The sequence below is a fragment of the Amphiura filiformis genome, chromosome 2 (genome assembly GCF_039555335.1).
Source record: "Amphiura filiformis chromosome 2, Afil_fr2py, whole genome shotgun sequence".
Lineage (NCBI taxonomy): Eukaryota > Metazoa > Echinodermata > Ophiuroidea > Amphilepidida > Amphiuridae > Amphiura > Amphiura filiformis.
The window spans coordinates 6,609,283-6,681,371 of NC_092629.1; the positions used below are offsets into that span (position 1 = coordinate 6,609,283).

Here is a 72,089-nt window from a genome sequence, read left to right on the forward strand (position 1 = left end):
GGTTTAATATTATTAATATAATATACATAACTTTACTCATCCAATATAACTTGGAATTTAGAGAAACTTTGCAGTAAAATCAGATTTTGATGCAGATATACTGTAGATTTCACTTCAGCTAGCGGTCATTAACAATCACATAGTTCATATGTCTAACACGCCATGAGAAACTGAGCGCATGGATGAGTCTCATGTGTAAAAAATGTATCACCAAATTTTGATAACTTGTTAAAAAAAAAAAAAAACATGTAATTAAGTTGATCTGTAGTGGCAAATGTTTATGCAAGGTTTCCGAATTTTGCACTTTTTTGCAAAATTCGGATACCTCACACAAAAAATCGTCACTACAAATCAACTTTATTACATGTTTTGTGACTTAAATAACAAGTTGTCAAAATTTGGTGATACATTTTTTTGGTCAAATTTGTTCATAATTTTTCTTCCATGACTGCCATCTTGGATTTGTACAAAGAAATATAGAACAAAAAGGCAATTTCACAAGACCAGATCTCTGAATGCATTTATGAAAAGCCGTATTTATAAACGATTTCTTCTTGTGAGTATTTGTATAAATCATGTAATCCATTTTCAAGGGTTACTGAAAAGGTGTTTTTTGAAAATACCTTATTTGAAACTGGAAATTATTAAATTTTGTGCCATTTTCCCTTGGTGTCCATAATCTGTCCAAACTGCCTATTCAAAACACGCATATAAAATTGGCCATAACTTCAGAACCATTTATCCTATTGAGGTCATTTAAAGACTGAAATGCTCCATTTAATGAGCTCTTTAATATAATGTATGATTCTACAATACAGGAGAAACTTCAAATGTTCATGGTCATCCCTACTAATATCTATTAAAAGGCCTAATGGTGCAGGAGCCTGAATCTTGATCTAATCCTTTAAATCTTTATCATGTAATGCATACGGAATAAATCCCAAATATGCAGGGGAATAGATCGGGATAAAGGTAATTCGCTGTCGTAGTGCATGTTAGTAACCACTGGTTACTGGTTCAAGCCTGGGCTCATACACCTGTCCCGAATTATGATATGCCATAGGCTTTGTGTTGTGATCATTTCGATCCGTGGTTTGTAACAAAGAAAGCGTGAGCCAGTTGACCTAGCAACAGTCATATTCTAACGTACACTATGCCAGCGAATTAGCAGTGATCACCACGAAAGTGTAAAATATTCAAAATGATGAGTAGGAATATTTTTAAAGTAAAGATCTGAGCCTAATTCTCATAAAAGTGCATCTTGTCTCAAGTTGAGAGTAACGTCATGCATGTATTTCAGTGGCAGTTTTGAACGTGCACACTAACCTAATCCTGTGGGGTGTATACACATGCGTAGAAGTGACGTTGGTCGGTACGCTGGTGATGCAACCATGTGAACACAATGGCGACACTCTTAACTTGAGACAAGACACATTATGTTGTAAAATTGACCAAAACAGACAAGTTTAAATTCTATGCATCTACCTCCAGTCACTAGCTTTGAAGTTCAGTGTGTGCTGCGTTGGCTTAGCGTGGTTCTTTGCGTGTACATATGCGGCACGTTGATCATGCGCGTAAAAGTATGTACACACACCAAGTAATGCTAAGCCAACGCAGCCACACGCTGTACTTCAAAACTAGTGCCAGTGACTGGAGGTAGATATATGGACTATATTGTCCCTACTGACGAAAAAAGGCTTCCAACATTGGGCTATTCAGTTGAAATCCATACACCCCTGTGGAAGACATGACCTTTATCTCCCTCACGAAGGGGTGTGTAGATTTCAAATGGGGTTACCTGAATGCATGACACTATTGACACCATTTGAAATCTACACCCCTGTGTGAGAGACTAAGTTCATGACTTCCACAGGGGTTGTATGGATTTCAACTGGAATAGCCAATACTGCATTTGTACTCCGGAGAGCAGTAAAGGTAGTGTAAACCATTGACCCTGATGGGAATCTTAAAGGTAAATAAATAAAATAAAATAAAATAATAAATAAATTTTGGATTTATATAGCGCATTTTTCAGAGGATTCAAAGCGCTGTAATTTCGCTGCCAATAGCGAATCATCAGAATCCAATCAGAACGCATCAACAAGACCCGTTGTAGCCGAACCTAGCACAAACCTATCTGCACCAATTACTGTGCAGCTCTCTAAATTCCATTGGGTGAAGGAAGTTTTTGATAACCAAACAACTAATCACTGATTTTGAAAGCAGGAGGAAACTGGAGATCCTGGAGAAAACCTACGAGAGCGAGCATGTGTCAGGATTAACCAAATGTACATACAGTCCTTGGGCATGGTCGGGGCTTGAACCCGCCACTCAGTGGTGCAAGGGAACAACCACTGTGCCAACTCGCTCTCCCTAAGTACCCATCACTGCCATGGTGCAAGGGCAGTTTCCCCCATGGAACATTAGGGTTAATAAAGCAGGGTGGTCTTTGCAGTTAATGTGGCTTCCAATAAGCTTCCACCCCCACCCCTTGCCCTTGCTTTTATTTATTTTCAAAATTGACCCCTAATTGATAACAACCTCTCCCCCACCCCAAATGAAATTCTTGAAAGACCTCACTGGGTTAGAGTTAAGGTTTGATTCGGTACAGTGAAACTCATTTCATGTTAGACATGGAGAATCTTATTTGCGACAAAGTAAACATTCAATACCCTTTCTGTAAGGTGCTAAATAATTGATTCACAGAGCGTAGGTAGTGTATATAACGAAAATGGGTGGCTTTTTGCAATTTACAATATATGACACAATCTGGTCCATGGAGGCCATCGGCAGCAAATTTGAAATTGAGATCAAGGCAAAAATATGGAGTAAAAATAAATAAAATACATAAGAAAATAAACATCACAAAACTATGTATGCTAGACCTTTGGTGTTTTTAGTATGATAGCTTAACCCTAACCCGCCCGAATACTACAAAATACTACTTGATATATGCGCTATTCGTGCATGCATCCCACGTGGTGTGATGACGCAATCGCCCTAAGTGATATATAGGCACGGTTTCGCTGGCCAGCGAAGCCCAAGACCTGTGGCAAAGTGTCGCCGACCGAGTGCTTGGCATGCAAGGGTCTCGGGTTCAATCCCACCCAGAGCAAACAACTTCTTTCCTTCTTTTCTCTCTTTATTCTTTCCTTCTTTCCCTTCCCGTGCAGCCGAAAGAAAAGCCCTTAGGGGTTAGGGTTAGGTTACCACTATCGAAACTCAGTATAGGCTTCCTTAACCCTAACCCACCTGAATACTACAAAATACTACTTGATATATGCGCTGTTAGTGCATGCATCCCACGTGGTGTGATGACGCAATCGCCCTAAGTGATATATAGGCACGGTTTTAGCTGGCCAGTGAAGCCCAAGACCCGTGGCAAAGTGTCGCCGACCGAGTGCTTGGCATGCTTGTTTGTTTGTTTGTTTATTTCTTCTTTATACTGGGTCCATATTCAGGGGAAAATTTAAGTATTCCCCTGTTCTTCCATATGGCCCAGGAGGGGTCTCGGGTTTGAATCCCACCCAGAGCAAACAACTTCTTTCCTTCATTTCTCTCTTTATTCTTTCCTTCTTTCCCTTCCCGTCGGGGGAAAGCCCTTAGGGGTTAGGGTTAATGTTTGTATAGGCAATAATTATAGTAACTTCATACACTCCTATATTTCAAAGCAGCCAATCGTAAAAGCAGTTAGAAAAGTATGTGGAATGGATTGATTGTGTATAATGGCACTCCGTGTCAGGGTCTTAGCTAGAAATTAAGGTTTGCCCTTCATTTGAATCAAAATGCCTGTCCTAATTTGACCTTTAAAACATTTACCAGACGTCTATAGCACACTGGGGGTTCAAAGAGTTCAAATGTCATGCTATAACCTTGATTTCCAAAGCTGGTCTGCTAAAAAGGTCAACAGCCTTTGTCAATACCTACAATTATAATGCAGCATCTGTCAAAGGCATTAATTTTGCCCGTCCCAGGAGCAGGCTCCCGTCTACAATGATGGCCATACAGGTGGCTAGCTAAGACACTGCTCCGTGTGCTACCATGCATTTATATTTGGTTTTATTTCCCAACATTTTTAGTGCTAATTTTGTTATAAAAACAGCATAAATCACATTTTTTTCCTTGCATATAAATAGGTTGATAAATGCATATCACTTGATGCTGAAGATATTGTACAAAATAACCCCCCTTCGAGGATCATGCATTAGACGCATCAACATCTCAGTATGTGTGCATTATTTTGTACAATTTCACTCCCAACAAGTGATATGCGTTTTTATATTAACCTATAATCAATTGTCAAAATGTCTCCTTTAGCCCCATGGACCAGATCATGTTCCATATCACCCTCCCATAATATAATACAAATGGACACGTATTTGCGGTTCAGACTGTCTATATCCAGATATCATGATGGTATCCAGGAGTTAGTGCAATTAGGACCTATCAGCAATTACTACCATATAAACATTAGACAATTTCAGCATTCAATATTGTACAATCTTAAAAATAATGACACCTGTCAGCTATTGCAGATAGGGCTTTCTTGCACAAATCCCTTCATATGATGAGTCCTTGGCTCCACAACATATTCTTCTGTCAATACAAAGTACTACAGCTCTCATTAATCTTGCACTGTGATTGTTCAATGGTGGATAATGAACATTCAAAATGAATTCATTTTCCTCATAGTGACAGCTGCAGTCATCCCTTTTTTCGTATGTCTGTGACTCATAATCCAGGCATAATGTAGGCAATGTTTTCTAGTGTTGACACCTGTGATATGATAGAGAGAAAATGAGACCAAAGAGATTAGATTGGGAGTACAAACTTTGCAATGTCTGTGTATCCCTCATGGAGGAAGAAATACGAGGTTGTAAGACTATAGCCATAATGTATGATTTCCATCACATTTTAATTTTGTTATTCTATACTCAGAATGCTGAAATATTACATAGCAATAACTGTCAAAAAAGGTCCATTCTGTCCATTTTAAGCAGAGACAACAAGCCTATAAAGTAAAGTGAAAGAAACCCAACTGGTTACTTTGGCCATTTAACATGGAGCTGTACGGGGGACTTAATGTTTGAATTACAACATTATGTCAAAATTGGTCTGTTAATCTATCAAACACAACAAATTTGAATGATTTCATTTAGGTGTAAATTGGGACATGCCACAAACAGCTTTGAAAAAAACAATTAACCAATTTCAAAATCTATGATCATATATTATGGCTTAAGGCAGCTGTGTACTCTCAGACATGCATGTAGTAAAAGTGCCATAACTTTGTAATTATTCACGCATAAGACATATAAAAGTATACATTTTATAAAGGCAAGACATCAATGAATCTTAATATAAATACAGATTTGGTGTAAAAACAACAATTATGAAGAAAATCACAAAAAGTGAATTGTTGGCAATTTTTGTTCGGTACATCGTAACAAAAAAACACTCCTTCCAAAAATGTTTGTTTTGGTTTTTTCTTAATCTTGAGGCACCATTCCAAAAACGTTTTTTTAGTTTTTGATATTGGCCTTATTTTTTGAGATATTGACCATATAAGGCATCAAAATGAACTTTTTAAAATTCATAAACGCTTATTTGCACAAATTGATGCCTAAAATCGGAAATAGACCAAAATATAAATAAATGAGAAAACCGTTTCTTAAGTCGATCATGCTTTTATGATGAGGACAATTGCCTACCTATAGATGCTGTATTTATTGAGTTATCGTGTACCTAAATTGTCATTTTACCGAGAAAATGAACATTGAAATAAAGGCAGTTGAAGTTTAAAGTGGTCACATTTTGCACTTTGATCGAAGCTCACAGGAGAATGCGGCAGTTCTCGTTTTTCTACCTTACATTACGTGAACATCGGGTAAATCCACAGCCCCTTGAGAAGTTTGGGCGAAATCTATTCATATCTTGATGTTTAAATCGGGGGAAAGATCTTGAAAAAATTCACATTTTATCAGCTAAAACGGAGCCATTTGACCGCTAGGTTTTTATGAAATCAGTTCTTCCGTGGTGCTTCCATAAGATGCACCGCGCATGCAGATAAGCGTTAGCGTGTATGCGTAGCGTATCTGTGCGTTAACAAATTAGCTGGCGTCTACAAAGCGCGATGCGTTGTTGTCTTGCGTATACCCGATGGCACAACAAAGATTTTCTTTCCTTTTAAATTGCGGAAGCGAGTGAAATAGTGAAATAAAATCCATAAAATAGAGCAGTTGGAGTTAACAAATCTGGATTTTCTTTCCTTGTATTTATAAAAAACATAAAGTAAATACATTTCAAAAAAGCTCAATTTCGCCAAAGTCTAGAGTACACAGCCACGTTAAGTAGCCAAAAAGTCATAGTTGTGACTATTAGGGGTAGTCGCAACTTTTCGACTATGGCCTAATGGTAGTCTACTACATGTATCTATTGCTTCCCCCCAAAAAAAAAAAATGGGAACAATTTACATTACATGTAGTTTAATGTACATTAAAAAATTATGTCAAATGTTGTTAAAATTTGTCTATGCCTATATAATCAGACATGCCAACTTTGAAGTCCAGTTTTCCGTACTCAGAAGACAAAAAAAAAAAAAAAAAAGAAAAACACATATTTTGCATGTGCTGTGAACTATTCTCTACTGAAAACTCCATAGAACCATTAAAGCACTAACAGCAATGCTGCCAAATGTTTCTTTAAAAATAATAATGACTTACATGACAATGATATGGGGCAAACATTACAATGACATGTGACTTACATGCGTCTCTCTGGTGCAGCCATTGAGTTCAGGTACTTGTGATGTCAATGCCATGAGTGGTCCTAATGCACACAGTGTAGAATCTAATAATACTGAGACACTGCCATGAATTTCAATTTCACCCTGTGAAGAAAAATAAAAATAAAATTAGGTTAATAGTTCCATGAATAAATTAATCAGGTTTGTAAATCTGTTCTCCATGTCGTCAATTGGGAGGACTCCAAGATACTTGGCAAAGAGCATGTCAGAAGCGATGGAGATTAGAAAGAGGGGGACAAAGACCATGAATAGAGAAGAAGGCACTTATTTCCTAAGTCACGTATATGACCCACTTTTGAAGACTGGAGATAAGACCACACACGACCGGAAGTCAGTTTCCCAGGAAAGTGGATCAGATGTTCACATACCGTAAACGTTAAGCCTAATGGCGCTTTTGGATTCTTAGAAATGTGAGAGCGCCATCCTTGTAAAATCTCAACAGCATTAAGGATACGTGTATGTTAAATTGAGCAACCTGGACATAATGCCTCAGAAAAATATCATGACATGACCCAATACTTTAGGTCACTAGGTTAGTTGCTAGAGCAGCAAATATTTTGGGGTTTCTTCAGGTATTCTTTCTCAAAGTGTCATTGGACTTAATTTGTAAATCGATTCATACGTTATACCTAGCTCATTTTGGTAAATCTTTTTATAACATTGTAATTTCTTCATATTTTTTTAATATTCTTCAGTTCAAAATTACACCCTTCTATTGTCTGACCCGTTAGCTCAGTCGGTAGAGGGTGCGCCTTGAATGGTGAATGGTACTTGTTCGAATCTTGATTTCTGCCCCCACTTTTATGTGAAGAAGGGTCAAGAAATGTTTTTGGATTTTGTCCCCATTTTACGAAAGAATATTGTGAATTTTTTTTAATTTAATTTTAATTTTCTTATTTTTTTAATATTCTTCAGTTCTGCCTTCTGATTTCTGCCCCCACTTTTATGTGAAGAAAGGGTCAAGAAATGTTTTTGGATTTTGTCCCCTTTTTTTTTATTTATATTGTGAATTTTTTTAATTTAATTTTAATTTTCTTATTTTTTTTAGATAAATAGGCACTGCGAACAAACGGCAACAAAAACCGCTGACAAAATTTGCTCCACCTGCTACCTATCAATGCGTGATATATTCCACTACATTTAACAGTTAAATGACCTTTGAAAAATAGAACGGCCTCAATGTTTCAAATTGTGTAACTACATTACTTTATTCATTTATGCATTATAAATGATTAGCTATTTTTTCTTTTCTTAAAAAGGATCGAACTAGCTCGAGATACTCTAGCTAAAATACAGGTTTACATTTACTATCTTACATTGATCATATAACTATCAGACCACGAAGTAGTTACGTAACTCGCGTTGGTATCGGAACCAAGCACTGTTTATATGGCGATCATTACGATCACGCTATTTTGGTATGCCTTTTTGTGTACTGATTGTTTCGATCGTGGTTCATTACTTAAGCGCGTGATCCCGTTGACATAGTAACATTACGTAACCCGATACCGGGCTTCGATACTGAATAGTTGTTGAGTGCACATAATATGGAAAGCCATTGGGGTATTGTGTGCATTCCAAAGCGCCTTATAACATGTTCTCATTGTGTTGTGGAATCCTAGCCAGTATTCAATGATAGCTATAGAGGCCTTGTTTTTATCGATTGGCTCCAAACAAAAGATTTGAACCGGTTTCTTCCCCGTAGTCCATTCAATCAAATGTTGTCATCAACCTATTTGATCGTAGTGCATTTTGTTATGTGTGTGAGACGAACTGTCGCGGTAGATGTAATTATGCTTTTATTGAATGCATTTGAGTAGTCCGCCACTAGATTTACGGGATGATACGTCATATGCACAGCCTCTATTCAGTTGGTCGTTGTATGATTTTGTTCGTTCACTCATTCAAATTTTATTTATATCATTTGAAGACTGAGCCTATTATGATACATCCTCCGTGGAACAGTTTCAAACAAATTTAGCTAGGGATTATTGGGGCAGAGGTTATCTTTTGAATCCTCTTAGAGGGCTATAATTTTTTTCCCAAATTTACAAAAAGTCTCGTCAATAAACTTGCGCACCCCTTATTTTGGCAACAAAAATTTTATGATCCCAAACCCCAAAATTGTATTGAAATCAGTCTTTTTGAATAAAATAATACACTTTCTGTGGTCATCGTGTGACTCCCTACATTTTGGTCATAAAACATGATGACCCCCTGCTATTATTCTTTCCAAGACTTTATGACCCCGTATATTTGGGACCCCCCCTTCAATAAAATTATATACCTCTTATGACCACTGATGCATAGGCAAGGACACTCGCTGAATTGAAAGACTTGGCGACGCGACAGTTCGTCTCACACACATAACAAATGCCTATACAATCAAATAGGTTCATTACAACATTTGATTGAATGGACTGAGTTACTCTACAATGAAACGAAAAAACAAAGAATCATGAAAAAAGACATATACAAGATAAAATAATAAAATCATATAAACAATGTTAAAGATAAAATCAAGAAAATAGAGAATAAAATTTCCTCAAATCAGAAAAAAAAACATTGACAGACATCATAATCTGTCAGAAATTACTGCATGAGATTCGAACCATCAATCTTCTCCACAAGTTCTCTTTATCCTCGCACTATAGTCTAATGCTCTGCTCACTGGGCCACAACGTATCAGGTGAATGATTATACCGCATTATCATGAACAAGTTTGTTCGATCTTGCTCATAATTGTATGTGTCGATAGGTTTCATCCTTTAACTACACGCACCCTTAATGATCAGTGATAATAGTCGGCTTTTACAGGGATGGCGCTCTCTCATTTCCATGAATTCCATACCGCCATTAGGCGAACGTTTACGGTATACAGGCCTTCATTTTTAAGGAGCGCGATCGCGCAGGCGCTCCTACCGCGCCCCTCAAAGCATAGTCAGGAGCGTTAATAACAGCGCTCCTTATTCATGTTTAAGAATTCTGAACTTAACATGTTTAATATTGTTTGAAGAGATAATTAATTTTACTGACGCTCATTTCAGACGAAATGTCAAAAATAAATACTCCAAGAACTGTATCACATCAGTCACTCTGAATACAGATCTGTTGAAAGAGCGTACTAGTAAAGGTTCTGCGAACGAAATAGCGCGACAATCAACTTGAGACCCAAATCATATCGGGTCATCAGGTCATCTCATTATCGTTCCGAAAATACAAGTGCGAAGTTCGTTTCTCCATTAGAACGATACACAGTGCTCGGAAGCATGGTTCGGGGATCGCACATACGGCCATTTTCTTTTCAATCTGCGGCGTGTTTTGAAGATCGGTCAATGTAATAATAATGGCTGGGCACAGATATTGCTGTGGAAATTCTGAATTGCACAGTAAACATTGTTAAAACAAGTGAGATTTAAACTTAAAAAGGACTGATTTTTGGTGATGTTAAAAACCTACGGTACGTAATATTATCGCCGGTCTGTTGGATTCCATTGACTATTTGTATTTTTTAGCACCTTTCATCATGTTCATCAAATTGAGCTCCTCGAAAATGGCAGGAGAGTGATTTTGAGGAGCTCGATCGAGCTCCTCAACAAAACCAGGAGTGTGATTGATCGAGCTCCACCAAATTTTAAACGTGAAGGCCTGCATATGACGAAGTCCTTCAACGAGTAGGACGAAATATTAGAGTAAGTAAAAACTTACTGGTTTTGTCAAGCAAATGAACCAATTGAGGTTAATAGTTGTGAGCAATGTTGTATATCGTGAAAATAGTGCAAAGCAACCGTATCTGAAATAGCTGCCCTATAGACATTTGACAATTTCTGCATTCTATATTGTACACAAAACTGAAAATATAACATCTGGCAGCTATTCACATAACCTACCTCTCACTCTAACATAACCCATAACCTGTGTTCTTGTAAGGCCAAAAAAAAAAAGTTTGTCTCAAAGCTCTCACAAGCATTTGTAAAATCGTGAGATTTGGAAAAAAACAAATGCGGACATTTTTTTTACTTAAAAAAAATTTTTAAAAATTTTATAGTTTTTCTAGAAAATATCGGCGAAAATTAGATTTTTTTCTCCAAATACCATGAAAAAAGGCGGGAATAAAAAAATTTTAAAAAATTTAAAAAATCGCATTTCGCATTTGTTTTCAAACCACTCGTGAGCTTTGAGACAAACCATTATTTTTTTGGCCTAATCTGCTTCCTACAGTTGATAATGAGTCTCAAAGCAACCACAGATGTGCAGTAATGTAAGAAATATCATTTGACCTTAGGACATTTCACTTCGTAACCTATGACCTCTCACCTGAACATAACCTATGACCTCTTACTTTCTGTTATTGTAGTCTGCTTCCTACAGTTGATGAGTCTCCCATCAATCTCAGATGTGTAGCGCTGTCAATCCAGTAACCTTTGACATTTCACTTCATGATAACCTATGACCTCTCACCTTAACAAAACCTATGACCTCTTACCTTGTGTTCTTGTAGTCTGCTTCCTACAGTTGTTAATCAATATCCCGGCAATCTCAGATGCGCAGCGGTGTCAATATCTTTCAAGTGACCTTTGACATTTCACGTAATGATTACCTATGACCCCTCACCTTAACATAACCTATGACCTCTTACTTTCTGTTATTGTAGTCTGCTTCCTACAGTTGATAAGTCTCCAATCAATCTCAGATGTGTAGCGGTGTCAATGTCTAGTGACCTTTGACATTTCACTTCATGATAACCTATGACCTCTCACCTTAACAAAACCTATGACCTCTTACCTTGTGTTCTTGTAGTCTGCTTCCTACAGTTGTTAATCAATATCCCGCAATCTCAGATGCATGGCGGTGTCAATATCTTTCAAGTGACCTTTGACATTTCACGTAATGATTACCTATGACCCCTCACCTTAACATAACCTATGACCTCTTACTTTCTGTTATTGTAGTCTGCTTCCTACAGTTGATAAGTCTCCAATCAATCTCAGATGTGTAGCGGTGTCAATGTCTAGTGACCTTTGACATTTCACTTCATGATAACCTATGACCTCTCACCTTAACATGACCTATGACCTCTTACCTTGTGTTCTTGAAGTCTGCTTCCTACTGTTAATGAGTCTCCCAGCAATCTCATATGTGTAGCGATATCAATATCTGTCAAGTGACCTTTGACATTTCACTTCATAATAACCTCCCACCTTAACATAACCTATGACCTCTTACCTTGTGTTCTTGTAGTCTGTTTCCTACTGTTGATAATGAGTCTCCCAGCAATCTCAGATGTGCAGCAATGTCAATAGCTTCCATATTTGGTGGTTGAAGTCTTGAAGGACTCTTTGGTTTAGGTCTCCCTAAGAAATTGATGTGGAATAAAAAATACAGTGATTAGAGCTTGTTTGGAACAAAAGGGCTATTCCATTTGAAATCCAACCCCCCAATGGAAGACACTACCTTAATAAAGTCATATTGTAACATTTCCATAAAAAATCGATTAGTATTTCTTTTCCATAAAATGTTAGCTATTACTGTAAGGTATGTCCCCTTTTAATTTTGAGCCGAACACTTGAGGTAAAACAAAGAAAATTGGAATTTACCACCAGGGCCGATGTAGCCAATGCATGTCTCTCCATCGGTCGTGCAACGGTACATCAGTCTTTGATGTGTGTATTACTGTCCCGCACGCCATGTATGTACTGTGTTATGAACATCACGTACGGTGTTCGACTAATATTTCCAACGTAATAATTAAACAACATTTCCTACGTTTTATTCAAAATCTTGGATTTTGACAAAACTACAGCTCCTAATGTCTTGATTTTTGCAAGGTATGTTAGCTTAATAAAGCACATTAAAATCATTCTAATCAACGCCCCCCTCCAATTTTTCAATTAAAAATTGACAAAAATACAAACATTTCCATGTCATATCGTGTGAGTAGGCTTAAAACTTGCCTTGTATGCAATCGTGAAAAATATTGGGGGCGTCACACTCAGCAAATGTTACAATATGGCTTTAATCTCCCACACAGGGGGTGTAGATTTCAAATGGAGTCATCCATATATGTGACCATCTAGCACAACTGAGCCCTGAAGTCACCAATCATCATTTTTGAGATATTCAACCAAATTATTCTGCTTGAAATTAGCTTTAAAATGATGTATATCATGTCTATAGTACTTGACATTTAAGGTTAAACAAAGTGTTGAAGGGCTTTACCTCCAGAAAAAATATATTATTCTTATACGTAAGAAAATATGTCTACTTATCATGTGAAATAAAAAAATCCGGAAAAAAATGTGTGAAAATGTGTTTTTAGCCTATTTTTTTAGCTGTTATCAAGCACTATTATTCGATTTGTTTACAAGCGCCAAGCAACTGTCGTCTAGGAGTGATTGACATCTTTATTATTAGAGAAGAATGGAATCTGTATAGTTCATGAATATTCATGTAGTATTTATACAACCTGTATCCCAGCCATTTTTGCTTAGCTATCGTAATCGTTCATATAAGACGCCCATATGATCCATGGCGTTAAACTGATATTCAGCAACTTTATATCTCTCGATCTTTGCGATCCGAAATATTGAATTTCAACTTTAGGCACATCTCTAGCAAGATAATTAAATACCTGTCACAAATAGAGGTCTTGAAATGTTACTTGCAACGTTAAAAATGTGAATAGAGAACAAATCGGGTTCAAACATGCTTCAAAAATATGAAGGTAATTGTCAACGCCTACTACCAGAATAGCCAGAAGAGGGCAGACTTCATAAGGGAGTGTTCATAATATATTTTAGTGGGGACAAAGAATTTGGAAATTATTTCGGAAATTTCCTGGGTTTTTGTTTTGTTTTTTATTTTATCTTCCTGTTCGGGTGTTTCGGTTGGCACATTTTCGGGCATTTTCAATTTTTCATGCACTTCACAGGAGTTTTTTCGTGGCTTCTCTGTAGCTGTCGTGTGTACTTTTCCCCACGCACAGGGTATAAATCCCGGGTATAAATAAATAAATGAATAATAATATATAAAAAAAGAATCTGGAACTTCAACGTCAAAAAACAAAACAAAAACAAGACAAATTGTACCCTGCTAAAAATATCAACCCCTATCCTCTCTGAGAATAAAAATAATAAGACTCCAACCTCACCTGCAAAAAAATATTTTTTCGGGGGATAATTTGGGATAAGTTCGGGCCTATTTTATTGCGACAATTTTCAAAATCTATAAGGTGAAATGTGTCGTGGGGATGTGCGGCAGATTTGGGGTGCATTTTCAGCCATTTAGTATAGACTCTGTTGTATTTTTAGCCATGATTTTATTGACCCTCAGTGTCATGAAAATTAGGTTCAAGAAGGGTATTTTTCAATAATTTTCTCGAAAAAGTAAAAATTTGCGAAAACTTTCAGTCCAAAAGTTGATACAATTTTGGGTCTGTTTTCTTCAAAGTTGGTTTAAAATCGTACCGTAGTTTTTCGGAGTCACAGCCTCACATCCTTACCCAAACCAACTTGAGAAGGTTCCCCCGGGGTGTGCAAATTTGCAATTTATAGGCCTACACTCGTTATTTAAGCCTAAAATCAAAGTGTTAATACCATTAACACTACCATGGCCCGTCTTGTCGTGATGACTGGCTTCCAAAATGTAGGCCTATTTTAAATTATAAATCTGGTCCCGCTTAGAGGTGTGTTTTTACCCATGGAGGTCTCTCCCTCGGGTTCGTGGATGTGCCACAGTTTTGGGGTAGGCCTACCTTTTCAACGACTATGATGGGTGGGTTTACAGCGAAGACCAACTTTTTTGAAGCATTTTGGCAAAAGTGCCCTTAAAAAGCGTCAAATTAGGCCAAATTTGGGTGACTTTGATCCCCGCGGTACAAATGTTTTGAAGAGACCCGCCCGAGGTGTTTTTATAAAAAAAAAAAAAGGTCGGGCCTGCTAAATAACCTCCCGGAATCAAGCATGGGTAGGCCTACCAAAATGCCTTGAGACCGTGAGAAAGTGACCCAATGCGTGAGACTCACGGCCAATGCGTGAGAGTTGACAGCCCTGCTTGTAGGCCTACAGCATGTCTACCGTGATGACAGTAGCGTAGCTGCCGGGGGGCAATTGCAAAAATTGCCTATTTGGGCCCCCCGCCCCCTAGTGCAAGGAAAAAAAGAGGGAAAGGGGGGGAGAAAGAGGAAAAGAGAGAGAGGGTGAGAGGAGGGGCAGAGAGATGGGGAATCCAAACGATATGCAATACAGCTCAATAGGCCTACCATATCAGTTTATGATAAGCCTGGCATAAATTGTCTATTTGGGCCCCGCCCCCAGTGGGAAATTTGGTGGATTTGGGCCCCGCCCCATAGGGCCTACAGTCTTGCCCCTCCTGGAAAAAATCCCAGCTACATGTGCGTTTCTCTTTCAACAGAAAATAATGTGACCATGTGACTGACACGATGTACGCTTCAAATAATTATGCTCTCGGCGTCAAAAGTATGATAATGGAAAATATTTATAATGAACACTCCCTTATTTAGCCACACCTCAGTTCCTTTCTCGGGTTGCCTGGTATATCAGCAAAATCCTGCACCTATCGCCTTCCCTTGGTAAAATCCCTGATAAAAACTCGTGATATTGAAATTGAATTTCAGCGCCAGAACTTCCGTCATTCTAGCATCATGGATGGATATGCAGTTTTAGAAATTTTAAAGGTATATACAGTGTAGGCATGTATAGGGCCTATAGCCTATAGAAAAACGGATCACAGTCAAATAAAATATCTTAGGCCTAATAATTTTACCAATGGCATTTATTGAGCTGCTCACTTCTTGAAAATCCTATGGTTTAATATTGATATTATATAATTGAGCTCTTCAAGCTCCTCAGTAGGCCTAGACATAGGAGAGTGACTAACTGAGCTCCCGCTATTTTCAGAAATGAAGGCCTGGCCTATTAAATGAATAATTAGGATTGAGGCAGCCTTTTGTTTCATTTTACAGAACTTTTTTAATCCCCCCAAAATTAGTGGGTTTTTTAATGGGGAGTAGGCTTTTAAAACGAAATTCAAATTTGGCAATATTTTCCATTGCTTAACGAATTGATCTGCGTGAAAATGCCTAAACATGTGGCCAGAGCGGGATGACTTGTATAAAAATCTTGTGAGAAAGGACGTATAGGCCTATGGGGTTGTATGAGGCTGTGGATCACGAAATGCCCCTTTAATGTGTGCTAGGTAAAGTCATTCTTCCTCCCTTTCGACCTGCCAAAATTTATTCCCTACCCGCCCGCTTGCCAAAAATTGCTTTCTCGAAAGGCTGTGCAATCAGTACCGGTATTAGCCTACTAATTATAAGCCAAAATTTCCAAGCGACTCGCTAAAAATCGCTTGCCTCCCGTCTCGGCCAGCCAAAAATCGCTTGTCCGCACCCCCCTAGACTGCCAAATTTTTGTGGCCCCTCCCCCTTGGCCTGCCAAAAATGCCCCACCCCCTTTGCATATAGCCTATATATTATGCCAATTTTTTGGGATCCCCAATTTCCATACCCATACCTTAAATGGATTTCTAAATATCTACCTGTTGCAAGCAGTGCTGTACGGTGCAAAACCTGATTGAGGAGCCAATGGCTCCTAACTTTATAAATTTAGGCGCCCAAAGGTGCCAACTGAACAGTCATGTACGTTGAATGTTCATAGCTGCTGTACTCTGATCTACATATTCCCATTGAAAGCTACATACTTCATACGCTGCATGTACAGTGTACATTGTAGGCCTATGTTTTCCAGGAAGTCCCCATTGAGACATGATAAATGCATATTCATATAAAAGCATGTATTCATACTCTTGAATGCTACATTACATATATGTTTTGTTTTTGGCAATTAAAAGCTTCAGCAGTTGGTCGCCATTGGCGCCAGGGATTGAATATTTAGTCGCCATCAGCAAAAATCTAGTCGCCAATGCGCCTAAAACGGTCGCACCGTACAGCACTGGTTGCAAGCGCAGCAAGCATGAAAATGTGCACATTTTTTCGCTACCTAACTACCCCCCCCATTTTCCCTCCCATGCACCAGGTTCATTGGCGCTAGATTTTAAGCTAGAAAATACCTAAATATTTTAAAATCCAAACTCGGCAACACCACTTTGTGACGAAAGGAATCGGGCAAATAGAGCCTGTCGTAACATGTCGTACGTAAACAACGTGTTTAAAAAAAAAAATGAGAGTGTCACTTCTGTCCAAAAATTTCGAATTTTGGCCTTGAGCAGCGACAATCAGAGGTAAGAAAAACACAGTATGATGCAGCTTGGAATATAGAATCACTGTATCAAGTTTGAAGTTTGTACTTCAAAGCACGAACCGAACGAGGTGAAATGGTTCTTAAAAAAATTGATTTCGCTGTATCTTTTTATCGCGAAACTAGACAATTTGGCAGCAGCGAGTCGGAAAAATAGCAAATATCTCAATTTTCTGCTATCGAAATAAAAATTTAAATAGCACCTGCATGTAAAGGAGGGTTTATAGAAATAATGTAGGTCAGAATTTTGTCTATGAAATCGTGCACGGAATTATTATTACTGGTTACAAAACGACATACAAGTGGAGGCCATTTTACTTCAAATTCGGCCAACATTTTAAGCTTACATAAAAAATCGAGACAACCAATATCAAGAATGAATATGCACATTCTTTTATTGACTTGTTTGTAATGTGCGTCGAGTTCCCAACAAAATCGCCACTTCCACTGAGAAATTATGGCCGTGTTCCCAAAAATCTTGATGCTCAGGATATTGAAAAAAAAATTGAAATATTTGAAAAGTACATTTCTTTTTGAACCAAGTGGAAAATTCAAGCATAATAATGACCCTTACACTTTCAGACGTAGTTTATGCTTTCTCTCTCGATATTTATTTCCAGAAATAGATAATTTTAAAGGGGGCTACATGCAGTCTAATTGTGGATCGATAATTACAAAGTTTAGTGTAACCTTAAGTAGTGAAAAATCAATAAAACAGTCAATAAATCCTTTGTTTCCTATTGTTTATTGTTAAGTTCAATGGAGCATATCTCAATAGTGGCACTGGAGACATCCGGGCTCTTTGTGGTGGATGGTCACATATTTGAAATTGGCACTTCTGTCAATATGCCTTTCTTTCATCATATATATGATTCTGATTACTCTCAACCCCAAATCTGTGCGTTTTGCTAAGATTCTATCGATAAACTGACTTACCAGAATTCATATTCATATTCAATTTATTTCCATCAAAAAGCACAAACATAATAACACCAACAACTTTATATAAAAACAAGATGGAGGAGGTGCAACTAAAAGCAAAAGCCTGAGAAAATGTTGCACCACCTGACAATTAAATTAAACACTCAAAAACCAAACAAACATACAAACAAGACATGACAAGAGCGGTGGCCGAGAACACACACACACAAAGCAAAAAAAATATATATGAGAAAAGAATCATTTACATTACAGACATTTGATCAATTAACTCATTCAAATCCGAACTCAATGAACGCCAGTGGAATCGGACAGGTAGGGCATGTACCACACAAGAATGCAAATGACCCCAGAGCCACCAGCGTCAAAGAGCCCAAATTGGAAGAGGAAAAATATATAAAAACCTGCAAATATTGAAGTGACATTAATAAAAAATAAATGAATTACTAATACTTTTAATTAGATTACATTTAAACTGATATTATTTTTTATTTTTTCTGGAGGAGAGATGAAATACTTTTTGAAAGAATTTACTCTGACAGCCGTTTTAACGAATTCTGGTAAATTATTCCAAATCTTTGGTCCTGTGGTGAGGACAGTTTTAATTTTGTGAATTTCAGGTCGGTAATTTGTTTTATATCTTGTATCATAAGTATGGACGCTTTCTAAATCAGTGAATACATGATCAAATGATTGTGGAAGTAAACCGTTCTTATACTTGTACATAAAAATACCCACTTCTTTGTCATACATCTCAAAAATGTTCAATGCGTTATACTTTTCAAACAATGGTTTTGTGTGACTTAAATAAGAACTGTTTGAGATTATTCTGAAAGCTCTCTTTTGAAGCTTGTGTATTTTCATTACATGTTCTTTAGAGGCTTTTCCCCACAACACTATTCCATATGACAAATAAGGTAAAATAAGCGAGCAATATAATTGGTACAATGAATTTTTTGGTAAGAAGTGTTTGACCTTATTTAGAACGCCGAGGTTTCTGAAACATGTTTTACTTAATATTATTTATATGGGGCTTCCATGTCAAATTTTCATCTATAGTAATTCCAAGAAATTTAACATCAGAAACTCGAGATAAGTTACAACCATCTAATTTAATAGAACGGTTAATTTGAGCATTTTTTGTTTTGTGAGGGGTCCCGATTAGCATTAAATTTGTTTTTGAAGCATTTAGGGATAATTTATTGCACTTGAACCAATTACACACTTCTTGTAGCTCAGTATTCATTGTATCATAAAGTACATTGACATCTTTATCAGAATGGAACACTGTTGTGTCGTCAGCTTAAAAGAATAAACGACAACAATTTTGATGTACAACAAATATCATTCATATATAAAATGAAAAGTAAGGGTCCCAGTATTGAACCCTGGGGTACACCACACATCACATTTTCATATTGAGATGTTACATTATCATAATATACATACTGTTTTCTACTTGAGAGGTAATTTGTAAACCATTTATGAGATATTCCACGAAAACCATAGTGATATAATTTATCCAACAATATATTGTGGTCTATGGTATCGAATGCCTTCGACAAATCCATGAAAATACCCAAAGTGAACATATTATTGTCTATAGCCTCACTTGTATCTTTTAACGAAATCTAGAACAGCCATGTACGTGGAATGCTTATTTCTAAATCCATATTGTTTTTTTTACAAAACATTGTTTTTGAGTAAAAAATTATAGCATCTGTTGTGAACAATTCGTTCCAAAATTTTGGAGAACGTCGGTAAAACTGATACAGGTCTATAATTACCAAATACTTCAGGACTGTCCTTTTTATAGATAGGCACAACTTTGGCGACTTTCATAGCATCGAACTATTCCACTACTAAGAGAAAGGTTAAATAAAATTTTGAGGGGATATGAAATTTCCTTTGCAGTTGTTTTAACAAGATCAGATTTGATGTTATCATGTCCTGGGCTTTTCTTACTCCCCATTCTTCCAATAATCTCAAGAATTTCATCTTCATCAGTAGGTCGTAAAAAACATGTTGCACCAAAATGAGTATTTTTTAGATAAGAATTGTAATCTTTTCCAGAATGCTTAATACTAGCTGCTAAAGATGAGCCTATACTGGCAAAATATTTATTGAACTCATCAGCAATATCATTTGAATCAGTTAAAGTTCTATCATTAGTAATAAACTTCTTGGAAAGAGGCTTTTTTGAAGGCCTAAGAATAGAATTTAAAATCTTCCAGGTGTTTCTCATATTGTGCTTTTCCTTATCCAGTAAACTGCTGAAATAATTTTGTTTTGCTAAACGGCGTAAATATTAAGTTTATTCCGCACATTTTATATTTTTGAACATTGCTTTCTGTTGGTTTCTTTAATGATTTTTTTATACAATATTTGTTTTCTTCTGATACATTTAAGCAATGAGTGTGTTATCCAAGGTGATTTAGGTTTGTTCTTGACATTGCGCTTCTAAATGTCTTTTTGGAAAACATTCGTTATATAATGAGTTGAATTTATCAATAAAACACCCATATGATTGATTTACATCATCAGATGAGCATACAACATCCCAATCAATACAACTTAGCCTGTTTTTGAAAACACAAACATTTTGTTCATTCATATCTCTAATTTCAATATCAGCATTGATTCCACTTTCTTGATAAATAGATAATTACCCTCAGACCGAGAAAGCCAAAAAGGACAAGGACACAAAGATTTTGCTAATCATGGATGGCACTCCATCAAGTTGCCTTTTATTGAGCGTTTGAATTTGTTTCAGAATTCACACCAATTACCTTTGATCTCAGCCGAAATAAAATTAACAAAATATATAATATTCTCATAGAGAAAACGTTATTGGACACATTTGGAACACGACAGCCGCCATCGAATTCCCCTTACCCCAGTGACCGCGACTGGAGTAAAGTGTTACACTTTGTACTATTGAAATCAGATCAAAACCTATCCTAGGGTAGACCTACCCCCCTAGAATTAAATTCCCGAGTGTACAACTCTGAAACCGTTGATTAACATAACATATCATGGCTGAGACCCACACAAGGTATATATACTACTGGTGCATACAATACAAGATCTCCGAGGGTGGCTGTTCCCTGGGATTCCACCAACAGGTGTGTAATTGACCTGAAGGTTACAATGGATAAAAGGATTATTGTGACTTACTCGCTACCTGTGCATGTGTATCATTATAATTTACAAAAAGAATATCTAAAAATCCCAATCTTCAACAATTACTAATGTACTATACTCGAGCAACAACCAAATTTTTGCACATATAACTTTTTTAACATGTACTGATTAATGACAGCTCTCCATTTTCTAGAACTGATATATATATAATTTATAGAAGGGGGAACAATATTATATTGTGACCCTTATCTTTGAAGATCTTGTGCTTATTTGAAGATCTCTGAAAGCCTTTCTCTCTGTTACCTATGGCATCTGTGAAAAACACATTTGGAACTTACAGGCTGGTTAATTTAAAATAACATTCTGAAAATTTGTACCATTTTGCTTGTACTCCTGATCTATTGAGACTTTCTGCTTATCCAGTATTTCTCTATATTGCAATACCATAATTTATATAACATTTAACGATAATGTCCTCACTACTTTACTTGCAGCTATTTCTGTAAAGGATTCCTCTTCGATGTGTGCTGATTTAAGCCCTTATATCACCTAAGGACAATTATAAATAATCATACTAATGCAACATAATTGACATATCATAATACATTTCCTTTGTTTGTTATTGAGCTGTTAACTTCTCTCTATTACCTTTACTTCATGAGAGTGAATTATCACTCTTAATTATGTGTTCACTAATATATACTTTTCATTGCCCCCATACCCTTATTGGGAGTGGTGGGTGGGGAAATTTCTTTCCGATGTTTACTTGATGGAGAGACATTCATAAATGACTCACAAACTCGATCTCGCACTACATGTAGATGTTTACAAAATCGATGTCACCTATTGATCCCCATGCCAACACCACAACACACAGCATGGAGCTAGCATGACCATACCCGGATCGACAAACACAATAGGGATCGTCCATTTCTCGCCATGGGTAAATTTGTTTTCCTTTCGCTTTGCTCGTAAAACATTATTACCCTCAGACCGAGAAAGCCAAAAAGGACAAGGACACAAAGATTTTGCTAATCATGGATGGCACTCCATCAAGTTGCCTTTTATTGAGCGTTTGAATTTGTTTCAGAATTCACACCAATTACCTTTGATCTCAGCCAAATAAAATTAACAAAATATATAATATTCTCATAGAGAAAACGTTATTGGACACATTTGGAACACGACAGCCGCCATCGAATTCCCCTTACCCCAGTGACCGCGACTGGAGTAAAGTGTTACACTTTGTACTATTGAAATCAGATCAAAACCTATCCTAGGGTAGACCTACCCCCCTAGAATTAAATTCCCGAGTGTACAACTCTGAAACCGTTGATTAACATAACATATCATGGCTGAGACCCACACAAGGTATATATACTACTGGTGCATACAATACAAGATCTCCGAGGGTGGCTGTTCCCTGGGATTCCACCAACAGGTGTGTAATTGACCTGAAGGTTACAATGGATAAAAGGATTATTGTGACTTACTCGCCTACCTGTGCATGTGTATCATTATAATTTACAAAAAGAATATCTAAAAATCCCACACAAGTTTCTATCTGGATTAGAAACTTGCAAACCGCCCCCTCCCTTTTTTTTTGTAATTTTGAGTAAAAGTTTTTTATTCACCATTATTGGATGGGGCAATCATGCATGAATAGCGCTCTCCCATCTTCCATGAATTTCTTAATCCTGCATTTTTATACAAAAGGAAAAAGGGGTTAATTGACCATAAGTAATTGCACGTAAACATATCTTCATGTTTGATAACGCTACTGATATCTAAATGGGGGCTCATGAAGGATATTGTCTAAATGTTATTGTTGACCCATTGAAATATATATCACAGTTTGCCCATAATTGGCTCAGTGCCACTAATCGCTCATTAGCATAAAATAACACTAACATTCTTACTGGATTTTGACTGAAATACATGTAATTCTCTACAATAACAATACTAATTGTGCTGGCCCTATATGTTACGGGATACATTGATTTCTATATTGTATATTCACAATTGGACATTGGCGAAATCAACGCGATAACTAGCCGGCTGCAAGAACCTCACAAAAATCTTGAAAAATTGAGGGCATAGTACTTGGCCCCAAAGTCTAGCTATCCCATGCCAACCTGGAGTTGATTCCTACTTCCCGTTAAAACAGACTTAATCGCCCCAATACCAGCACAATTGACTATTTGTTATTAATGCCTCTGACATATTCATTCTTCTGAACACTCTTTAATAATAATAATAATAATAATATTTATTTCTCATATAGCGTAATTACATCCAAAGAACTCAAGGCGCTTTACAAAACATGACATTAAAAGCACATACATATGTAAAATATGAGAACAATATTTGAATTTACAATTTTAAAACATACAAATAGTTTGAGGAAACCAAATATTAAAACCAGTTTGAAAAAGACAAGTAAGATATTGCACAGCATGAGCCTAAAAGGCAAGATCGAACAAAATGCAATTGACTGTGAAATATACATTATAAAACGACAAATAGCAAACAATGCACACAATACATACTGCACAACATAAATGCAACAGCAATTTTAACATGAGAATACACTACGCCACAGAATAATGTGTTGCTGAGATAGAACCCGCACGTGATGTGATCTACTCAAATACCTCCACCCCCGAATAGTCATACTATTACGTAACGCAAAGCACGCCAATATATCTAACTCAGGGTGCTCACCACCGTATAGATTATTACATCTTGTAACATTTTACTCAGAACGCATATATGCAATTCAATTTTTTAGAAACATAGGTATTAATGATATTCCGAGTCCCATATTCATTAGTCCAATGAAACTTTCCCATGTGGTCCCCTAAAGTTTTCGTCCAACTCTTATCAAATTTTTATACCCGATGTCTTTTCACTCCACTTCAAAAGTCCATTATCCATGCAAAGTTGGATGTTCTCTAAGTTAATTCTTCTTTCTTCAGTTATCCGAAGAAGTTGGTTTGTGCTTAAGCTATTTCATAATCAACATCGCACTGGTTACTTGCTTTAGTACTTTTCGTCAACAATTGGAAAATCGCAATCATAAGAAAACTTTTCGCATATCTCAGGCAGATAATCAGGTTATTCTGAAGTTGATTTGTGCTTAAGCTATTTCATGATCAACATCGCACTGGTTACTTGCTTTAGTACTTTTAGTCAACAATTGGAGAATCGCAATCATCAGAAAACTTTTCAGGCAGATAATCAGGTTATTCGTATGCGAGTAGTGGATAGAGACCTTGTAATCTGAGTAGGTACACACATTGCACTGGACAGTACACTGAAGCACAACCGCACATACGGAACCCAGTGATTGGGTTAATTCCATTTAAGTCGGAAACATTGGACAAATGTGGATAACAGCATTCTGCCTGATGTCTTGCTTTATTTTCAGCATTCTCAAGTTTATTTTCAGCATTATTTTCAGCTTTCAGCATTCGCGAAGTTCATGCGACCTTTAGTTCATATGTTGTGCCTTACAACAGGGCCGGTCATTGCAAAATCATGCCCAACACATCTTGCACTGGACAGTACACTGTAGCACAACCGCACATACGGAACAGTGATTGGGTTATTTAATTCCATTTGCCTCGGAGACATTGGACAAATGTGGATAACGGCATTCTACCTGATGTCTTGATTTAGGAATTGGAGTTTGCAAATTTCTTTCCGATGTTTACTTGATGGAGAGACATTCATAAATGACTCACAAACTCGATCGCGCACTACATGTAGATGTTTACAAAATCGATGTCACCTATTGATCCCCATGCCAACACCACAACACACAGCATGGAGCTAGCATGACCATACCCGGATCGACAAACACAATAGGGATCGTCCATTTCTCGCCATGGGTAAATTTGTTTTCCTTTCGCTTTGCTCGTAAAACATTAGTTTGTAGAAACAAAAATTGGCAAATGATCACTTATGTCGGTCAATAATATGCCAGCAGTTTGTTTAGTATGGGAATTCGTAAAAATATTATCAATTAGTGATGCAGTTTTAGAAGTGATTCTGGTGGGTTTGGTTATACTAGGATAAAATGAGTAAGAAGTCATCAGATCTATAAAATCAGTAGTGGGTGTATGTACATCCTCGTTTAATAAATTGATATTAAAGTCTCCCATGATATAGATCAGTTTATTTTCATTTTTTGTAAGTTTGGACAGCATATTTTCAGCAAATAGGTTAAACTCACCAACATCTTGATCTGGAGACCTATAAACAATGCCAATTATTACATTTTTAGATTTTGGACGTTCAATCTCAATAAATAGAGTTTCTGTGTTTTCAGGATGCTGAATCTGGTTCAAATCATTTCTTACACTATACCTTACACTGTCGTCAACATATAAGCAAACACCTCCCCCTCCCTTATTATGACGATTATTAAGTTCCAAATTGTAACCATCTATCCGAAAGTAATCATGAGGCTTATCTTTAAGCCAAGTTTCTACAAGTCCTATGACATTAAATCGTATATCACAACCATGTAAAAACTCCTTCAATGAATCCAAATTTTTTTGCATACTTCTGATGTTAGCATTTAACATAGACAAGTTATTACCATTTATAGACTTGTGGATTTCATTGAAATGTTCATCTGTGTAATACTCAGATTTACTATTGCATACAGAACTATTATATATATCACCTGTAAAATCGTGTAAAGGGTTGAATACAAAATTGTCAAATCTATTCATTTTATCATCTGTGAAGGTTACATCAAACATGTTATATAATACGAGTAAGTATTCTGTTTCATCAATTATATGATTGAACTGGAGAGCAATTTCATCGTTACAATGTTTACAATGCCAAAATCTAGTATTAATATTTTTACGACATTCTTTAGTAGTCACATCACTACAATATTTATGAACATAGTTTTTACAAATAGTACATACTAGTTTTCTTTGCTTTTTCTTTACGTGTTTAAGGCACACCGCACACAGACAAGACATAACGAGAACAGACGAAGAAAAACAAATATATTAAAACAAATAATTTCACAATCAAATCAACAAACTAATAAGTCATTTCAATCAAAATTATAATTGATAAAATATCTCATGTTTCAAAGCAGGATCATCACGCAGAGTCAGTTGTAGAAAAACATCAAAAAGAATAGATCAAAACTTGGCCATCTTGGCTAAAATTGATTATCAAATAAATGATTAAATTTCACTTTAGTTCATGTATTCATAATATTGATACTGTTCACTAGCTTTGTTTACTGTTCATAATTTAGTTGGTGGCATCTGACTTGGCTTGTTCCTGTGGCTCGGGACTCTCTCCTTTGTAAAAAGGTGCCTTATTTCCACGTCGATCACGCCATAAACCTCCCACGAAACGCAGCTTCACTCCATTTGCGTATAGTTCTTTCACTTCATATGACCAGCGTTTTTTCTCATCGAGATCCACTAGGGTGAGATCATCAACCACTCTATAAGTCTCTTCTTTAAGACACAGTCTCCAGCCTCCTAGGATTTTCACTTTATCAGTGTATCTAAGAAGCCTGATCAGGATATGACGGGGACGGGGGGCTCCCTTGCCTCTGTATACTTTCCCATCCCGATGAACTTGTTCGACTTCCACATCCTCCATTCCAAATTTGGTAATGAATATGTCATTAACAACGACTCTTAAGTCTTCACCTTCAGTTTCTGGGTAATTAATTATGCGAAAGTTATTACGGTAGCCGTAATACGCTCAACCTTGTTGTTCTTGTCAAACAGCTCTGAGATGTAATTTCTGTTTTTAAAGGTTCTCTCGCAAGCGTTATCTACTTTAGTTTCAAGTAGTTTAGCTTTTCCACGTATTACCTTGCTATCGTCCTGTAGTTCCTTAATTTCCTCTGCCTGGTATTGTACAGATGCAGTAATCTCAGCTTTGAAGGAATCCAGCTCATGTTTTAGCGATTTCTGTCCAGCTAATATTTCCTTTAGTGAACCCATGACTGACTGTTCAAATTTACTGTATTTCGAGCCTGGTATGGATGACTGACCAGCCGATTGTAATGGCTCCACTTCACATGCACTGTGCTTACTGACCAGTGTATTCAGTGTATTGACCGGGCTGACCATAGGTGATGATACGGGTGACGATGCCGTACTACACGGGGTAGCCATGGTCGCCACTCCTGCATTTGAATTGTCCGCCATATCACTAAATTTCTCACTCAAAGTTCTCTTCGCTCTGGTTTCCATTATGGGTATAACTAGATGCAACTTGTTCCTGATCAATTACAGTTTACAATAGTAATAGTTGTAAGCGATGGCACTAATGAGATAAGCTATAATGTTTTCAAAAACTCCGCGAGTCGATCACTGCGACGTCTACCTAGCTAGCCGCCATATAGAATGTCCAGATCCCCTTCCAGACAATATCTTATTCACAGATAATGAAAGAATGTTCTCATATTTAATGACTTGTTTGCATGACATAATCTACCAGTATGCCTTTCCTTCATCACACACCCTCTCAACCCCAAACCTGTGTTTGTTACTAAGATTCCATAGATAAACTGACTTACCAGAATGACTAGATCCCCTACCAGACGACATCTTATTCACAGATAAAGAAGGAATGTTCTTATGTTTAATGATATTCTTGCGTGCCAGGTTCTGCCAGTATGCTTTGTCTTTCTCTGTTAACTGGTGCCACTTCAACCCCATCAGTTTACTGATGGCAGAGAAATCTATAAAAATAAAATCACACATCATTGGGCATATAATGGATTAATCAATACTAAGACCAAAAAAAAATTATTGGTTCTTTTTCCCCTTTTTTAAACCTTCAGTTTTTAAAAATCCCCACAATAATGCTTCTTTCATTAGGGACTTTGACTACTAGTACCGGATACTTGATAGATAATCAATTTAAGACTAGTCTTTCAATAAAATACATGTATTAATTTTAAACAGTGATTTTTGAACACCCTGATTTTGTCAGGATTTAGGGTTGGTAGCTGAGGGCAACACAACCATTTGTCCCCAAATCATACACATGCCTCATTTTAGCAACAAGCATTTGGTTTGATAATCATGACAATACAGGTTGTATCAAAATGATTGGTACCCATCAATTTTGACCTTTATGGAAACCCCTGTCTCTTATGCAACATTGGATACTCTCAAAATGTCCAGAATGTTTAGTTTATGACTTGTTATACAAATAATCTACAAATTAAGTGGATATTATATTGAATTTTGTTGAAGAAAACTGATTATCGAAGAAAAATCATTTTGATACAGCTTGTATAACAAGAGGTAATCTGTGTTGGTTTTATCAGTTTGAAGACTCAACAACGGATGTCACAACTTGAAACTCAACCGTAATGAGAAATGTCTTGACCAATCATGAATTAGAAGCAAAGAGTACCGACTCCGCCATATTGGCATGTCACTCATTCAGGACAAATAGTGTACCTCCGAAAAATTTCACTATGCACCCACCAACTTTAATTCAAAGTCTGTTATTATTCTTATTCGAATACGGTACTTACATGTATTTAAGACTGGGCATCTTTTGTTTATACGACATACACTAACATTGGGAGTCTGTCTACTAGGGGCGGGGTCACTCAACATTACATAATACATACCAGCTTGTGGGTTATCTGCTACCACACTTGGTCTCGTATCTTTGCACCATAACATGTATGCTGATAGTGGCTTCTTGACCTTCGGTTACATGGTGAAATATGATAATAATGGGTGTTAAAAAATGATCATAATAGCAAAAAAATTGTCAACACTACTTAAAATTTTGGTCAGCCAATTGAAGGTAAGGTAGGGTAAATTTTTTATCATACCACTAAGGGAAAAATCAAAGAACACCGCTATCCGGATATATTTTCATATCTAATCAGTGAGTGTGTATAATACGCTTTGTATCTAGTCAGTGAGAGCGTAATGCGCAAGCATGATTTAAGCGGATACGGCCAGGTACGCGTATAAAGGCAATTCCCGTAAACCGGGCGTGTAAAATGCACACAATACGTAATACATGGAACAGTCATGAAATTTTTGTAATGTTTTTCCTATTTTGCAACAATTAAAATGTTTAAAAACTTAATTATATCAATATTTAGAATGACTTAGTGGTGTGATAAATTTGTTTTCGGTTGAACCCAGTATGACACTGAGCGCTCGATAACTTCCTGTACCATACCGACGCTGAACCTAATAACTAGTATCTTCACCCAGTCAGACCAGAGGAGATATCTTACACTTCCCACAATGCATTTCTTCCATTTCAATTACATTTCAATTTTCTGTATTGATTTGCCATCTAGTACAACATGGGTCGCTAGTGACAAAGAGTAAATTATTTCTTGACTATCGACTCATGTTAAGCCAGTCTATTCTCAGTTTGAAAACAAAATGGAACCTGTACAAAATAATTGAAGTGTCATGAAATGAGGTGAGTCAGGTGACGTATCATGTTACAAAGGATACTGGGAAGGGTAAGATATCCTCTCTGAGTATAGACACTCTGGGTTTGTAGATGTTTCGGATGGAATATGCACAATATTGAGGGCAGGCTAAAGAAGATATTATGGTGGGTAAGATCTCTTGAGTATATACCCATCAGAAGAGGTTGCTCCAAACTGTGGACCTAATTGAAAGACTCTGAAGTTATACAAACCTACAGAGCTGCCCCCGCAAACGAGGCATGGTCTTATGCATTTTTACATTGGTTGCAATAAGCTGATACGGCAACAAAAAAAAACACTTTTTTGGGGGGAATGTGCGTCCTTGTATGCAGGTCATTACTTACACACGCACACCCATGTGAAATTGCTTCCAAACATGGACGCCGTTTAGGACTATGCAAACATGGTCGTCTAAATCCGTACTCAATTGACGAAACCGAGGATGTTTTCCACCATATTGTTTGTGTTTTGTGTGTATGGAATTTAACCTAGCACCCTAGCAACTGCGGATATTATATATTGCATACTATAGAGGACATATCTCGCAAATACATTAGGCATGCAATTGCAGTCGTTTGCAGAACAGAGGATAGTCCCCCCATTGCAGAGTGGTCCACGGTTTCAATGTGAAGTGCGAGTGTATGTCATCATTTGCTGGCAAACACCTACACGGCCCAACACATGCATGTATCTAAAAATCGTCGTTGGGCAGGAAAAACCTCATACTATGTGTAATTGGCCCCTGAACATGTTTAAATCAAAACCCCTTATGTAACTGGTTGGCAGTTTTGTTTTAAACATGTTCAGGGGCCACAAGCACATAGAGGCTTTTCCTGCCCAACAACGTAATGTGATTTCAAACCCATACCTTTTCTACATCTTTACCCTTCTCTTTGCTGTCACCATCTTCCTTCCCCTTCTTTTGCTTTGATGAAGACGACTTCTTCTTTTTCTCATGTGAATACCCACCAGGTACAGGTGGCGGACTGATACCAGTAAACCCAAGAGCAGATGCATTGATGGTGGATAGGTCGCTGAAGGATGTGTCCGAGGTGTTGGGAGAACTGAAGACGTGATGATCAGATGCGTGCCTGCCGCTCTCTGAGTGGTACTTTCTGTGTTTGGATTTCTTGTCACTTCTGTGGTGTTTGTCATGCCTGGAACAATAAATGAGTAACATTGTATGTTTGATGAGTTATTGGGAGTAATATGGAAAATGTTGAAACATGGCTACTACTACCACACTGACGTGAGTATAGTCCCACCTCCAAATTTTCGAAAAATTTCAGAAACTGTTAAACAAGGTTTTTTTTTCCTGTTTTGGAAAGTGTCCCTGGACCTAGAGATAGATGCTAGGATCATTCATGGTTGACTTTAAAAAAGTCAACTATGATTCCATGAATGATCCTAGCATTTAGCTCTAGGTCCAGGGACACTCCAAATCCTAAAAAAATAAATAACTAAATAAATTGAAATTGGAGTATCAGTATAATCCCACCTCGCCCCCCCCCCATTTTGAAAATTGTTCACCCAAAAACGGGGTGGGACTATACTCGAGTCAGTACGACACTTTCAGAAAAGTTGCTTCAATCTTGTTTTGTATTTCTTGTCACTTCTGTGGTGCATATTTTGCCTGGAAAATCGGTGTTAGCCTGAAGCAGTAAATCATTAAATGAATGATATTAATCTTTAGACTTATTGGGAGAATGAACTACAGTTGCTAGCAGAGAAGAACGACAGTTGTTTACATTTTGAGAGCCTGCACAGCGTCAACACGGAAGTGGGGTTCCGATCTAACAATTTAATCGTTGGACAATCATAACAACAGACCAATAATGTAATTGGCGATTACATCAAAACGTCGCTCAACGTACACAAAGCTTCGCGTATGTCGTTCATTTGGGGCACTCGCGTCAATCTGAACAAGGGACTGCCGTTCTTCTCTGAAACCAAGTGTAAAATGCCCTAAACCCTGACTTTAAACTCTTTTCAGACTAATGGTGCTTCAGACTAATGGGTTATTCCCCAAAATCTACCTACCTGTGATGTTTGTGTCGTGATTTCTCCTTCCTCTTCTCACCCTCCGATGAATGTGACAATTCTTTAGAGCTTTCCTTTATTTCCACACCCTTCATCTTCTTCTTACTCGAGTGCCCTTTACTCATCCCTGGGGACTCATCTATAACCAGTGAGGTGTCTGTGTCCTCCACAGAATCCATCGACACCTGTGATATATCCAAATCAGTTCTTGAGGGTGTCGACATGCTACTTTTATCTCTCGACTTTTTATCCTTTTTCTTTTTCTTGTCTTTCTTCTCCACCTTTCCCACATCACTGTTAATTTCATCCTTATGACTTTTAACCTCATTCTTATGATCTTTTACCTCATCCCTATGACCTTTGCCCTCTTCCTCATGACCTTTGACCTCATCCATATGACCTTTCTTCCCATGTCTGTCTTTGTGTTTACTTCTATGTACTTTGCTTTTGTTTGATTTTGAAGGTGATGTTGGTGTGTCGGTTTTCTCAGTAAACACAATATTTTCAGCGGGAGGTGTTGACCCCGCTGCCTCCTTACTGTCCTTCTTCCTCCTACTCTTTTTATCAGTCTTTGGCATCTTAATTTCTTCCGGTTTCACTTCCACCTCCTCCGACTTATCCGTCTTCTTTTTCTTCTTACTCCCATGTTCCTCCACGACTGGAGATTCGACTTCATGTTTTCTCTTCTTTGATTTACTCCTGGATTTGCTCTTCTCTGCGACTGTATCATCGCTGGGTTTTGCTTTTTCTGTGTGAGTCACTTTATCGCCGTCTAAACTCAATACCTGATCTTTAAATACTAATTTTGCTTTTAATTTGTCCTCCTTTGGTGCTGGTAATGATGGTGCTTCTTCCTTCTTTCCTTTCTCCTTTCCTTTCTTTCCCTATCTCGCTTACTCTTCTTCTTATCCTCTGTTGGGGTCTGCTCATCAGGAACAACCTCAGCTTGGGTCCGATCTTTTGGCGATAAAATTAGCTTTAATTTGATCCCGCTTTCTTGATCTTCTTTGACTGTAATATTTGAATCTGATGGTATATCAAGTGGTGGGAGTGGATCTAAATCATGCTTGCCACTTTTCCTCTTTTTCCGTGAACTTCTGCTCTCCCCACTTGCTATCTCAGGGGCGCTTTCCACAGTCTCTGTGTCGTCCTTTGGTGGTTCTATAATAGGCTTGATACGATACTGGTTGTTTTCCTTTTTCCCTTTACTTGTGATGACTGTCAAAGGAGCAACGACCTCTTCCTTCTTTCCTTTCTTCATCTCAGCCTCTTTCCCCTTCTTTGTCGCCACATCTTTGCCCTTATCAACTTTTCCTGATTTTCTGCGACTCGTACTTGGAGGTGTTTCTGTCTCTTTTTCGGAGGCTGTGCTTGCTGACTCTTCCTCGATTTCAAGGACTTTAGCCGATTTCCTGCGATTACGACTTGGTCTTGCACTAACTTCATGTTGTTGGACCTCTGTGTAAAATAAAAACAAAAACAAAATCAGATTGGATCTACATACCTTCCTCTCAATCCATGAGGCCAAAAAAAGAAACAAAAATATTTTGATTGTCCTCATCCGACAAACCCTAATCTGGAAAAAGTTGGTTTTTTGTACTATTCAAAAGAATACTGACCCAATTTGTTAGTTCCAGAAAAAAATATTATTCTATCAAAAATTTTTGACATCCTGTTAAGGGGGTTCGAAACGATGTTTCTGGAAAACAGAAACTGAATTTAGAACCATTTGAATAGATTGAATAAGTTAAGCTAAATACACTGAGCAAAATAGTTTTTGTTTGAAGGAAATCGGACATACGGTTGTCAAGATATGCATGTTTTTAGTTTCTTTGTATTCTATTGTTTTTGCCAATATATTGATGAGTTAATGAGGAAAATTGGCAAAATGTGCTCATGAATATTCATGTTTGCCAATATTATACCAATATCTTATGAATAAACCTTCATACTACTTTTATTTTATATGATTTTGACATGAAACTTTGCCAATGTGTTTCTATGGCCTAAAACATTACCATGTGATTTTCCCGCCCATCTAATTTGCAAATTTGCATAATTAATTAGCATTATACTTAAGGCTAATTAATTATGCAAATATGCAAATTAGATTTGCGGGAAAATCACATATTAAAGGTTTAGGTCATAGAGACACATTGGCAAAGTGTCAGATCAAAATTCTTAAAGGTAAAAGTAGTATGAAGGTTTATTCATAAAATATTGGGAAAATATTGGCAAAAATTAATATTAATGAGCACATTTTGCCAATTTTCTTCATTAACTTCATCAATATATTGGCAAAAAACAATAGAATACAAAGAATCTTTCAACAGCAATATCTCAAAAACTGTTTGTCCGATTTGGCTCAAATTTTAGAATTAAGATTATTTTGCATATCTCTCTGCAACAAGTCTATTTTAATCTCAATCAGAGCAACTTGATTTTGCCTTTCGTACCACCTTAAGTTTATCAAACAGTTTCTTCACACTTCTAAACTATTTTAAAAACATGAAAGAAGTGGTATAAAGTAGAGAAATATCCCAATTTAACCTATTGGGGCTATTTATTAAACTTATCATGCATACGTGTTTTGGCTATGACTGTAAAAAAACATTATTAAAATTTATTATTGTAAAAAAAAAGACTGACCGACCCTACCCATTGGAGGCAGGATCTACATGTATGTCAACTGACAATCAAATTTTTTAGGCACATATTGCATAGTGGGATACAGTATCTTCATGAGGTTTTTTTATTGTTTTGTTCAACTTACTGTCTGCAGTTATAGCAGTTAGTTGCAGAACCATGAATTGAAATATGATATGGACATTTTGTGTTTGGAAATGTGGGACACTTTTAACACTCTGCACGCAGGTAATTTAAAAAAAAATTAAATTAAAAAATTCAGAATTATAAATGTTCATGACCATATTTGGAATCAGCATGTAAAATGCATTAAAGTGAGTACAAACAAGCCTAGTATTGGTTCAGTGGTTTTTATGTTGAAGCCTATGGCTAGCATGCACAGCATTAAATTAAGCCCATGGGTACCCTTACTTTTCTGACAATGCCCCTGATTGGTTAACTGCCCAGGCTATTCCAGTTGCAATCTATACCAATATAGAAAACTTGACTTGAATCTTCCACACAGGGGGTGTAGATTTTAAATGCAGCTTTACCTAGATTCATTCAGGTAGCCCCATTTGGTTTCATCATGTCATGCTCAGTGGCGTAGCCAGGAGGCAGGTTGTCCCCGAAAATTTTCAGGGACAAAATGGGGGCGGTAAAGAGCAAAATGTCCTGACAATGACCAAACATGGGGCAAAAAATTGACAAATGTGGTTGAATTTGTCAGTAAGAGCCTGTTTATTCATGTCCATGACCTACATAATATTAATTTACCACATAATTTTTCCTAATTAATTACCATCTTAATTGCCTTTCATTATTAATTAAGTCATCTGATTAAAATCTTGCTTTTTGCATCAACAAACACCATGATATAACACTTAATTAATAAAACCATCCATGGTAAAGTGAATTGCTATTTCTGACATATCACATGACTTGGCAAGTTGGCACTATATATAGACCAATGGGTTCTCATGATGGCGTAGTCAGAATTTGTCCAGCAGTAGCGGGGAAAGTATCTTTTGATGAAAATGCCTACATGTACAAATCTTAATTATCATGGGGACCAGCAATCAACAGGAGGGCAAGATGGTCCACATAGGGGTGCAACTGCCCCCCCTTTGCCACACTACGGTTTGCATTGAACATCATGAAAGACAGTATAAGACACCAACATGACTTCCATTATTTAAATACTCACAACAAATAGAGGAATATTTTAAGCTGTTACCGGTACTTCCCAAAATCCTTTTAGGCCTAAACCTGAGGCTACATGTTATCTTACAAATTCTAATCACACTGACTTAGCACATTGCAGAAATAATACCTACAATTGCTCTGTGTAATGATTTAATTAGTAACTTAATTAACGGTAATTATAATACTACGTCCTAGGAGTAGGTCCAATACAGACATGATGATGACTATGCAGTTAAATATTTGGCAACATTGTGAGTAAAATGAATGGTTAAAAAGACCAAGTCATGATCAGCTCTCATTCTACTGAGGTACCGTATTCATTCCATTAACAACCCAGGGTGCTTAACAAAATCATTTTGGGTGGGCGCTTATTTTTTACATTGTTTACCAACAAGATGTAAAAAAGGCTTGTGTCATATGTTTCAGACCATGATTCAGATTTGCATGGGCAGTTAATAAACTGATATCAGTTTGCTTGTTGTAAAGTCACTGGGTGAGCGCTTGTATAGGGGCATAGGCGGTTAAATGTGCCTAGGAAGTAAAATATTTTGTTCAAAATAGTAAACTTTCCAATCATTTTCAGGGCAAAATGAAGGGGATATGCCCAAATGTGTGGAGGGATTCCCCTATCCCCCACACCTACTGGGACCCATGGAGTCACAAACCACCTAGGTTTTTGGAACCACAAGTCCAAATGGTCATTAGTCCAAAAAGGGTTAAGTTAAGGTTTAGGCTATTTTAGGTTAGGATTAGGGTTAGGGATAAGGTTAGGATTAGTGTTAGGATAGGGTTTGGCCAGGCTTAGGGTCAGAGTTAGGATTATCATTAGGATCAGAGTTGGAATTATTATTAGGGTTAAGGTTAGGGTTCAGATTAGCACTTAGGTTATACATGTAGGTTAGGGTAATGATTAGGATTTTTAAACTTTTTTTGGTTTTTGGACTACCGTAATGATCATTTGGACTTCTAACCTGTGTAACCTTTCCTTTGATGGCATTTTTAGCTCAGGTTGTTGCAAGATGGCTACACTAGAAATGTTACCTTGATTTCCTTCCCCTTGAGGGGGAGGGAAGACAATATATAATAAACATACACACAAACCATGTTACTCTTTATTGATGGGCGAGTGAAGACCAGTTGCATGACCAGCATACATACCTTCTTGTTCAGGTTCAGGTTCCTCAACAATTTTTGTTTTACGCCCTCTTTTGTCCCGCTTTGATGTTGATGTGCTTGCTTCTTGCTCAGGTTGTGGGGAGGAACTACGCTTGCGTTTCCGGGAACTAGGCATAGCGGCGGGAGCAGGGGGCGAAACTGAAAAAGGAATGCAACAAGAACATCATAGAAACTTGGTTTAGAAACATTATTATTGTGGTTTTTCTCATAAATGCCAAAGACCTAACAATTTCCACATGAATCCCACAGCGCTAAATTGGCTTTTGCACACAAATATCATGACACGTTTCCTTGAGAAAATGATGTTTTAATGTAAATTTACTTAAAACCTCCTCCCTAAAAAACACCCCCATATTTTTTCCCAATGAAAAAGTGATCAAAATGTACCAGGCATGAAAATAGATTTCCATGACAATTAACAGGAACTTTCTGAAAAAGCAGGAAAAATAAGTAAAATGTGGCAAAAATTCTCCAAAACGGGCTAAAAATGTGGAAATTTTGACAAGTTTTTCAAAGGTCATTTTGTGACTGAATGTACAAACATATGAGCATGTTTGAGATCGTAGTCGGTGGCATAGCCACAGGGAGGGGGACACTGTGACCCCCTCCCTGTGGTTAGCAGCCACTGTGGGAAAAATTAGATTTTAAGGCCTTGTTTGACAATCTAATTTTGCCTCCCGGCAGTAACTTTTTTAGTTTTTGCCATTTTTACTGGCAAAAACTGGGGAAACTGTTTTTGCAAAGGGATAAAAACAGTAGTTTTCTAACTGCAGCAAAAACCTGCAGACTAATGTGGCTGTAGACGCTACTGAGATCCTTGTGATCAGAGCTGAAAATAAGGAGTGACGGGCCAGAGACTACTTTTAGTACATAATGGCACCTGGTTCAACAAATTCAATAAAGATGTGCTGGATGAGTTAAATAAGCACTAGTTGCTTTGCTCTTTCTTAAAGCTTCTTGGATGAGAAGATGATAGAGGGCAGATTGAACTGAAGGCCTATAGATAATAACATCACTGCTCTTCTCCATCTGACTCATTAGCTCAGTTGGTAGAGCATCGGTCCGGTGATCCGAAGATCCCAGGTTCAAATCCTGGATGGTCAGTGAATTTTTTTCACTGGCTGTCGTGTTATGTATGTGGAGACTTGTGTTAAAAAAACCTTTCTCATAGTTGCTTTGTATTTGATATATTTGGGTCACTATCCAGGGAGCCATTTTTGTGAGAAAAGTGCCCTCTGGTCAACTAAAATTGAGATGGAACCAGAGGCCATTTTAGAGTTTCTGGGGGCCAAATGGCTCCCGTCTCCAACTTAGGCCATAAAAAAGATTGTTTTCTTATCCTCCACCGACCGACCCTAATTTGGAAAATCTGGAAAAAGTTTTTCTTTTTGTTTTACTGTACAAATGAATACCAACTGCACTCATTTTGGAAATTCCAGAAAAAGTGTCTTTTTTTTCTGTTAACATTTTTGGCATCCTGCCCTGAAAAGTTGTTTTTTTACAGTTTCTACACACTTTTAAACTGTTTTAAAAACATGAATGAAGTGGTATACAGTAGAGAAATATCCCAATGCACAACAATTTGGGCTAATAATTTATTAAGCTAATTAAAGGCATACAGTCATGTTTTGGCTATGACCTTTAAATTTTTTTTTTTTTTTTAAAGACCGACCGACCCAATTCTGAAAAAGTTCTGGAGGACAAGCGAACAATCTTTTTTTTTTTTGCCTTGTGAGATGAGACAACTAACTCTCTTTATATTATACTGAGTGTGAAAGGCTTACCTTCACCTTCAAACCTCCCCGTGAACTGAGACTGTTTCCAAGCACGTCTAGACCTGTACAGAATAAATACATTGATATTAACTCCAATTATCTGCCCAGGGGTGTCTACTCTATCTACCATTATGCGTCCCCACAGGCGAGGGAATAGTTTTGATTTTCTGGAAGAAAAAGACATCCCAGTATTAAGGCTGGCATTTTCGGGCGGGCTCGCGGGTACCCGCCGAGATTACATTACCCCGGCAGGAAATACCCTGCCCGGGTGCCCGAAAAAAAAAAAAAATTGAATTTGAAAATTGAATGCATTTTGATATCATTAATAGAATATGACATGAAAACAAAGTATCAATTTTCATATTAAAAACACAAAACATCGTGCAAATTTGTAGGTCAACCATGAATGATCCTACCATTTAAGTCTAGGTCCAGGGACACTACAAAACCGAAAAAATACTTAACTTAAAGAAAAAATTGAATTTTTTGTTGTTGCAATTTCGGGTACCCGGTTACCCGCCCGAAAAATGCACCAGGTACCCGGGCACAAATTACCCGAAAATGCCAGGCCTACCCTGTATCTGCCTCCAAGAACTATTTTGATTTGTTAGACAGAGAACTTCATTCTGTGAATTCTTCAAATGTTCGTTTGAACAATTCCAACTAAAAGCGATGGTGATTTGTAACACTCAACAACATCTTTGACCAACTCATCACACCTCTACTATATATGTATCCTGCATAAAAGCAACTGTCGGGTGTCTCAAACTCTCACCACCATAAAAACCATATATATGGGTCAAGTGAAGTAGGTTTCTTTACTTGACCAGGCTGTCCAATCTGTTCTTTCAAATTTCTATGTAAATATGTATTGTTTCTAGGCGAATTTGGCTGACTAGCAAATGTGTTAAAGCCATGTGTGATTTGTTCACAGCGGCGCCCTCAATTTTACTCAATTTCTACTTTTGCATAATGCCCAGTGGTGTACTAAAATACCACGTAAAAGACTTAGTTCCAGTAACTGTAACTCAGTAACCTTTATTTAACATTATGACATTATCTGATTACTGAGTCCGTATGTCATTATGGAAATTGATAAAGATTAGACGTGCGTTTTTCGTATCTCTTTCCTTGTTGGAAAGGTATAACATTGAGGAGATAGGAACATGTACCGAACATCCGGGACCTACTCTGCCATGTTTGGCTGAGTAACGGTACATGAACACGGTCTTTTGTGCCTATGTAAATTAGTCATTGTGTAAAGCTGTGTTTATACCCATGGGTTGCTCATCATCAGACTGAATCATTGTTGTTAACTGCACAAGTTAAAGTTATGTGTGCAATTCTAGAGAACGTTGACCGACAGAGGGTGTCAATAATAGCCTAAGTGTCGCTTTTGAAAAACAGCAAATCATGCGCATGCTCAGGAGGCAAATATGACGGCGATTTAGTACACTGATCATGGGTGCGATTCAGGTTTCTGCAAAAGCGATTGAGTATAAATACATCTTTAGAAATGACTGGCGATTGTGTGTTCTCAAGTGGGTTTTATCATGTTAATTAGTGACCTGACACACATTTGGTCGCATGTCATAAGTTGGGTACAATTTCCATTACATGGTCAAAAATGACAAAAAATTTATTTTTTGATATATTGACAACCTCTAATAATTAACACCATTTTTAACCTTAACACATGCTTAATTTTTGAGATAACGCTTAATCTCAATTTTCAAATGCATTTTTCTCAAATCGGACCTCAATTACAAAAATGACTCTAAAATTTTTATTTTATGCAAAAATGTCATCAGATTTGGAGGATATGTTCTCAATACATCAATGCTTCAAATAAACTATTTGAAATAATTGTACGTATGTTAATTACATTGTGAAGGTCAATGACATTTTTACGAGTGATTAGCGAGACGGTTATTCTATTATTGAGGAAATGAATATCAAGAAGAGAAATGTACATTAGTATGTTGCTAAAAATACTGAAAGTCAACTAGAGGATTTCATTAAAAATGAAAAAAATGGAACATAATAGGCCTACCTCTTAAAGTGGTACTACACCCCTTGATAAATTTGTGACTATTTTTGCATTTTTCTCAAAATATAATAACACACTGGTAACAAAAGTTATATTATAAATATAGGGGCAAGGAATCCAGTTACTACATTTGAATTTCAATGACTCAAGACAAGCAGTGCATTATTTATGATAAGAAAAGAGGTGCCGCTAGAATGTACCTCATTTCTTAACATAATGAACCACTTGTCTTGAATCATTGAAATTTCAGTGAGGTAATTATATTTCTTTTCTCTCTAATATATACATAACTTTTTTTACCAATATTTAGTTATTTTTGAGAAAAATGCAAAATTAGTCACAAAATTTATCATGGGGTGTAGTGCCACCTTAAGTAGTCAGTAATTGTTTTAGTTGTACAGATCATAGACCGTGAAGAGATGGACGGTCGTCTGGATCGTAATTCTATAGAAATGGCACATTATGCTGAGACCATGGTCGCCTCGCTCGCACCTGCTGGATTAGCGTGTTTGAAAGAAGCGGCATTCAATCGAAGTACACACATTGTCTCTGACACAGTTACGACTGCAATGTAAACTCTGTTGTCACAAAACAATTATAGTTACAAGAAATGAAACGGTAAAACACGCTTATTTGCTGCAGTTTCAAGTCAATTAAATAAATACATATATTCACCGTTTGATTTATCTACCGCTACCTGTTACTCTGGCATTGAATGAGTTTCAATTTGCGTTATATAAGCCTTGGTCTCAACGTCATGCTTGCACGGATGCTCAAGAGCACAAAATTCCATTGGATAGCGACTGATGATGCAATTGAGTGGACGAGAGTTAGGTTATTGACCTTTTATACGGTAAATCGATTCGATGGCAGGTTTGAAGACTATCTTGCCTTTGTGTTTAGGTGAGACGATCATAGCTTCAAAGGATATGCCGCAGATGATCGTCCATGTCTTCACGGTCTGTACAAATTCAACATTCAAAGCTGTCAATACATCATACCCTCACTAGATTTGAAAAAGTAACCAGTAGTTTTGACATGCTGACATGTGAATTTTCACATAGGGCCAATTCCATGCCAAAAGTGCCTTTTGGAAATTTTTAACAAAATTTTGGAACATTATTGCTCAAAACAGGAGCATTTATTTCAAACTAGCTAATCATGCCTCCATAGATTGATGTCAGACCTACTGCAAGATAATAAAGAAAAAAATCTTAGGAAGTACCTTGACAGTTTTTTTTCATTATGAAAAACGTTACGGACGTTACATTTGACATAAAATGTAACGTCCGTAACACTAAATCAACAGTGTAGGACGATACAGGAGTATTAATTTCAAACTTGCTTTTCCTGTTTACATAGAATGGAGTCAGGGCTTACTCAATATAGTTAACAGAAAAAAATAAAACACAGAACTGAGTGGAGATAAAAGGATATGTACCATCTGTCAAAAAGGCAGGCACTTTCGCGTAACGTCCGTAATGCTTGTTTCTAATTTCTGTAGCTAATTAACTAAGAAAGCCAAAACAAAATTGCTTCATTATATTGAACATTAGAGTGTACGTACCAGTAGCATACTAATAAATAAAGTGTTACCCTAACAGCAAACATGTGTGCTATTCACTTAAAAGTTGCAAGTTGCATGTATCTGTAACGTCCGTAACGTGGGAATTGGCCCTAGGCCCTATTGCACACTCCCGCATCCGCCTGCTCCACATCCGCCTGCTTCTCCACCCCTGGCATTTTTCATTTCAACTGATGTGATTTTTTTACTGAATAATGTATAATTATTTGCTTCAGTAGACTGAAAGAGTATAACATTAGGCTTAAAATGAGGTATCAACCAAGTGCTGCTGTAGGATATGGGGTTACGGAAAGCCAATCAAATTTGTATCGGAATTTTCAGAAAAGTGTAATCCCTCCACCCTTTTTGCATACCCAACTTATGACATGCGACCATTTGTATTGGTTCGATCAAGCATTGAAATGATTTCAGTTTTTGTACTGGAGTCGTTCAAGTATGTCCAACAAATTTGTCAATGTAAGTGCCTCTGGCCCTAGTGGAAGTAAAAAACGGATACTATGGCCAGAGCTCTAGGGCTAATATAAAAGACTGAAGTCTTGCTGGCAGGACTAGTAAAAGACTATGCCTGAAGTGCAGTTTAATAACAGTAAAATTTAACTTTTTATATAAAAACCAGGTCGAATTCTTAGTCCGAATAATCAGACCCAGAACAAAATATTAATTTCTGACATGATCCTGTACTGGGTCTGAACTGTTTCCATATGAAATCTTGATGGCAAATTGGACAATAGAAGCACATGGTTCTACATGACAGCTTTTTAATCCCTATTCATGTTACGTGAATCACGCTATTGTGGACCATCCTTCTGATACTTGAGTGTTTGGACAAGCGGACGGTCTTTTGTCTACCTCTCTGTTTGTAAACAAACCAGGAGGTCGAAATCGTCCTCCTCGCCGAATACGAAAGTCGGCGTAATAGTACGGCACTAGTCGTCTCGACCCTGTTTTATTCAGAGTTCATCGATCGACTGCTTGCTATCCCGTGGATGTCAGCTTATGTGTACACACGTCGAGCGCGATACTCCGTGTAGTATTTACAATTGGCGAGCATAGTGCACGCACTGCCAGTAGTATGCGCTGGAATGAAATGGCAATTTTCTTTTATTTATCATGTTTATTATGCAAATCACACATCCACTAAATTAGAAGAAGGTTTGCCTCTCATATATCTACACACATTTCATTTTTGTATTGGTTCGATCAAGCATTTATCAATGTAGTGCCTCTGGCCCTAGTAGAAGTAAAAACGGATACTATGGCCAGAGTTCTAGGGCTAACATAGCTCGAGATACTCTAGCTAAAATACAGGTTTACATTTACTATCTTACATTATCTTGCTGTATTTCAGCTAGAGCTCCAAACGACAAGCTTCCGGGTTTTTTGGAGAACAATATTACTGTTACGTAAGATGAAGAAGAAACCCGCCTCGGAGCCCGCCCTACTCATTATTTCATTGTACTTATTGCAATTTGCCTCCACACATTCGTAATCAACACAAAGCTTTTGTGAGGATTAGTGAGTGGATAAGAAATTGACAGTGGAGGATCTGAAGGACACGCCCGATTGTTAGTTGTCAATCATGAATTGCAACGTATTAATATTTTACTGCATGGCATTCCGCAAACACCAAGACAAATTATTAATCTCATATGAAGTAAGCTGAATGCGATCTGTACTTTTGTAACATTCCGATCGCTTTTGATCACCTATTATCGGCGAATTTGCTTGAAAACACGTGAGTTCATGTTGTGTAAACATAATTAGCATAGACACAAATGAAATAACGATGCAATACAATGCAATTTGAATGCGCAGCAGATCTATAGAAATAACGTTGCCCAGTTTTATGCAGAATTAGACCCTGTCTGGGCTAACAGGAACTGAGCTAATGGGCATGGATGCCGAATTCGTCACCCATCACCGGTGTTTTTTTTCGCAGCACAAAAACTTACATGTTGCGCCCCTTTTAATTTACAGACTATTCAATAAACTAAGCCTAATACACAAGCTCCGAATGGAATAAACTACTTACAACAAATGCAGCATGTATGATGATCATCGGAGATACATATTTAAGAAAATTTCATTATTTTAAAACCTTCGGCGAATAAATTTTTTTGCACTATGCCGCCATTTTCTTTTTTGAGAAATTTAGTGTTGGGCGATATCCGATACTCGATACTCCGATACAACCGATATCGATACAAACCAGGGATATAAGGCCCTTCACAATTAATTCTTAGTTTCCTGTTTCAAGTGTGAAAATAAAGGACGAGGTGACTTTTAATTATTAATTATTAATTATCTATTAATTATTAATTATCTATTACTTTCTTTATTTTGAAAATGTAGTTGTGACTATTATCAACAGTCCATTTGGTCATTTTGACTAAGACTACGGATTTAATTATTTTACCTTTATAATTGATTTTTTACATTAATACTAGTTGGGGACCCTACAATGTTCTTGTTTTATATTCATAATCAAAGTTGAGATGATCAAAAACAGATATTAGCAAATAAAAGTAATTAAAAAGTCAATTAAAAGATGAAAATACCTAAATAAAAATAAAATAATTAAATATTTTTCCATTCTTGATTTTGGACGCGCGAGGGAAACAGGAAACTAAGGATCAATTGTAATTGGCCTAAAGGGATAGGCAGGGATAGGCATCGTAGCTATTACGTAACACACCGAATGATGTAGTTTAACTCCAGACAATAGGCGCCATATTGCAGGAGGGTTAGAGTTCATAGAGGAAACGTTAAAGGTTAGTAGATTAGGTCACCCAGGCACATCACTAATGTGTTTCACGAGTTGTAATACCGACAGGTAAAAACATTGATTTTGTAAAATTCTCCCGATTTTTTAAAATTACTAAATAAGGTTAGTACTTCAAACCATTCTTTGATGAATCTATGCAATATGACGGTAATTTTGAAACATCTAAGAATCAATCTTAAACATCTTCATGATATTCATTTTTTTGCGCATGGTCAAAGCATGCTCTTGCGCTATCCACAGACTATCCGGTGGAAACTTCAAAGCAACGATCATGCGTTAATATTTACAAAATGGCGAATGATGTAGTTTAAGTCGAACAATAGCGTGACCGGCGTGACGTAGTTTTTGGCATTGTTCCTATATGCACTTTCACCCTCCTGTACAAACTTTGCATACTCTAGGGGGCTGGCATTTTCTTCGGAAGAGGGGGTCCTAAATATGTCGGTGACCGGAGTCAATTTTTATGACCCCCCTATCTCAGGCAAATTTTTTTACGACACCCCTGTCAAGCTTCCCCCTATCTTGGGTCGAAAATTTTTATGACCCCCCCCCCTCCTCCACATACACAGACTCAAGACAAATTATTCATTGCTGGAACTAAGGCGCGGAGTGAAGAAAGTGCGCGGGGGAAACGATTTTGGCGGGCCTTTCGGAAATTTTACCCCCCCGTGCTCATAATTATTGCACAGCCCCTAACTACAAAATGGTGAAAAAGCATTGATACGTTCTTTAAAATATTTGGTATAAATCAAGCTCTTTAATTATTTATAGGAAAAGAGATCTAGTAGATAACTACAGTCTTGCATTTTTATTGATTGTTTATTCACCGGTTCTTTGATATTTGTAATAATTTTACTATGGTTTTCAACATCATAGTTCATGTATCGTAGTTGATGATATTATAATTATGTTTAGGCCTATTGCTGTGAATATGTAAAGTTTATGGGGCATCTTCATGGAAACTGTCCCACTTGAATAACAAAGAATATTCGTACACGATCAGTTTCTAGAGGTCCATGAGACATGTACATGTGGGCCAAATTATGAATGGAGGATGATTTATTTGGTTGGCGTATAAATGCATCTTTTAACAGAGATGAAGCACACGTAAGTTTGATTAAAAAACCAACATCATGCTTACTGCATGCAGGACTTGCTCACTTAGGTGGCTAGCGCTATAATCTTATAATATGGTTAGGGTAGAACCAGGCGTTGGCACTTTATCTTTAAATTATTATGAATTTACCTTAAAATTATGAATTTCATCTGGGGGGGGGGGCTTGGCCCGGGGGGCTTGGGTCCGGCTCACCGTCGGGGTCATGCCTGCCGGACCCCGGTTCCGGAGCCACGGCATGTTTCTGTGACTGTGTATTATTGTATTTATGTCTAACTTTCATTTGTTATATTCACGTTGAATTATGATTGTACCACATGACGAATTAACAATACAAATTTCAGTTTGACTCCTCCGTTTCACAAAAAACTGTGACAAAAACACTAGTTGAACAACATTTAATAGTTCAATCGGATTTAGTGCAGTGCGCCCTGAAAGTTACTAGACGTATAGTAGTAATACTGCCCTCTATTGTTATAGATATACTTCATACCATGCCTTTGGGACTAGCGCGAACCTGTCAGAGGAAGCGAGTCTTGAATCTAGACCCTGGAATCTAGACCTTTAGTTCTACCTTTCCCAGGCCGGATTTACCTTTTGGGGGGCCCTGGGCCAGGCCAAAATTTGGAGGCCCCCAAACGCACCGCAAGGAAAGCATGTGCACTCATGTGGCCAAGTTTTTAGATTTTAGCGGAGAGAAATTTTAGAAAATTTTGCACATTATTTTGGCCCAATGAAACATGGTGTTATTCGGCTAAAATGGAAGATACACACTGCATAGGGCAATTTGGCCTTGGGCCCGGGCCCATCTGGCCCTGTGGTAAATCCGCCCCTTTTCCTCATGCCTTTCGCTACATTCACCTTGATTACTCCAATTGACTAGTGCATTTAAGTCTGACTGAAGCTGCTCACAATCTGAAGGTTTTTTACATTAATAAAACACTTAGCATCATCGGCAAATAAAGCAATCTTAGAATGTTGGGCAACACTGGGCAGGTCGTTTATGTATAAAACAAAAAGGAGTGGCCCAAGGATGAGAGCCCTGTGGAACCCCGGAAACCACTGGAAGCCAATCAGATTGGACGCCATCAACAACAACACGTTGGTGTCGATTTGTAAGATAAGCTTGAAACCAATTAAGTAGACCAGAATGAAAACCAAAAGACCTGAGTTTGTATAAGAGTAATTTATGACTAACACTGTCGAACGCTTTGGAAAAATCAAGATAAACCATATCGACCTGCCCAGCGTTGTCCAAGGCTGCACTGACTTCATGAAAACTTCAAGCAACTGAGTGACAGTGGAACGCCCTTTTATAAAGCCATGTTGAAGATGATAGAGCCTCTCTTTTATATGAGGAAAAACCAAGTTGACAATTGCTCTCTCCATGATCTTCCCACATACAAAGTAAAGATACTGGCCTGTAATTTCCAACCTGTTGTTTGTCGGCCTTTTTATAAACCGGTATTACATTGGCTTCAAGCCATTCCTGAGGTAATTTACCTTCACTCAGAGACAAGTTAAAAATATGGCATAAGGGAGATACAATTTGATATGCACATTCCTTTAGGACACGTGGTGATATACCGTCCGGGCCTGATGCTTTGGAAACATTCAAATTTTTCAGAATATCAAGTACATCATCATTTTGAAGTTCAAAATTGCCCAATGATTCATGTTCAAAGATGGGAATATTTGGAAAGTTCAGATCATTCTTTGGTTTGGTAAATACAGAAAAGAAATAACTGTTAAAGAGAGTAGCCTTTTTTTTTAGCAGTGGAAGCAGTTACACCATTGGTATCACTGATGACCTGGGGCAAGGATTTTGATCTGGTTTTGGATCTAAAAAATGACCAAAAACGTTTTGGATTTTCCAGAAGCGTAGACCCAAAATCATCAATGAACTGGTCATATTTAACAGCAATCAGATTTTTCAGGCGATTACGAAGTTTCCGAAACTTTGACCAGGTATTTGGAGTAATACCTGGGAGCTTAATTTTCACCCTTCCAAATGCCAGGTCATTTCCTTGACAAGATGCAGGAAACCCATCCTTTATGATTATAATATGAATGGCACAACTCTCTGTAAAATTGATACCATCAAAGATTTGGGTGTTGACATATCAACTAAACTTGTCTGGGATACCCATATTAATAGAGTTGTCAAAAAATGCAATCGTAAGATGGGCATGATCATGCGTACAGTAGGGTTCAATGCCCCAGTAAAAGTAACCAGAACTCTTTATAGTTCCCTGATCAGGAGTGATCTTGAGTATGGTAGCTGTCTTTGGAGCGGTACATCCAAACATAACATCCAAATGTTGGAAGGAGTCCAAAGACGAGCTACCAAATTCATTTTACATTATCCTGATCAGGATTATAAGGAGAGAGCTTACCAATTTGGACTTACTCCCCTTACTCTCAGGAGAGACAAAAGTGATCTCTTGTTTTTTACAGATGTAGGGCGGGTCACTATGATATTAATGTCAATAATTATGTTAAATTCAGCCAAGGGAATGGGAAGGACCATCCCACCACTAGATTATCTTCCGATCCATTTAAACTCAAAATTCAACGTTGCAAAACCGAAGCGCACATGACTTTTTATTTTAATCGCATTGTGCAGCTTTGGAATCAGCTGCCTTTGTCTACAAGGGCAGCCGGTTCCTTTTTCCTTCAAATCCGGGGTGGTCGAATTTTGTCATTTTACTCCAAAGTTTTGTTCTTTGAAAACATGCTCTTGGAGCTCTTACTGCAGATGCTCGAATTGCAGGCTTATTTAATTTGGGATGGGGCTGTGATGGGGTTTTTTTTCCAATAATTTGTTTTCAAAAATCGAAAGGTGGGATGGTCCTAGAGGTGATTTTGCACCTGTTTGTCCCATTCTTTTCGCTGGCATTTTATTCTTTACTTTGTCTTGATTATTAGTATGTGCAATATTTATATAATATATTTATCTTTGTAATTGTATATGAGCCAGTGATGAAGCATAATAAATAAATAAATAAACAAACATTATTTTAGGCAAATATTCACCTTCTGTCCAAAAAAATTGTTCAAAATTTCATGGTTCTAAATAATGTATACAAATCTACAGGGCAAAAATTAGGATTCGGGGATTCACCCCGGGGGATTCACCTTAAAAGATTCACCGCACCTAAAAAATAGCATTGGATCAAGATTCACCCTATGGTTTTGTCCAGCAAGGTAAGACACATTCGTGGGTTGAGAACCAGAAAGCCGCAACTAAACACATTGTGACTCACTGTGAGTTAAAGGCTTTTTGGTTCTCATAGAGCCTCGAAATGGTGAATACTTGAGAGGGCAGGGTCAAGATTCCCTTTATAAGCATGCTAAGGCCAATTACTAGATGCAAGGGCTGATAAAGGAGATGTTAAAAGGGTCCCGCACTGCTCCTTGTCTATGGGGCCAGAGGCTTTTGCTCTGCAAAAACTCTGGTGTTAAAACTAAAAAATAACCGCACCGTTTGGACAAGAGGACCGCACCCAGTGGTGTCGTTTTTTAACACTTTTGGTGGTGCTATTGTTATACCTTCCAAGTGTCAAAAATGATACCAAGAGTGTAAAAATAGCATCCAAAAGTGTTAAACAAATAACACCCCTGGGTGCGGTCCTCTATTGATTCCAACCGGTGTTACTTTTAACCAGTGGCGGCGCTACGGGCAAAGGGCATTTGCCCCCTCCCCAATATTTTTCTTCTTGCCCCCCCCAGTTTTCCACCCCACCTTAAATTTCCAAGTTTTTTGTAGAATCCCCCCCCCCGAAAATCACTTTGCCCCCGCCGAAAAAAATTCCTGGTGCCGCCACTGCTTTTAACACCCGAGTTTTTGCAGTGTAGGCCTACGCCCTTAATTGTACTGCCTAATAGCTACTTGGTTCTTAATTATTACACACAGTGGTGGCACCAGGTTTTTTGGGGGTAGGGGGGTAATGGGGGGGAAATTTCAGGGGGCTTTTGCCTCACAAGGGGAAAACTGGAGGAAAGAAAACTGGGGGTAAATCCCCTTGTCCCCCGGTGCTGCCACTGATACACAACTGATAAAATCACAAAAATGAAAGAAACCACACCAAGTTTAGCTTGTAAGCCCGTCTAGCGGTACTCTAATATTTTATTTAAGACTTTATTTGGGCAAATGCACGTGGAATGTGATGCGAATTTACAAGATTATGTACATGGCAAATTCTACGGCGGTTTGCGAAATATGGTTGTCCTACATACTGTATCATTAAATAAGTGCAATGTTACACCATGGCAAGTTAGACTTTATATGTTTGTGGGATATTTGTGGGGTGTGTTTGTGGGGTGTGTTAGCGGATGTGTTGGTGGGGTGTGTTTGTGGGGGTGTGTTGGTGGGGTGGGGTGTGTTAATGTTGGTGGGGTGTGTTGGTAGATGTATTGGTGGAGTGGATTGGTGGGTGTGTTGGTGGGGTGTGTTGATGGAATGTGTTGGTGGGGTGTGTGGGGGGGTGTATGAAAGTGTGTGTTATGGCGTTGGATGTGTAATGGGCTTGGATGTGTTATTTGGGGGCTGGTGTACAATATACACCAGTTCATGTGTAGTGGTGGGTACGGAAAGGGGTGTGTATCAGGTGTGTATCATGTAGGATGTGTAGGCTATTATAACCAAGTTATGTTTTGCAGAATATTTATGCTGTTTTCGTTCTAAAATAATTTTTAAAAATTCAACATGTAAGATCTGCTTTTACAATAATAGGTTTTAAGTAAAACTTGCATTTCTGAGCGTGTAACACTATAATATTAGTATGCATGTGATTGTACATCTATTATATAGGCATACACTGTAAAAAATATTGGGTAAATTTTAACACTATATACTCAGTCACACGTGACAAAAAAAAAACCATATAGGCCTACTTGCACATTCATTGTAGGCCTACTAAATTGGGAGCAAAATGTGCACTCTTTCGTCCCGAGAGTTTAGGCCCTACCTTGCAGTTTGTTAACTTTACCCAACGTCTTTATTGTGTATCAGAACTAGACTTAGAACTAGTTTTAAAAATAATTATTAATAATATATACACAGTGATTTTAATAATATTACATTAAAACACATTACATAATCATATAAAATACATCATTTTCGGTTCCAGCCCGCGATAGAATTAATTAAGAAATCAATAATCAAACGATTTCGAAAATTATTGTTTTTCGGTCACATTTAAAAATACTCAACCCAGCTCCACGAAAGCTTTAATAATCTCCATGTGATTTCAGTATGCTATACAACCCAGTCTGGATTGACCCGTTTCGGTAAATCCCATAAGCCTTTGCGAGTAGGGGAGAGCGGGGAGTGTTCGCCCTAGGGGCAGGTTCGCCCACCCCTTGTTTCTCAGCACTACGGCTATCAGGGAATTTGGTGATGGCAAAATTAGGTGACATAGGTCATTATAAACTTCTCATATTAGCTACGCGACATATAGGAACGTGTTCATCGAACTGCAGCCAAAACAAAAAAATTACACCAAAACGTAATTTTGTCTTGCATTCATAATGTTGTATTATCATTGATACTTAAATACAGATGGTTTTAATGGAGATCTGTATTGGGAACATATGGGATTTGTCAAAGATTTAATGCAGTTAAAAACTCCTTATTCGTTTTGTATTTTGCATACCCTGAAGAAAATACAAAAATGTGCACAAGGGGCTTGTTCGCCCTTTTGAGGGTGGGGCATGTTCGCCCTATATCTTCCCCGGGCGGACTTACCCCAAACTGGAGGGCGAACCTGCCCCATCAGCGTATTATGCAAAATATTGATAATTAAGCCATTAAACAAGGTAAAACTACTGAAAAACATGTTTTTTTAAAGTTATGTGATATCGGTATTACTCATACCACAGTTTATGTCCTAATCCATTTCTCCCCGAAGTTGTAAACATGATACGTTTAAGCTCACTTTGGACCCCTACATTTTACCCTGACCCGACCCTGCAACAAATTTAGTGACTCCCCAGAAGAGAATGAATGCCCTGTATACTCTTGCTAAATGTTTGCATTGAATATGTTATTGTTATGCAATGTTTAAACCTTTTTGGTGATTAGGGTGAACTTACCCCACCATATGGGCGAACCTGCCCCAATATGGGGCAAGTTCGCCACTTTACAAAACTTTTTGTTTGCTCTATCCTGTTGCTATTGTAAGGCCTATAGGTCTGGGATTGTGGCCGTATATAGCTAAGACATAGGGCTTTCACATGGGCTAATCAGGTCATCCCTAACCTTGAAATTGACATCGCTAGGCTGGTCAGAAAAAAATAGGGCGAACACTCCCCGCTCTCCCCTACACCTGAGATGTCGTCATTTGACGTCATGCCGCCTTGCAATAATAAACAATGTGCGCATCGGCGCAGATCGGCGTGACGTCAAATGACGACATCCCAGGTGTACTCGCAAAGGCTTGTGGGATTAACCGAAACGGGTCAATCCAGATACAGATTCTGATTCTGAATTGACCAATATCGTCTGCTAGCAAATTTGTCGCCCTCTACAGTTTTGATAAAAAAAGGGACAAACATTATTGGTCAATATGCGAAAATCACGATATCTAAGTCGTAGGCCTATTTATAGGTTACTGACTCATCGCATTGGCAGAAACGCGAATCACATGTAGGCCTACGCATGCTCACTGTACAAAGTCGACACGGTTTATGCGCACTGAGCATGCGTGCTATTTGCTTTTTTGCAAAAGCGATGATTGAGTTATAAATAAATTCAGCATAATAGGCCTTCATGTTCTTTGGTAAATTAAAGGATATGCTCATGATATGCTCATGATATGCTCATGATATGCTCATCTGTGAAGACGCAGTTCTTCAAGTTAACCCCAATGCTTATACGAATGAGGAACTTTGAACAAAGTGGGTACAAAAAAATTATTATTCCTAAAGTTGAAAAAATATGTCCCAAATTGCAGTGTCTTGGGCATAACACATGGGGGCTCGAGCCCCTCCCCCCCTCCTCACCGTCAAGTAATTGGTGAGATTTTATGCGGGACTTTAATTTTTACTAAAAAGTTGATACCCAATTCAAATAGGCTATTATTATTAAAGTACATTTAGGCCTACATGATCTACATGTACATGTATGATTACGAGCAAACAACAATATGCAAAATTATAAATGAAATATGTCTACATTTAATACTCAAAAAATCTTTCTAATTGCATTATTCTCGGTCTTTAAAGCACAGTTCATCATGACGCATAATTGGCACTATAGTCAATGAACTGTTTACGCGTGTATGATACTATTAAATATCAGCTATAAAAGTACAATTTGTACAGATATGAAAATAATTGCTGTTGCCAATATCTAAGAAGTGCACAAAAATGTGAAAATGGTATCAGACAAACAAACAAGAATTCCCCTTTAAAAGGGACAACATGCGATATACAATAAATCAATTGATCAATAAATGCCTTGCAAAACGAAATCGCACTAACATCTTAAACAAGAACTGTCATTAAAATAAAGGCAGTCTGTTTTTTCGAGAAGAAATTCGACATTCACTGACCGTAAACAGTTCTGGTACGTGCACGACAGTCGCTTTCTACTACTAAAAAAACTAGGCATGTACCGGTGTTGAACGATAATCCGTGTCAGTATCGATACAAGTCCATAATCGTGTAACGACATTACGTGTCAGATGCGACACATACTGGTAACGACAAGTTAGTATATAAATGGAAATCATATGTCTATCTTTTATAACAACAAGTTGATCCGCCCTTCTTTAGTCTAAAATATGATAGGTCTATATTTGGTTGATTTCAATCGTTATTGATAGACTTGTTAATAGATTTTACACAAACATCCTAGTGCATGACGGGAATGATGGAAACCATCCTCTGGCATGACCCAAAGTATCAGCACTATCATAATTAAATATTTTTTAAAACATTGTTTTGAAGTTTGTTGACAGTTTTACATGCTAGCCTAGAATCATTTCGTGTACACAAAACACGTCGTATTGAATGCGCATGCGTCGTGACACTGACACGGTTTCTATACACGGAAATTATTACACGCCTAATAAAATACGCATTAGTAATCACATATTTTTGAATGTTTTTGAAGCAATCAATAATAACAACTTGTGTGAAGAAATTCTACATTGTCTGTAATTTAACACGGTGGAGCAGTATTTCACAAACACTTGGATGTTTATACAATATTACAATGATATCTACATCTCAAATTTGATATTAAGTTTAGATATTTTGTTTTGGACAATTATTTCATGATCATAAACCATGTTCATTATAAGAACACATATTACTAGAATTACGGGACTTTTTAAACAATACACCCTGCTGAGAGGTTTATCTGAAATAAATTAACGACTCGCAAAATTATAATTTTACATCATAATGATTATAATTTCACTTTTTCACAGCTTTTTGTTATCATCGTGAACACCGCATACGGACGAATCCGATAGAAGTATAAACCGCCCTATTACAGTAACGTCGCCCGCTGCAGTTAGAATAATCCAATGGGAAGTGGATGGTTTATACTTGTTTGGCGTTCGTCACTATGCGGTTTGAATATTAAGACGTTATAATTGGCTAAATTGAATAATTATAAGTATAATTTGAATACACGAAACTTGAGGCTTTATCAAAATGATTGATACCTATTATATTATTCTCTATATCTCTATCAAATGTGCCTTTAGGTTCACTTGCAATGGCAACAATTTCTGGGAAGATTCGGTCGTTTGTTAGTATTTTCTGTCTGTCAACACTCAACAGACATAATTACAACACAATGGCCAAAAGGGACACTGTAATACGTGCAATTATTCGTAACTCACAAATTAAATGTCCGAATCAAATGAAATTTTGGAAATACGCTTTTTCTTGGATATCTATTGAGCCATACCACAAATGGATGCTATAAAATCACAAAATGGTCCTTTGTAGCCTTAATATAAGCCTACATTTAGACAAAAATGTGGATGGCAAACTATGCGTCTTTAGTCAATGCCAGGTCCTAGATAGGTACCAAGTATTTTGATAATTAGATTCACCTTTTTGCTAATTCCCAGAATCCTTTGCAATAATAGAACCGATAATACGTCATCGTGATGCGCATCGATATTTTTACAAAGGATTCTGGAATACACGAAATGGGTCAATCTTAATTTCTTTGCAGAATGGACAACATTGAATGGGTTACTGGGAAAACATCTCTGGGGTAGGCCCTATAGCCTCCTCCCCGTGGCATAGTTTAATGAAGTACCTATCGTTCACCAAAAAAATATTAAATAATTGACATCACTTTGGAAGCCTGGGGAGGAATGAGTTTGGAATTATCCTTAAACATCAGGATCATTCCAATTATGTTAAAAACAAGAAAAGTTTTAAAAAAAATACACCGTGATAGACGGGAAGGTTGGGAAGAACAGGAATTTGCTTTGGATCTGGTCTTGAATTCTGACCAATCAAATCACAGACAAAATTTGTTTACATTATTATTTCAATTTGTTCACGTTAAGGAATGTATTTATCTTGTCAAATTGCAAATCGATTATGCAAATATATCGGTTATCGATATACATAGGTAATCAATTAGCATAATGAAAACGTACTGTATATTTGAAATAGCGCTGTCTACAGCGGTATATCTAAAGCGAAATAGTTTAATTAAGCATATAGTAATATACAAAAATTGTACAAAACATATATAATATTATGTGAAATTCAAGTTACTGCAGCAAACGTGGTCCGATGGACGGTTTTTGGGCCACAACATATCCCAAAAAGTATGATCGCGCTTACTGGCTAAAAAGCTATAGGTATTTGTCGACGACAAAAGTATAAATCTGGTTGGAGGCTAAAATTACCCTAAAATACTTATTTCACCAAAATTTGAAATAAAAAATGTTGCAAACATATTTTCTTTACTAATTGAATACATACTTTCATCGCTAGCGACGCGCGATTAATTATGACCGTGGTTTATACCAATAAAGTAGATTGTATACCGAAGAAATAATTTAAAGTTTTCAATACTAAAATATTAAAATAAAATAACATGCCACAACATTTTTAGTAACTTGAATTTCGCATTGCCTGTGTTTACACGCAAGCGCACGCACCCCTGTTCAACTTGTTACACTCGTAGTATGGCGTGTCATATTGTTTCATGACTTTCTGGGGAGGAATACCAAGGACTGGAATCAACCGATCCTGTATTATCATCACTAAAATACACACTCCCATCATGTCCATGGCTGTCACAAAGACTACCAGTACTCCCACATAAACTCTCCGTATCCGCGATGCCACTTTCCGATGAGCTACGGCTCTCGCGATTTCTCGCGGTAACTCTGCACATCCCCGTGGATTCCATTAATATCGGCGATTCTGGCGATGATTTACTAGCAACCGATATCTGCATCTCATCGGCGCCATCTTTGGTCGAATTTTCTTCTTCTTCTAATTTTTGCATCATCTGTTCTTGATCGTCACGCAAATTTTTCAGAAAGTTGATATATTTGATGGTGAGCCTTAAAATTTCATTTTTGCTCATCTTTTTATCAGCTGGGTGAGTGGGAAGAAGGCGTCTGAGTTCATTGAAGGCCGAGTTGACGTTCTGTTGACGCCATCTTTCTCTGCTATTGGTGAATACACGGCGGTTTGCTTTCGGTGGTCCTGTCCTGTGTGGTTCCAATATCGGTCGAGCAAAGAACACATTTTGGCTACGTGGATGAATAGTAAAAGTTGGACTTTGTAATTCGGAAAAGCCTGTTGGGGTCAAAGTTGAATTGACAACGGTTGGACACGTCCATGTTACGAGTGGGGAATGTGGGGTTTTTCGAGTTAGTTCTGTTCTAAGTAAACGCGACGTGTTTTCCCCTTCAGCAGAAGTGGTACAAGCTGGTTGCACGAATACATCGTCATCACCTTGTCCGTAAACATTAGTAAGCGGTGGTGATGCGGCTGTGTTAGAGTCTGTTACTGTACGGACTGTGGTAGAGTCTGTTTTGGCGGGAAATTTGAGATCGCTTAACTGCGCGTGCGTAGATGTGAGCACAATTGGTTTTGTATCCATAACTGTTGACGATAATGACGTCATCTCTGACGCAGAAGACATTGCAGGGGTAGTGGTTCGTTGCAATTGCCGCACGAGAGGAGACGGGCTTTGTAAAGCGTTTCGTAATGGTGACGAGCTATCTTTAAAATATGACCCCATAGCGGAAATAGTCCTCAGGTCAAGGGCTAAAGGTGAAACTTTGGTTGTGCCGATATTGATGCTCATTGGTTCCAGTTTGATGAGAGATTGTCGTTCTCTGGAGAGGAATTTTACAGACATGGGTTGGGAGAGAGGTTCCCACGGGGTTGGGAGAGAAGCCCGTGGGGAAGGGTCAAAGGTGACGCTGTCTCGATCATCTTGTGTTTTGGTTTGGTATTAACTTGTGGATTGGTAGGCTTGAAGATTTTAACCTGCATGAAAAAAGAACAAAAACAAAATTTTTGTTATAATAATAATTATGTGGGAATAAATGTGGACGACAAACTGGCAACTGATACTACGGTGCAAATAATATAACAGCTGCTTCTGTCAATAATAATATCGTTGCAATTTCCGATGATCAAATGTGATTACACTATAGAGGTCATGAAACTGTCAAAAGTGAAACTAAATCAGGGATGGAAGCGCGTACGCCTCTCGCCCAAAAAGGCTTAAATGGGACTTGCCAAAAAGGTGACGCCATTTAATATGGTGAAATGATGTCTAGTCCTACATTGTTCACTAGAAATGTAAGTTTCTATTACCAGAAATCTATAGCCAATCACAAACAATCTACATTGTTATACATCTGAATTCTGAAATTGCTTAATAAAATCGGTTCCTTCATGCAGCTATACAAGTATTTTTGTCATGTTATTATTAGGCAATTCTGAAACCGCATTTAAGGAGTAAACCTGAAAAATCTTAGTTTTTTTCCAAGTTAGTTCCGTGTTTCGTTAACAATAGCAATCGACGCAAACGTATCCCGGAGGAGCGAATCAAATGCGCACGAGAAACAAAATACGTACTTACCTAGCTGGGGGGGTTTACACCCCCCCCCCAGCTAGGTACTGTAATGCTATCCGATTCTTCTTTCTTCTTCTGTCAACAAATTTCAAAATGCTTCTCTTCCTACATGTTACACCCTACAATTACGTAACTTGCACATATGTACCGGCTATATCCAGTGCCCATAGGGTGCAAACAGAATTGGGGTCAAAAGTCATTAAGGGGCATTTCCGGTATTTAACCAAATACTTCCAAAATGCTCTTCTGCCACATATTACATAGCACAATGACGTCACTTACACATGTGCATCGGCTTTACCCAGTGCCCATACCTTGCACACAGAATTGGGGTCAAAAGGTCATTAAGGGGTAAAATCTTACAATTGCATTATTATCTGGACATCTGTAAGGAGTATGGAGCTCAAACTCGATACAATAAATCTCATGACCAGGGGAACATTTTGCGGGTGTCAGGTCAAAGGTCATGCAGAGGTCAAATTTTAGAAACGCATTTCCTGGACATATGTAAGGGGTACGGGGCTCAAACTTGGTGACAACAAACTTAATGATCAGGGGAACATGTTGGAACACTTTGCAGGGGTCAGGTCAAAGGTTATCTGGGGTCAAATCTTTATAACTTCATTTTCTGGATATCTGCAAGGGGTATGGGGCTCAAACTCAGTGACAACAAATCTCATCACCAGGGGAACATTTTGCAGGTGTCAGGTCAAAGGTCATGTAGAGGTCAAATTTTCTAAATGCATTTTCTGAACATCTGTTAGGGGTACGGGGCTCAAACTCCACAACGACAAACTTACTGACCTGGGGAACATTTTGGAACACTGCAAGGGTCATGTCAAAGGTCATCTGGGGTCAAATCGTAGAATTTCACTTTCTGGATATCTGTAAGAGGTACGGACGGGGCTCAAACATGGTGACAACAAACCTCAAGACCAGGGGAACATTATGGAACATCATGCATAGGTCAGGTCAAAGGTCATCTGGGGTCAAATCTTAGAATTGAATTTTTTTGACATCTGTTAGGAGTACGGGACTCAAACTCGGTGAAAACAAACCCCATGACCAGGGGAGCATTTTGGAACATTTTGTAGGGGTCAGATACCTCCACAATACCAACATGCCCCAGCTAGGTTTGTGGTCTATGACCACCATTTGCCACTAGTTGTATCTGATTTCTTAACATTGTACGCGAAAAAAGTCAAACGATCACAATTATTTTAACGATCGAATTATAAAACAGTCCCGTAGGAGCGAATTCTGCGCACGGAATCTCATAATCAAAACATCATCTTTGATCTATGACGCTCATCACGCGTACGTCGGTGCTTCCCCATATACCTAAGACTTCATTTTTATGATTTTATAGATCACTGGGTTGACATATGAAATCACAATATTACTCAAAATTATAACTAAAGTATAATGATGGGATCTGTTACAAAGGAATGATGAGGAAAAAATCAGGTTTGAAAAAAATTATCCAATTTCGTATTATAAGATCGTACATTAGGCCTATGGCTTTAATTAATTTCTTGTTTTCTTCTCAGTTTTTCGACCTTTGAGTGAAAGCCTTCTTTTGTTATATTCCAGTAAGCATGGTAAGCCACTTTTTATGTGAGTGCCCCCTCCCAACATCAATATGAATAAAGTACTTTGCCGTATGCAAATTAAAATCGCTTAGTGAACTCAGCCCCCTTTCAAGACCGCCAGTAGGCCTACATGCTATGCAATTCTCTCCGGGCTCAGTTCGTTACCCCAACATATGAGCATTCATATAGAAAGACATTTGAATGCAGTGGTTATACATAAACTCATACCCCACAATACGAGGTTACTTAAGAAATGTCGCTATTTGATTGAGGTTATTGAACTTTGCCATGAAGGATACGAATATTGTTGCTTCTGGTGATGATTTTGGCTAATTCGGTAATTATTGTAACGGAAAGCTCGTTTCCTGATTTAATAATTTCACTAATTTGTTTCTTTCTTCAGAAAAAGTTTATGAATTGGAAACATTATTCCTACGAAGTAATTGTGGAAGCTCTTGCAGGAATAGGCCTATCTTACTTGTAGCCTACTTGTATATAAATGGTATAAACGAAGTAATAGGCCTACTATAGTGGATGGCACTGTTTAGCCAAAAAATAATCTCGTATCTAAACATTCAAAGGTCACTCTATGAATGAGAAAGGATATTGAGAGTGAGGAACTGTGTCCCCACAGATGAGCATGTTTGAGATTCTACATTGTTAATAAAAATGTTTAAGTTTTAAACACTTATTTAAACACTTTAATGTGTTTACTCTATAACGCTTTTCAAACACGGCAAAGTGTTTGCAACAGTTAGGTATATAGAGGTAAACACTAAATGAACCACCTTAAACACTAAATTAAACACATAAACACTCCTAAACACTTACACAAAGTATGTATAACACATTTTAACACGGCTAAGCGTTTACAAGTCACAGTTAAGGTATAAGAGGTAAATACTGAATTAATCAATTTTTATGAATTTAAACGCTAAATTAAACACATAAACACTCATAACCATCACACAAAAGTATTTAGATATGATAATAAACACGTATATAAACACATTTGCTTTACAAGTTAACACTCTGTTTTAACTAAATATCTATATCAACATAATCTAATCTAGATTTGAAGAAGACATTCGCTATACTCATTATGCTAATTATGTACATATTAAATTGAAGACGTTCAGATTAAATCATTCAAGTATAAATTTAATGCGTGAAATTCAAGTGTACCACAGTAATTAATCTCGTTAATTAGATCGGGAAATAATTAAAAGCCACTTAGGCCTTTAATGATTTATCAAATTATGGTTATGTCCCCGGCGATGAAAATATACTTAGCATTTTTTGCCTACCTTAAACGTCAGGTTCATAAAAGGTATAAAACGTTTTAAAAATATTTTTAAAAGTTGCTGCAAAACATGCAAGCATATGTGATATATATAAGGTGTTGACATTTGCCAAAAAAATACAATAACGTTTTGACATTTTAAAAAAACAGTGTTTTTTCATACAAAACGTTTCATGATCTTTAGGCCAATATATGACCCGACATGAACTAAAGTGTTTTGGCAAAAATCCAAAAACAAAAGTTGATTATTTTAAACTAGTTTAACTTTTTGAAATTCTTGGTATACCGTAATAAAACATTTTTATGGCAAATTATTAAAAATGTACATATATTTTTTTAATTTTTGATTTAAAAGTTCTCGAAGTAAACTTTATAAATCTAATGATATGTACTTAAAGTGTTTGTAGTTGGGCGGAAAAGCCGTCCATCAATTGAAAATGTTGACCTTTCGTACCGGTATTGAAGATACATATTTTTTCCCCAAAAAACCTTAAATTGTCCGTCTATATTAACAAATAAAACATGAAATCTTAGCCTACGTTTAATGTTTAATGTACGTGTACAACATAATCTTTCAGTTTCGTTTATTTGAGCATACATAGCTCACCATGCCGTTTTCAACGCCACAACTACACGCAGACTTCCTATAATTTTCATAACTTTATTTCCGCGTATGATGATATTTTAGAATGTCTACAATTTTTAAAAATGATGTAGTAATAAACCTTTGAGCATGTTGAAATGCAAGGTTCACAATGTCGTGTAATAATGTTGAATATATGGCCGATATAAACATCTTCCTATTTTTTACGTGTTTCAGTGTTATTTGAGTGTTTATAAATTAACACCCCTAAACCTTCACTGTACAAACAAAATGTAATTTATTAAGTGTTTTTAAAATCGTTGCTCTGCTGTTTTGCCGTTAACTTGGTACAAATGTCGTTGTTTTGTGTGAATTATTGCATCATAATTATAATTGCGAAAACCCGAGATAAATCACAGATATGGGAAACTAGACCTGTGCAAACTCGACCCAGCATCTCTTGTCCCCCGCGGTAAATCCCGTAACTTGATTGATTGATCACTCAGCATTACGCGTATTAAAGCATGGACTGTAGAAATATTTCATTTCTACAGTCCATGATTAAAGCTTATTTAAAATAGCCCCTATTATTATCCAATCATTAATCAAGGAGTGTCGGCAATTGACGCCGCCAAAGGATCAATTACCGAGTAATTAAGCATGATTTACTCAATGACAGCGCAAGTAGCAAAACATTGTAAACATGCGACATGCGTAGTAAACAAAAGTGCTGATGCTATATGATGTAATGTAACATTTCAAATTGTGCAACATCATGCTCTTTTATTTGGTTTTATACACTTGGTCTTTCACGTTTTTCGTATTTGCATTAACCATAATCATGTATACACGTATGTCGCTGAGAATTTGAAAGTGGACCCATCCATATTTTCCCCAAACCAATTTTCAAAGAAATTGGGGCCCATCGCTAAACCAAAAATCACAATTTTCGGCTAAATTGCCAAAGTTTTTACAACTTTTCCCAAATATTTTAACAAATGTCGAAAATGTTGACTACAGCAAAAAGCAATTGGTATAATAAAATAATAAAAATTTTGAAAAAATGACCCACCCATGTTTGTTTGTTTGTTTGTTTACCCAGGTTGGTCCGTGAGGAACACATGCTAATCCATGGAAAACCATGGACCGTTCCAAGCTCATACAAATGCACAAGCCTGGATAGCCAGTGTAGGCTAATATATGCATGCTGGCCTAGATAGCTTTGATAAACAAAGCAAGAAATGGAAGAAAATAGCTAGGAAAAAGAGAAAAGAGAGAAGGCCACTCCCAAACACAATTGTACAATTTTACTCTTAGCCCTTACTTCGTGAGAAAGGAAACTGGAATTCCAATCTCAGTGCAAGCTGTTCATATAATATACCATATATACCAAACTATAGGCCTAGAAAAAGCGGTCATTGATCCCATACGCACATCTCAGTACCCTACCCGGGACTTTCAGATTCTGTTTTCTGTAGTTTTCGATATTTAGCTAGAATATCATGATACATGTATAGCACGAGAAGTTTGAAACTCTCTTTCCAAAATAACATAACTTCTAAATGCAACTTAAATCCTAGATCGTCAAATAGGCATATAATGCTTCAATATCGAAAGAGCTGAATATATTGAAACCAAAAGTACTTTCTCCATATTTACATTATAATGATAAAAAGAACATAATTAATATCACGGCGCGTATAAAATTTGTAAAATCATTGATTTATCATTGCAACTGATACAAACAACTTTCCAATGCTTTCGTAGAAACCAGGAGTACTACAACAAAAGCGGGTTGGATTTTGCATTATTGCTGTAACCAAAACATGGAAGTATACAGTAAACATAAAAACTTTTATGTGGCGATCTATCATCTACTAGTATATTATCATGTTTACTATACTTTTGGTATACCTTACTGCATTTGTATAGCCAATATTTAACCCCTGGACACTACCATGACTGGTCATCTAACAGCACATGATTGGTTGATAACTTGAAATGCTCATTTCAATTGCCAATGACTGGGCTTTAAACTAAACATCTCAAAAAAAGTAACTAACCCCCTTAAATAATGGCAATTATTCAAAAAGGGGATATTGTATTACAAATCTGTAAAATGCGTTGGAAGCAGAATTTATTTCTGCGCATATTGACACTTGATACGATAGCACAGAAAACAATAAAACACCAGTCAATTTAATGAAGTGAGGTCCAGATTTGAAAGTTACACTAGTTACAAATTTTTACAATACAAAAACACTCAGATATCATTACACAGATAAAAATTTTTGGCCAATCGGCACGTAGTTCTCAGGGAGTTAAACGGCCAGAGTTCTCAGGTGTTAATAGCCCGCTAAACCCCGAGATAATATTCTACCATATACACCCTATTTCCCGTTTACATATTAGCGACGGAAACGAAACCTTATTACATTATTTCAGCAGAAACAAAAGCCGGCATATTTTGAATAGTGTGATAATGCTTTGGTATTATAACTGGTTCATCAAGTTTAAAATTGAAATTGTCAATTTGCTCAAAACATCGTACACGCATTTCTTGACATAGGCCTATAATTTTGCTATAAATCATATAAAAGGGAATAGCCTACTATAGTTCACTTCAAAGTAGGACTATTAATTATTATAGTTCTTCCATTTTATGAACGTAGCAGCAAAAATTATCAACGGGCCTCGTTTAGCCTATAATATATAAATATCAAAAATTACTATAGAAATAAAGGATGTTGCAGTATGAATCCTTACACCCAAGGTAGAGTTTACGAAATGCATTTTACTTCGCCGTCTACATGGTCTAGAAGATTATCTACAAAAAAAAAAACACTCTAATTACTCGAACAATGAATGAAGTTAATGTAGAATTCGAAGTAAATTATGAATCGGCATTTCGCAAACTCAATATGGGTTCTCGGCCCGGGTCCTCGGGAGCTGCAACAAATACGTATAATAATGGGTTCGGCCGCTTGGCGATCTATGCAGAGGACACAATGGGTGTAACGGATGCGACATTTACAATATTTATAAATTTTAGGTATTTGTGTACTAACATGACTATAATGAGCAGAACTTACCTCTTAACTTGTCGCAAAACAAGCTGCTCTTCTTAAAAAGAATATAAAGTTTGTAAATCAAAGGAGTTCAGGTACACTCTGTGCAACTAAGACATACATGTAGGCAATTCATCACCACAAACTGACGAAGAGGAACTCGCTGAATGAAATTCAGAATGCATTTTGAAATGAAGTATATGCAGTGGGATATTAACTCAGTTGTACCTCTTTTTTCTAACTCGAAATTTGGCTCAGAAAGACACAAAAGTTGGTGTATAAAGTATGCCAAAACAGTATTTGCTATGTGCGTTCCTTGCACTGTACGTCTTTCTTTCTTACTGGAAGCTGGCTGTGATTTGAAGGCGGAAATCACAGGAGACGGTTAGAAGCGAGCTGGACTTTGCAAAAAAAATGGCAGAGTCATTTAGCTATATGGTGCCAGCAGCTTATCCACTAAGGTGCTTTCGATGGTAGGCCTACTATTACGAAAATGTTCTTATTGAGAAGTGTCGTCCACTTAACGATGCACGTGGCCTGATGAAGTTCGGCGTACGTCGTATGCAAATGAGCAAACTTCGCCACGCGACCAACTACTTCGCAAACTTTTTCACTAATCCCGTGTGAATTAACTAGAAATTAGTTGGTATAAAATCCCATCTTTTTGGAGTAAACTTGAGGCTTTCTCATCTGCTGGTTTACTAGTCTTCGATGATGTTGTACTTGTCGAATTGGAGAAATTGCTTTTTTTACTGGTTCAGTCTCGACCATTTATGTTCCAACGATGTTCATACAACCACTTGTTGCCTTCTCATTACCAAGTTGTCGAATGAACTACCCTGGTAAAAGATTAGGGAACTTATATCAAATTGGGTGCTGGGAACCAATGACGTTGGCGGCGCTCACACATACACTGTACGTTTGTGCAAAGATGAGTTCTGGCTTTCTAACTTTTGTCAGTGAAAGCGTGTTTGCAGTGGAAACGATATTCAATATTGGCGGAGATATTGGTGACTTTTTTGAGCACGCGCAGTGCAGTATGGTTATGCTAACAGAACAGTGATCAATGACATCATAATTTGGCAAATTGCCAAAAGTTGTAAGAATGAACTTTCGGTCTAGTTCATGAGAGTAGAAAATCTGTTTTGTAGTTTACTCAGGACTGTATCCCCGTACAATTATTAATGTAAAAGGGCACTTCGTTTATCCACAGCCTCATCACCACAAATCTCTATTCCCAAAAATGTTGAATGTGTTATACCACAGATATTTGTGGTTATACGATTACTATAGGACTACATCATGATTGTGATAACTGGGGTGCATCAGCTTTCTTGCAATGTTTATCGTCCAATTTGATTTTCGGGCTGTTGCCTGAATATACAAAAGAGGCCTTGCAGTCGCCTTAAATTGCGAAAGGATATTTTAAAGGATCCTTAATACATAATTATAAAAGCAACTTAGAACTATGAAGAGAAAAGAAAGTTTATAGGCTATATGATAGCTCTGCGAAAACTACACATCGCTGATAAAAATTTGCGGAAAAAAATATTCATCTTTATTATACACTTCAACATGACACAAACGTATTGCTGAAGGATTCCAAATTGTGACAACATGATGATTAAAAGACACATGCTGGTATCCACGTATCTACACAGCAGGTAGAGAGCCTCATGCTAAGACTCAATGCCAATGGTTAATATTTTTAGTAGGTGTCGACATGGCACGCGCGCACCCAAAATCACATAATAATTAATACTGGCAGATTTCCTTAAATTTCATTACCCTTGTATAAGCTCCTATATGTAGAAATTCAAATTACTTCGCAAATTTGAATTGTTTCTGACGTAATCATATTTAATTGAGATAACTTTGCTTTGTTCCCGACTTTGCTTACATCATGCTTACAAAGAACATTTTCAAGTAGGGCCCTATGTTTTTAAGGACACATGCCACGTGCCAGCGGTATCGCCTCAGTTGGGACGAGACTATAAAACAATATACCATAATGCAATGCTTTGTTCTCACCTTGAAGGTCTCATTGCCACGTGCCAAATGTCGACGATCGCGTGCCAGCATCACCCTATGCTGAGGTCACCCTATAGCAGGGGTTAAAACAATACCACGTTTGAACCCATGTCGTGTACCACCCCTGGGTGTCACAAGCTTAAAGGAGGTCGATCTACAGGAGGGGGTATACATGCGCAAACAAATGCAACGTCTATTGCCACGCGTACCGCATATGTCGCGTGCCATCACTCTAGTTGGAATCGTTGACCCTTGCAGGATGGGGGGGGGGTAATCATAGTAATAACAATACGAACAATACACCCGCGTTATTAATTATGTCCTCACGTGCCTGTGTCGCGTGCCATCATGAACTATCGGCTGTGGAGGTTACTCTGCAGGGGGTGTAAGAACAATACCACACACTGTACAGTCTTGTTTGTTCCAAACATGAAAGCATGTTTCCAATGCGGGGAGAGTGTTAACCATGTTAACGTACCGGTTTAAATATGCCCTCACTTTGCACCACTGAGGCCTATGAGGTCACAGGTTCGAGCCCTGATCATTTACGGGCAACTTGTGGTGCATTTGGTATTATATAGGGCCTAAATACTCTCGTGCGTTTTCCCCTGCGGTATTCAGATTGCAACATGGGATACATTTACCACATCACTAAGATGGAACGCGCAACACAAGGATCTATAGATATGGACAGTACATAAAAACTGCGTCTTCTATTACAAAATATTATATTTGGTATCATGATACAAAATATTATATCTGGTATCATGATACAAACGCTTTAAGAAATTAAAATCATGCTCATTTATGTGATAAGACATAGCATTGTTCGGTTTACATAGAGACAACTCCCGTAGGTATTTTACGAAATGCAAGTAAATGTGATATCCCGGAAACAAAACGCGAAACAAAACTTACTACATTTTCGAGTTTGATTGTGCTTTATTTATCTGTAATGGTTCATATCAATAAATATGTCTAAATTTCGGCATTTTTGCTAAACTTCTTGCGTTTTACCTAAATTTCACAACTCTACGTAAATTTCGGCATTTTTGGCAGTGTTGCTACATTCTCGTCAAATGTACCAACGATTCAAACATTTGTCTTGTTTGGACATTGTTATTATGGGTTCATAAATAATAATTCTCAGCTTTGCCAAAATTTCGGCATTTGCCCTTTAGCATTTTTGGTGTGAATATCGACATTTTGCCGCCTAAATTTCAGCATTTTGCCTAAATTTCGGCATTTTGCCCAAATTTCGGCATTTTGCCCAAATTTCGGCATTTTGCCCAAATTTCGGCATTTTATCTTAATTTCGGCATTTTGCCCAAATTTCGGCATTTTCTCCAAATTTCGACATTTTGCCCAAATTTCGGCATTTTCTAAATTTCGGCATTTTGCATAAATTTCAGCATTTTCTTAATTACGGCATTTTGCCAAATTTAAATTTCATCATTTTTTGGCTGTGTTGCTTCATTTCTATGAACCACAATAGCCTCATCCAAATGGCATAGTTCAATAACCTCAATTAAACACTCATAGTGCAAAATTTGACCTCAAGTTGCAGAGTATGAGTTTTTGTACCTAAATTTTAAAAGGTCATTCAATGAATGTACAAATGTATTGGGGTTAAAGAACTGTGCCCTAATAGATGAGCATGTTGTGGATCCTAGTGATTATGGATTCATGTACACTTATTCGCGTTGTGAGAGCGGCTTCCGCCAAATTTTATTAGGCCTACGTTAGTCAACTTTGCATAAAAAATTGTACAAAATCAGTATAATAATTAGCAATTTTAATGCTGAAAATTGTGTTTTGCTAGAACTTGTGAATGTGATCTATACACATTTGAAATGAAAACAGAAAAAGAATAATGACTTTCAGAAGAAACAAAAGTTGTTGTAATACCAAAAGAAACCTCTTTGGAATAACAATGACTGCCCAGGCTAGAAGTAGGAGTACGATATCAATAATTAGCAATAATAATAAAGTAAAACCAATGATACAAGATTATGAAATAATATAAAAGCTGCATAACATCAATAATATACACTGATTTGACAAAGGTGATGTATCTTTCCAAAAGCATAATTTCTTGATCTAGAGAGTTTACGAAAATGCGTGCTTTTCCAGGAAATTAATACCCGCGGCTATGATGGTCCAGGTGTAACCCGGACCTATCGGCGAAAGATCAGTTTTGCACCTTCGCAGTTACTTAACTTTCAGAGCAAGTTGGGGCACGTGCGATGAGCGTTGTTTATGCAAGACACTTGAAACAGGAAAAACAATTATTATTCCTGTGCTAACAAATTATTAAAACTGCAAATTCAGCTGGTTAAGAGATTTTTGCGAAGATTATGACGTCACGAGACAGCCGTTTGTTGTCAGGTGCAAGAATGAACTTCATTTTGTAGTCGCGGTCCCAGCCGGTTTGTGCTACTTCGTCACTAAACAAACCGCAAATCGGCTGGGACCGAGACTACTTCGTTTGCTCATTTATTAATTCCTGCATAGTGCCATATCAGGTGACTAAAAATATGTACTTTACTTACTAAAAATAGATTCGTGGTAGATTTAGGCCTGTCACATCATTTAATGTAAACACTGTCAGAAATATGTCCGTAAAAAAACCCAAATTTTCCGTTTTTGTTTACAGAATTGTCATGTTTCTTACAGAATGTCCATTTTTCGGAATATTTCTGGGTTTTTAATGTTTCTGAGTTTTTTATTATTCGGATTTACAGAACGTTATTGTTTTAAGTTCCATATAAAAAAAACGTGTTCGGACAAGTGACTCTTCTGAATAAAAAAAACCGAACAGGGCGTTTGTTACCGTAAGAACTAGTCTTAGGCCTAGCCTAAAAGCGCACTTGTCTGTGCATGTCTCTAGACTTACAATTTCAATAAGGATAATCTTGTGTTTACTAGTATTAGCTATAAGCGATTATGTCAGTGGCAAATTATCCTGTAAATCTCGTCAAGTTGCTAAAAATATCATCTTGTTGCTATAAATAGATTGGAGAGAAAAACATAGTGCGATGTTGACAACTGCATAGACGGTGTCACCGTATGCCCGTCCATCCTACCCAGTACCCACTGATACCTGCTATTGTCATACATGATATTTAGAAGATGGAACCTTGGCTGCTCTTAAAGCAAAAGTCTGCGATTTGCATTGAAAATAAATTTTATTTTTACCAAATATTGAAGCAGACAGATAACCTCATTTGCGATTGATCGCTGTGCATGGAGAAATCTTCTGGTTGCCTGCTCCGCAGCCGAATGACGATGACGACGACGACGATGACGATGGTGATGACGATGATGATGATGATGATGATGATGATGATGATGATGATGATGATGATGATGATGATGATGATGATGATGATGATGATGATGATGAGCAAGAGGAGGAGGAGGATGATGTTACGTATGTCCTCTTTTAAATTCAAAACAAATGTTTTTTTGTTATTTGTTGCCAAATTATCCTGCAAATCTCATCAAGTTGCTAAAAATACCATATTGTTACTATAAATAGATTGGAGAGAAAAACACACAGTGCGATGTTGACAGGAGGCTGATGTGCTTGACGTCATCAATCGTCCATCATACCTGCTATTGTCATGGTTTGCGTATAAATGCTGGCCGGCCGCTCATGATAAATTATGGTGATTGTCATGACAAAATGCATGTTTTAGGTAAAATCAGCAATATTAAATCTGTATAAAATTTTTAGTTTTCTTTCAAATGAAAAAGTTGTTACCAGTACACTTCATTCGTAATATTCCGCTGCCACGTACCAATACATCGGATACCAGATAGCTAATTCCTCCGAGGCTCCGACACGACGCTAATCCGAAAATATTTTTACTTACCATGTTTGCTCAGTTTGCATCTCCCTGGTTCACCATTGCGAAGTGTCGGAGTCGGACTAAAGCACAATATATTTCATGTTCGTGTCGCAACGGGTTCACCCGAACATAATTTTCGCTTCAACAAGTGCGCAACGGAGTTCGGTCTCAAGTTCGCTGCGCACTTGGTCACGGTTTTGCCATTTAAATGCCGGCCATTAATGCCGGGCATTAATGTTCATTGCAAATACTAATTATTCCGAATATGCCATGCCACATAATTAAAAGAGAAGACTTTTCTTGAACGTTCCATGCATGCAATACAGGCATGTTTCAACAAAAAATCCATATTTTACGTTTTTGGGAATCATTTTTTCCTCTATATGAAGATTTTGCCCAACCTCAGTGGCGGCACCAGATTTTTTCGGATGGGCACCATTGGTGTATAATAGCCCTAGCCAAGGGGTGGGGGAAAAGTGGGAATCGTGCCCCCTGTCAGAAGTCTTCCCCCCTCTTGCTGGGGCCGATCTGATATTTTAAGATTTAATTAAAAACTGTCTTGCCCCCCCCCCCTTGCCCGTGCACCTTTTGAAAAAGTGTTGGCTACGCCACTGATGGGCATGGAGCGGCAAAAGGAATTTCAGGGGATAAAATCAACCAAATTTGCGCAAAATTGCTGCAAAAAGTGGAAATCTTCGTAATGGCTTTGGAAATGGGGTCGAAGTCCTGACTGCAGGAAACACCATGCCCCCGTGGCGTCGCCACCAAGATACCTGGTCCCTAACTTTAAAGCTCTGGTTTAAGACGTTCGTTACAATTTTTATTTTCTGTAAAATTTGAAGAAAAACTTTTTTTCTAAGCTCTGAAGAAGAGTCGAAGATACACGCTTGATGCTTGAATGAAAAGCAGGAAACATCTTATTCTCACCGAATACCGTAGCCAAGAGGCATGACTTTGACCCCAAACGGTCGGTCGCATTAAGTATAGCCCAGGCAATAAAGAAGCCCTGGAGCTCCATTAGTAGCTACATCATTGGTAACGATCCGTAGCGTTCACAAACGCATAGACCCGATGCTTTTATTCGCGGTCAACTGGCAAAGTGATTTAGACCCTATCCAATATCATCTGATGACGTCATTCACGTAAATTGACCAAACCGGCTGATATCATCACAATATTTATTCAAATTAATCCAGTATAAATGGCCGTAAATTGGCAGGATGTGATCACAAACAAACCAATTTTAGACTTTAATCGTAATGTCGATTTCCGGTTTAAATTAGAATGTATTTTTGTCACTATTTTTGAAGCTATGGTGAAAATGATGCCCATTAATGTTACATGTTTGAGGTAGGCCTACATGTTGTCGTGAAAGTTAATGCGTGAGCATTTAGTATTTCGCTTTTGTAAATATTATATTACAGATATAGGCCTACATTACAGATCATCATATTTTTACACTACGGCTTTTCGCGCGCACATGGTGCATGCTAATTAACATCTTCTTTTCGCAATTTTGTTACTGCGCGAGTCAATGAAGTCCCAACTTACGCCCGCGTACATTCACATG

At 37.5% G+C, this 72,089-nt stretch overlaps 2 protein-coding genes across 2 annotated transcripts; both read right to left on the reverse strand.

Annotated features, from left to right (window-relative positions):
- Positions 1 to 3,227: 3,227 nt before the first annotated feature.
- LOC140145823 (uncharacterized) lies at positions 3,228 to 44,240 on the reverse strand. Its single transcript, XM_072167504.1, is given in 11 exon segments — positions 3,228 to 4,776; positions 6,767 to 6,889; positions 12,032 to 12,159; positions 27,740 to 27,904; positions 28,811 to 28,889; positions 30,513 to 30,801; positions 31,685 to 32,511; positions 32,514 to 33,142; positions 36,674 to 36,829; positions 38,476 to 38,528; positions 44,134 to 44,240. Coding segments are annotated over 11 exon segments (2,508 nt in total). The 5' UTR covers positions 44,148 to 44,240; the 3' UTR covers positions 3,228 to 4,731.
- A 5,852-nt stretch (positions 44,241 to 50,092) lies between these two features.
- Positions 50,093 to 65,456, reverse strand: LOC140145824 (uncharacterized). Its single transcript, XM_072167505.1, has 2 exons — positions 64,659 to 65,456; positions 50,093 to 57,493 (listed from the first exon to the last, which is right to left on the reverse strand). Exon 2 carries the CDS (start codon positions 57,360 to 57,362, stop codon positions 56,181 to 56,183), a length of 1,182 nt encoding a protein of 393 aa, XP_072023606.1. The 5' UTR covers positions 57,363 to 57,493; positions 64,659 to 65,456; the 3' UTR covers positions 50,093 to 56,180.
- Between the last annotated feature and the right edge of the window lie 6,633 nt (positions 65,457 to 72,089).

Coding starts and splice junctions, on each gene's coding strand:
- LOC140145824 (XM_072167505.1), bottom strand. CDS start 57,362: ATGTCTGTAAAATTCCTCTCCAGAGAACGACAATCTCTCATCAAACTG.